General features: G+C 40.1%; 1 protein-coding gene across 1 annotated transcript; it reads left to right on the top strand.

Moving 5' to 3' along the window:
• Positions 1 to 17,020: 17,020 nt before the first annotated feature.
• On the top strand, positions 17,021 to 71,484 carry LOC131898954 (fibronectin type III domain containing protein 3C1-like). Its single transcript, XM_059250258.1, has 26 exons — positions 17,021 to 17,132; positions 17,894 to 18,010; positions 18,357 to 18,432; positions 41,974 to 42,050; positions 43,616 to 43,895; positions 45,476 to 46,186; positions 47,554 to 47,609; positions 47,912 to 48,054; positions 49,879 to 49,938; positions 50,360 to 50,498; positions 51,014 to 51,067; positions 51,769 to 51,890; positions 51,977 to 52,151; positions 53,175 to 53,261; positions 53,476 to 53,614; positions 54,227 to 54,298; positions 54,901 to 55,019; positions 55,142 to 55,247; positions 55,715 to 55,821; positions 56,033 to 56,146; positions 57,146 to 57,295; positions 65,095 to 65,369; positions 65,664 to 65,876; positions 66,372 to 66,538; positions 69,672 to 69,793; positions 70,731 to 71,484. Exons 1-26 carry the CDS (start codon positions 17,055 to 17,057, stop codon positions 71,064 to 71,066), a joined length of 4,095 nt encoding a protein of 1,364 aa, XP_059106241.1. The 5' UTR covers positions 17,021 to 17,054; the 3' UTR covers positions 71,067 to 71,484.
• The last annotated feature ends 605 nt before the right edge of the window (positions 71,485 to 72,089 follow it).

Here is a 72,089-nt window from a genome sequence, read left to right as displayed (position 1 = left end):
ACCAGCATTATTCATCATCACAGGAAAGCAAATCAAGACCACAATGAAACAGCACCTCATATCTATTAGGATGGCTATTACCAAAAGTCAAAAGATAACAAGCACTAGTGAGGATGTGGAAAACAGGAAACATTCTACATTGTTGGTGGGAAGGTAAATTAACACATCATGGAAAATAAGCATAGAAGTTACTCAAGACACTAAAAATAGAAATAACATATGATCCAGAAAACCTACTTCTAGGAGTATGTCCAAAGGAAATGAAATTAGCATCTCATGAAGATATCTGCACTCCCAAGATCACTGCAAAATTAGTCACAATAGTCAAGACATGGAAACAACATATCAGTTAACAGGTAAAGAAAATTGCTATTATATGTGTGTATTATATATAAGTCATGAAATATTATTCAGACCCAGAAAGACAAGTGCTGCCTGATTTCACTGATATATGGAATTTTGAAAAATCAAATTTACAAATGCTGAGTAGAACTGAGGTTAGCAGATCAAGGATAGGGCAACAGCAAAATGATGATTAAGGATTACAATGTTTCAGTTATAAAACGAATAAATTCTGGGGAATTCTAACCCATAGCATGATAACTATAATTAGTGATTTATTATATAGTTGTAATATATACATACTCACCACAGTCACACAGATGGTAACCATGTGAGAGGATTATAGATCTCTTCACAGCATATAGGAATGTCAAAAGATCGCATTATACACTTCAAATACATATAATTTTGCCATAGATAATCTAATTCATCAACTTACTTGGTTTAAGAAGTGCCTGGGTGCCGGGCGGTGGTGGCACACGCCTTTAATCCCAGCACTCGGGAGGCAGAGCCAGGTGGATCTCTGTGAGTTCGAGGCCAGCCTGGGCTACCAAGTGAGTTCCAGGAAAAGGCGCAAAGCTGCACAGAGAAACCCTGTCTCGAAAAAACAAAAAAAAAAAAAAAAAAAGAAGTGCCTGGGAAATTAGTAAAGCACACTTCTAAGTATGTATGTGAAGTCATTTCCTGAGAAGATTCAAGGGAGAAGATACACTCTCAATTTGAGTGGCATCATCCTATAGGTCCTCAGGCCCAACTGGAATAAAAGAGAAAGTCAGCTAGCAGCACATACTCAAATATTCATATTCATTCTCTCTCCCTCACCTCCTCTCCTCCTTCTCCTTATGGGCCACCATAACAATTACTCTGTCACTATAAATCGAATTACACTGTCACCATGATACCAATTAGTCTGCTCTGCCATGGTGTACTCTCTACACCATAAAGGGCCGAGTCTCCTGAAACCATGAGCTAAAATAAGTCTGTCCTTCTCTTTTAAGTTGTTAATTCAAGTAATCTATAGCAGCAATGAAAAAGTAATAAATATAAATTTTATTGTCTTTTATACCTCAATAAAACTAGAAAAATTCTTCCCAGTTTAAAAAAAATACACTGAGGTAATCCCCAAATAAGAATAATTTCAAAAAAAAAGAATTTCAATTTGTAATTTTCATATTCCTATTATAAATTGCCTGACTTTGGGCTATAAATACACTTCCAAATATGGAATGGATTATGATATGCTTTTTAAAGCAACTACTATTAAGTGCAGTAAGATCCCTGAATTTAGTTGTCACAAATAACATTTTTGTATTAAATCTGCTACATGAAGTCTCCTCCAGATTCAACCTGACACATCTTTACAATGGCTTTGTTCCTTTTTGTAATAACCACACTGCCACGGTGAAAAATCTTAAACAAACTGTTGAAAGCCTAGCATAGGCTCATACCTATAATCTTAGCACTCTAGAGGCAGAGGCAGGAGAACTATGGAGAGTACATTGACAGCCTGGGCTACAGAGTAAACTCCAGACCACACTGGTTTACAGTGTGAGCCTTTGTCTCAAAAAAAAAAAAAAAAGCCAAACAGTTGTTAGAAATGCTAAACAAGGGCTGGAGAGGTGGCTTAGCGGTTAAGAGCACAGGCTGCTCTTCCAAAGGACTCGAGTTCAATTCCCAGCACCCATATGGCAGCTCACAACTGTCTGTAACTCCAGTTCCAGGGGATTCAGTGCTCTCATACAGACATATATGCAGGCAAAAACACCAATGCGAATGAAATAAAAAAAAATCATTTAAAAAAAAAGAAATGCTAAACAAGCCCGTGGTGGCAGTGGTGGCCCACACCTTTAATCTGAGCACTCAGAAACGGAGGCAGGTGAATCTGTGTGAGTTCGAGGCCAGCCTGGTCTACACAGTGAGTCCTTGGACAGCCAGGACTGTTACAGAGAAACCCTGTCTTGAAAAACCAAATTAGAAAAACAAAAAAGAAATGCTAAATACGGCTTATTTGTTCTTTGGATGTATGTTTACACTTAAGAATTACCTTGTTTTTTATTCTGTAGTTTGATAGTAATTTTGGAGCATTCTTTGACTCTCATTTGCCACACATTTCCTGTCACTAAGGTTGCTGTTTATAAAATAGTTTGGAATAAGGCTCACATTTCCAGAAGTTCAACCCAAGTCCTATTAAAGAGAAGCATGTGCATCTATTTGTAGGATGTCACTATTTGCTAAGATCGAGTACTGCCGGCCTCTAAGAGTTTTTGGCTATTGAGTTACTTAGGCTCAACTTGGCCACTAAGCTTTGCCAGGGGTATTTTCAGTATATGATCTCCACATACACTTTTTGAATTTCTCTGTTTCTTGGTTGCCCAGACCTAGACTACATTCCTTTAAGTGGTAAGTCCTGGTGAATCTATTATCTATTATCTATCTCTCTGTGAGCTTTCAAATGCCTGTACAAAGAAACTGTCTCAGGTCACATACGCTGATAAAAACAGCACTCGGGGAGGCACTAAGCAGAAACTCTTACTTATTTTACTGTTTTTTGAGCCAGTTAAACCAGAACATGAAAGGGATAAAAATCGTAGTAAGACAAAGCCCTAGCCCCTCAAAAGATCTTCTTTCAATTGTGGCAGCCCTCCCTAGTCCTAAAACATCTCCTCAACCAGGCACACTGTAGTGCTACAAACTGAAAAGTGGGCCTCTGTGCTCCACATGCTGTGAATGTATGGGCGGAGGACAGCACAAAGCTGGTAATCAGGAGAGCAATCTTCTCACTAGAGAGCAAGCCCCTTCACTCACTGGCTTTCTCTACCCCCTTTGGGGAGATATTTGGGTGATTTAATGATTCACACACTCTGTGCTCTGAGTTACATCCATGAAGTCATTTTCTTTGGAATCATTGGCCTGTTCAGTCTCTTCCAGACATTTTTTTGTTTCTGCCCCTGGGTCATATGGATTGTTTCCTATAGGGGCTTAAATCTCAAGATCCTGTTACCTTCCTGTTAGCTTCCAGTTCCTAGTTTCCAGGTCCTTCACAGCTCTCTCTGGGAGCTCACTTTGTTAGTCACTGATCCTTGTCTCTTCTTGCAGTAGTCTTACCTTGATCGAAGATAGGTAGTTCTCATTCCATTCCACAGAGCTGGCCTGCTTGTCTGGTCTCTTCAGTCCTTGCTTCCCCCACACAGTCTCCCAGACCCCCAGGCTGCCTCAGTTTAGAAAGTTGGGAATGTATCCCTTTCTGTCTCATGCCAGCATCAAACGGCTCTAAAATATAAGGCAGCTGAACTGAATTGAATTGACTGAACTTTCCTCTGAGAATCACCATATCCCAATCTGGGCTCCTGGCACTTGTCTCCTGTCAGACATTCGCATCTCTACAACTCTTAAGGACAGTTTGTTTACTCTGGCCCTAGCCAGGCTAGGGAAATTTTCAAATCCTCTTATTGGAGATGACAGGGATGGGGGTGGAGGTTGGCTGAGAAGAGGGAGCCTGGCCACACCGTTCTTTGTGAGTTATAGTATTTTATAAGTGCCCCTGCCCTTTCACCTCACAAATCCTTTTGTTAGAGAACGCTTGTGTCCAATCCTATGATTCAGCAATTTCCTCTTCTGGACCCTTTCACTTAGGGGCCGCAGCTGCCACAGACCCTTACGAAACAGAATCCACACAATAAAATGGCCAAGGAGATAGGTTTGCAAATTGGGAGTGCTAATCTCTCAAGAGAACGGAAGAAAAGGTTGGCCGGTCCCACGATTGCGCAAATGAGTGAATAGCGTAGTATACAAAGAGGTAAAAGGCCCTCATATGAAAGAACTCGGAGCAATGGCTTTCCATTCCCGGGCTTGGGGGGCGGGGGGGAGACACGCACTGAGTCAATGTCCTTTGATGTCCATCGATGAGTTTTAACCCCCTTTCAGAAAGCCAGGCTGCAGAGGCTGGCAGCTGTACGGGACAGATCTGGGAACGGCTAGAGACCGCCCGCAGAGTCTCAGTAGGCTCAAAACTATCTAGATTTGGGAATGGGAACCTCTCTCAACAGAGAGACCCTTGGCCAAGAAAATGAGGGCCGCTGCACAGTCACTTGTGAGTTCTTGGGCTCAAATTAAGAGACCGAGAAAAGAATGCTAAAGGGACAAGAGAAGAGTAAGTAGACGAAGTTTGGTGCGCGGCATTCCTCCCCTGGGGGTGGGGTGGGGTGGAGGTGACAATATCTTTCAGGAAGCTCCCTTGCACCCAGCCCAGCACTCAGTTGGGCTCACTTTGCCCTGCCCAGAGCTCAGAAGCAGGGGTCTTTCTGTGCCCCTCGTCGACCTCAGACGTTGAAATCTAGGAGTGCTCAGTCCACCACTCCCAGTTTTCCTGAAATAACTTGTTGCTTGCACACTATAGCAATGAGGTCCAGGGCTTTCGGAAAAGCTCAGGGGCTTAAAGGACAGAGAAGACCCAACGGGGATAATAGGAAAGAATGGGATCTTTGTCAGCACCGGGTGAGAGGGGCGGTCAAGGAGCCACGGCCAGTCCCCGCCCCCTCCCTCCCTTTTCCCCTGACCTGGTGGCCTGGTTAGTCTGTTTGTACCCTCCTGGGGCCGTGGGCCTGTGACCCTGCTGGGTCGACAGCGGGGGGCGCGGGCCCGCAGCTACTCTTGTTTTTCTTTTCCTGTCACTTTTTCTTTCTCACCCCTCCCCTCTCAGTCTTTGGGCTCGGAACAGCTGCTGCTGTAGCTCCTAACTTTGTGCCTTTCTTCTCCCCCACAACGGCTGTTGGCGTCTTTGGAAACGCGGGCTGGCCGCCCCGCCAAGGGGGCGTGAGCAGCCCGGGTGCGCGCCGAAGGGGCACGGACGGTGCGGTGGTGACCGGATGGAACGGGGCGAGGAGCACGAGGCGGCGAGGGAGGGGCGGCGAGGGGCGAGGGGGCGGGGCGGGGCGGGGCCAGCAGGCCAGGGGCTGGATGTGCCTGTTGCTGGGATGCTGATGGATAGAGTTACACGGCTGCTGGGGCCAGCTCGAGGAGGTGAGGGGATATTTTTGGAGGGAAGAGTTTCTGAGTTTGGGATCGGGAGTGGGGGGAGGGCGAGAGGACACCAAAAGTTCCTCCTACATCTGGGCTTTCGTCTCGATTCAGACCATGTAAAAGGCGCGGTCCCAGCCAGCCGTTCGGTGCCGCATGGACCTTCCAACGCTCTCTAGTGCCTTGCGTCCGGCGGTCGGCTCCATAGGTCCCGCCAGCTCTGTCTTTCTTTGCTTAGCTTCCCTTGCTTGTCTTTGTATTTGTGACCGTTTTCCAGTCCAGTCTTTTATCTTTCTTAATCTTGAATTGGCCACTGTTGCTGAATCTCTTGCTATCGGAAATCAGACCGAGAAGTACCTGAATGAAGAGTGACCGCTTTTGGAGAAGCATTTTTTATCTGCTTAACTATGCTCCTTGACTTTGCAGCAACTTACTTTTCTATGTGCAATTAGTCACAGGATTTGGAGCTCCTACTCGCTGTGAACGCTTTGCAGAAAATCTTGTCTAATTCTGTCCAGTGCTTTTTTTTTTTCTTTTGCGTTATACATTGACTGGTAAGTGAACTAGGTGCTTACTTTATTGAGGGGAGAAATTTAGATTCCTTTAGGAATGTACACAAGAGGATTGCCCCGCGCTGGGCATCATTTATCTGGCTACCTAAGGGATAAGTATTTATGGCTTAGGGTGGAGAGATTGTTTGAAATCATTAGTGTTTTGTTTTATATCTGCAATTTTTGTATCGCGCCTTGAGGGTATCGTTATTTTTGTGGATGTAAACTTTTCCAAAGCTTAAAAAAGTAAACTAACTGGTAATGACTTTGCGTTTTCTACCTATTTTATTATTGTTGCTATTATTGCTTGCTTGCTTGAATGAGGTGCCTTGTGAAATATTCAGAATCAAGTTGTCTGGCTCCTTCCTGGTGGTATAGTTGGAAATTTGTCATTCCGAATTTTGTCTATTTAACAAAAGAACAAATTAATTATTTCCAAAGGCTTTTGTTGATGCTGAATTCATTTAAGAAATTAGTAATTATTTTCTCAGTATTCTGACAGGTTAAAGGGGAGCAAGAAACTTAAACATTGATTCAAAACTTAAACACCTGAAAAGGAGAAATCAACCTTTTTGCTACCTCAGGGCCAGGCTCTGCGCACCAAATTGCCCTGCATCGAAGTTCCCTGTGTCTTGCCCGCTCTGGCGCACTCCACCCCCTCCTTTGACATTCCACATAATGAATATACTTGAAATACGATTCTTAAAGTAATAGCTGTGCCGTATAGAGTGAGTAACAGAAATACCAGGAGCTTTCATGGTTTATTTTTGTAAATGACCACCACAATTATTTTTTACATAATTTGTTACCTTACTTTTTTATTCTGGGAAGAACGGAAAAAATTAGTTCTCAAAAACTTGTGCTAATATCTTTCTCCACAAGTGAAATATATGTTAACTTTAATCACTCATCAAGGCATAAAATGTTCAAGAAGGGTGGCAAATTAGAGATAGTTTGTCTCCTGAGAATATTTTTATTTGAGAACTTCCTAATAACGACTTTTTCATTCAACAGTAAGTAGAAACCTGAATGGCAGAATTGTAAAGCATAGCTTTAGGTGAATTTTTTCCACCTGTTTTTGTGTCCACCTCAAAGCAAACCTGTGTTGAAATCTTTCCAGCCCAATGTGGCTCCATGCAGCTCATCACTGCTGAGTGCCAGATTTTAGCAGAAAACTAAGTACCTTTTACTGCACTGGCTTATTACGCCCTTGAAGCCCTGATTGTAAAACCAGTATCACCTCTTATTTTAAATTGCTCTCTGCCCACTAATACAATCCTGACGTCCTAGGACCTCAAATCCAGTTTTAAGCTCTAGGCAAAACTCCTTGTGCTCTGTTCCAGTAAAATTAGGTTGACCAAGAAAACGAAATCTCAATTTCCTTTCTATTATATCAGAACTGTGCTATAAATTGCAGTTGCAGTTCATAAAGCAATTTATTCTGGAACTACTTGAGGAAAAGTAAATTTATAGTGATCTGCTGCTTAGATTCGCCAGCTTTCCTAGACTCTCAAATCTTCACTCAGTAGAAGTTGGATGTTTGTGTGTTCATTCAGTTTTGTTTGCTTTCCTTTGTTCAGAATTAGAGTTTGACACTATCACCAATATTTTCATCTCAAAATTAAAACAGATTTATCACAAATTCTCATTCTGCTGTAATTACACTCATGAGTTAAATAAGCTAAAAGACAGATTTAAACTTATCAAACATACTCTCTTTGTTACTTTGCTAAAAGTGAGTTACTTTTATGCTTAAAAGATTCAACAATTGAAAGTAATTCTACTATGTAAAATTTCAGATTTTTGAAATGGTACAATTTAAGATATTCTATTTTGGTCACACTTTTTGATATTCAGCATAATTTGATGCTTAATGACAGTTTAAGAGCATAGATTCAGTAGATTAAAATTAAAAAATAAGTGACATTTTAAAAATCAACCTTTTAATGATAACATCTTGTTCTATGAAAGGTTGTGCTCTTCAATATAGGAAATTCAGTGGAGTTTTGCTATTAAAATAGTTTTAAATAGGACTATCTAACAAAATAAAATATATGCATAGAGATCTTACTCTAATAATTTGTAATGACTTAATTCTTTAAAATCCTTTTACCAAAAAGTATCATTTATTTTGCCAAAAGGAGACAACATTCAAATCCTGACTCTAGTCTGTCCAGGAAGGACACACACAACATATGACTCCACTGACCGTTGCCAAAGCTAAACATAATTTCTCAGTTATGACTGGCATTTGTAGTTTTGACTTCTATTGGAGGCATTACCATTAAAATGTAACATAAAGATTCCTTAATGAAGAAACTTTGGAATTAAAAATGCCATTCTAGGGCAGCCCAATGACCATCCATTCCCATAGTCCATATCTGGTAGTACACCAAAAGGACTCAAATTTTTATCATAGACCTCAGACTGGCATTTCATAAATCCTTGGTTTCCATTAATAACCCAAAATTGATCAATATTTTAAATATTTAGCTTCTCAAGCTTATTTATATGCTGTATTTCCATAGGCATTTTTATAAAAAATCTTTACATATTCTCATCTACGTGAGTGATGTATTGATTCTTAATTATATTTGTCTTTAAAATCATTACTTCAATCTTGAGTTTCTTACCCACAGCACACACACACCCATGAATAGAGAATGGAAAAGTACCAAGAGGGATCTTGATTTTGGTATTTCAATGCATGTTGTAGAAATGCACATTTATCCTAGGTTTGCCCTCTCCTTTTCTCCTTTTGCGCTTGTGTTTAAATTTTAAAAGTGAAATAGGAAAATAATTTTTAAAAATGTAAGTCACTTGTCAGACCACACAACCAGAGTCACCCAGTGGTAAAGTTCAATTATATTTGTGTCCAGTCTATTTTCTGTGTAGATGTATATGCACAGAAAAGTACTAGTTGCTATTGAATGCCTGCTGCACATAGTTTTTTGTTTGTTTGGAAGCTCTTTAGTTCAGTTTTCTTTTTATTTGTTTTTGGTTTGGGGGTTGTTTGGTGTTTTGAAGGAGTTGTGTGTGAGTTGTTTTGTTTGTTTTGGTTTGGTTTGGGTTTGGTTTTTGCCATGCTGCCCTCAAACCTGTCATCAGCCTCTCATGTAGCCGGGATTACAGACGCCCACCACCGCCATTCTTTATCTTCCCACCTAAAATTCCACCTTTAAAGATCAGTCTTTATGCATTCCTAAAATCCGTAAGCACTGAGATTTCAAACCATTTTTCTATTTCATCTGAAGTGTTGTTTCTCTGCATTTTATTGAAAAGCAAATATAGTCTGCTCAAGTGTTGTGTCTTTTGGTTAACAACTGATTCATGGGAAGTTCTCCAGTGATATTTAAATTTGCAACCAATATCTTTTTCAAATGTATTCTATGCAGATATTAAACAGAACATTGAGTATTACCTTTAATTTTTTGTTTTCAGTCATGTAAAGTAATAATAACATATTAAGTCCCTGATTTTCCTTTAGACAAAGTCTCCCTGTATAGTTAAGGCTGGCCTCAGACATGATTCTTCTGTCTCAGCACCCTGGGTACCAGGATTACAGAAGTGCACTGCCATGCCCAAATTCTACATTTCCAACTTTTAAAAATTTCCATTCCCTACAATGTAGTAATTTCAAATTTTTAAATATTTATTCTTCAGTACTACCTCTTGTGCCCATTTTAGGGGACACATCTCATTGATATTACTTATATTTTTCAACCTGATTATGTGCTTTTTCACAGAATATATTTTATCAAGCCTACTGGCTAACCCATAACTATTCAAATATTATAAATATGTGTTTCTAGAGCTAAGTAATTTTTGAAAACTTAGGAATAATGGTGGGGGGGGGGTGTGCGTGCCTGCGTGCGTGCATGCGTGCGTGTGTATCTGTTCTATGTCTGGCTTGATCCTATGCCATTGATCTTCCACATTCTCCAAGGATTATTGTAGACTCCACTGGGGACGGTGGTGAGCATTTATGTAATTACTGTTACAGAAAAAAATTAATAGTTGATAATAGTCCTCTAATTTTTTGAGAGAAAAATTTAAGATGAGCGTTTTAATTATAAGCTATAGCTACTGTTCATGGGGTTGAAATGTCTCTTCTCTGACTTCAGTATATAAAAGGTTAGACCATTTAATATCCCTATGTTTTATTATTTCTTCTACAGTGTACAGTCTATATACATATATATTTTTAATCATAAACTATGTTTTACTAGGTATATATTTCATATATATATATATATGTAGCCTAACCTGATTAAACATTTGAAAGACAATAATAGGTCTTTGAGGTTTGCTAATATAAATACATAGCTCATAGTTCACTTCAAGAACCATTTATCTATCATTTCAAGCACCATTGATCTCTCCCTTTCCTTACTAATTGTAGGAGTTATGGTCATTATTATATATTTTAATGTTTTACTCTACTCAGTTTAGCATTTTTTTTATATAAGTGACCCCATTTAACAAATAAGTTTGTGCTAAATATGAGTGGGCCCATGAATCTGGAAACTTTGGTGCATTTTCACAAATAAATAATACCACAAAATAGTCATTAGTATTCCCAGAAAATTAAAATCCTTCTTGAATATTGAATGCTAATGCTTAAGGGGTGGGGGAATGAAATAAGTGAAAGAGTAGTGAGACCCTGGAATTCTTTTTTAATATAGTTTTTATTCGTGGAGGATTTCATCCTTGTATGCAATGTATTTTGATCATAACCAACCCTTGCTCCACTCTAACTGTCCCCAGTCCCCTCCCACACTTTAGAATGTTCTTTTTTTTCTTTTGTTTTATAACACACTGAGTCCAAATCAGTGCCGCCAGGAAGCACATGGCTGTGGGGTCAACCAGTGGCCAGTGGCCACACACTCGAAGAAAAAGTGTCTCCCCCTCCCCCAGCAACTCTCAACTGCCAATAGCTCCTCACTATAGGTGGGGCCTCATGAGGCCCTCCCCAACCACTGGCTGCTCTGACTTCATGAATGCAAAGGCCAGAAGACATGGGAATTCTTAAGGAATTTCTAGATAAAGCTGGAAAGCTAGCTCAGCAATTAAGAGCATTTTTGCTTGCAGAAGGCCTAGGTTCAGTTCCCATCACCTACGTGGGGGCTCACAACCATCCAAAAGTCCAGTTCTGAGGGAATCTGCCCCATCTTCTGACCTCTGTGGGCACTAGGCACACATGCAGTGCACGCACCATACACAGAGGCAAAACTCACATAAATAAACTAGAATAAATAAATCATGTTTTTAATTTTAAAAAAAGAAACTTCTCAGCAAGAAGGTAGATGGTATTTATTTGCCACATGCACATTCATTTGTAAATTTAATACTTTCTTTTAGATGTACTACCAGCATTACTCTTTATTAATACATGAGGATATGGTACTTTCCCCTCTGAGACCTTCAGATTGGAAAGCGATTTTTAATAGGAATTATGCAAGAGTAAAAATCCAAAATTAAGAGTACACAGTCTTATGTGGATTAATTTAGTAAAAAATATAGAAATTATAGGTTGCAAGGTAAATTGGATTAGAAGATAAACTGGAAAGAAACTGATCTTAAGTCAGTTCTGTTTTGGCCACTAGATTATATGGGCAGAGCAAGATTGAGAAGTCATGAAATTCTTACACTGTGTTATCTTGTCTTATTTCTAAATACCCTTTGTATGAGCTGGGAATGTAGCTCAATGGTAGACCACTTACTTGCTCCATATGTGCAAGACTCTGACTGTGACCCTAAGTACTGCAAAGGAGGAGAAGCAAGAGAGGGAAAGGAGAAGGCAGCCAAGGAAGAACACAGCTAAATGTCCTTCCTCAAAAGAATTTAAGCGTTGAAACTTCCAGGCAGAAAGGTTGATGGCAATAGAAAATACTGTGCATTCCCTTGGTTCCACACAATATCAGGCATATGACAATCACATATTAGATAGTCACTACATAATACAGTATAATAAAAAGCCTACTTCGTGTGCTATTGTAAGGATTAGATGGGTTTATGTATGAATAATGCTTAGAAAGGTGCTTAGCATGTACTGAAGGAACAGTGTGCATGTTCTGTTATTATTGCTATTTCAACTAGTTTTTAATATTTTTCTTCTTGTATGTGTGAATGTGTGTGTATGTGTGCATGACAGAGAGACAGAGAGATGAGAGAGAGAGGTGTACAGGTATGTGTACATGAGTGTATGTAGGTGCACTCATACACAATAAGGTACGTGTGGAGGCCAGAGGTCGATGTACCTTTCTCAGTCTCTCTCTACGTTTTGTTTGGGACGGGTTGTTTGATTGAACCTGCAGCTTCCTGATTGCTAGATTGGCTAGCGAGCAATCCCCAGGGAACCACCTGCTCATTCTCAAAGTACTGGGATCCTAAGCATGCACTTCTGCATCTGACTTTTACATGGGAGCTGTGCCTCTGACCTCAGGTCCTCAAGCTTGGGCTACAGGCACTTTACCCACGGAGCCATCTCCCCAACCCCTCATTGTTTGTTTTCTTTGATTAAACCTCTTGCAATACTCTTAGAAGTTATTTGTGGCAAAATAAGCACATGTCTTTGTGAGGTAATAATATGGTGGATGAATACAATTAATAATGTTATATTATGTATCTCAAAATAGAAGGAATATGAGTGTACTCATCATAAAAATGATAAAAGTTTAAAGTGATGGACATGCTAGTTCCTATGAGTTGATTTGCTACATGAATCAAAGCATTCCATTATGCCTCATAAATATAAATATGATGTATAAATTTGATGTGTCAATCAAAATGCAATGTATTTTTTAATGGGGACATTTAACAGATGCTATCTAGTAACCATTGCCTTACATTGGGTGTGGACTTTAACCTCAGCTTTAGAATTAAACAGGGACTAGGGGTGACTTGAAAGGAGCCTGGAGGTAAGCTCCGACTATGGCATCTGATGTTGATTGATCTCCTTGTGCCCTCTTATTTGGTGAAGACCTAAAGATATTGGTAATGGCAACATTCCCATCTTCAGAGTCCATTTCCTGATCCAACTGTTGTATTCGTGAGAAAAATGTAGTTGGAATTCACTTTCAATAGGTAATATTAGAGAACTTTGCTTTTTTGATTTAAATAAAATAGATTTCTCTCATATTAGCTACTTAAAATAGCAAATACCTTTAGTGATTGCTACAGAAATGGTTTTATCTCTAAATTGGTAATTTTTCCTTTTTTAATTTGAAGCTTGCACATCTGTTCATATTATGCACAGGGAAAACCAGTGATCCTCAAGGTAATAATTCATTTATATATTAAACTGTATTATTTAGTGAACACTCTTTTCTTTGGGAATAGAGCATTTAATTTTGAACACTTTGTAATTGGAACTATTTTCCGGTGATTGCCTTCTAGAGTAGGGCATTTGCAGGTAAAAACGTCCAGCCTTCATTCAGCATTTCTAAAGTGCCTGTTAAGTCCTCAGCAGTATAGAATACAAACAAAACAGAACTTGCCTAATAAGGGGCAAAGCAAGAATTTGACCCCAGGTCTTTTGACCACCAGACATTGCTATAAAACAATGCACCCTACCTTCTTTGACATAAAACAAAAATGCTAAAATATTAGCATCACCAACTCCCTGCATCATTAATATGGATATCAAAGAAATACAAAGTGTATTTTATATAAAGTTAAAAGGTAAATTTAAATGGGGCAAGTAAAAATTCTAAAAATATCTTTTAAAATAATGTCTTTCCAATCATATCAACCAATATTTACAAGCACCATTTCCTAATCAGATTACACACATAAGATATATGTTTCTGCTTTTCAACAAAAATTGAAAATAATGTCTAAGGTTCATGTATTCCTTTTGAAATTACTCACACATGGCCTAGTATAATGTGTTCATAAGTGACTTTTGAAGCATTCTAGTTGTTGGAACAGACACAGATTCAGATATCAAACCTGCCTATTTTAAATATCTTTATTTTCTTACAACAGAATAACAGTGAATGTTTATATCAGATCATTACAAAGTGTTTCCTTGTGATCCTTCCCTTTGCTGCATTTGATGTTTACAGTAAATGTGTCTAGTCACATAGTTTAGCTTCAACATTTATGTAGTGCAAAGTAAAAAAAAAATCCTGTATTACAACCTGCAGTAGGGCATCAGCACTTTTTAAATGTAACAGTTTCTGAACTTCTGAGTTTGAAAATGCATGAACCTAGAACCACTTTGAAATTAAAAGTGTAAAAACAGCTAAGAAGCCTGAATATGTCTATTTTAACATTTTCTGATCAATTTCTAAAGCTTTTGCTGCTTCTAAAAAGCATATTGTTCCTCTGTGGTTTGTAATTCCTTATTTTGGCTACAGTTAATGAATTTTGTTCATATGCAGTAAATTTATTGAAATGAATTTCAGGGGATTTGTGGTTGCACAAATGCCACTCACAGTTTGTGTGCCTTTTCTGACACAGCATTTTTCTTCTTTAGAGCTGTTGCAGTTAATGCATTACATTCATAGGCCAATTACAGTACAAAGTGGTAGTAGAATAATGGGAAATTTGTGAGGAAAATGGAACAGAAAAATGGAAGCATGGGATTTATTTTCAGGAGACTTCAAGAGCCTGAAAAGCAAAACTATTAAAGCTTCATTGAAAAAGGTACTTCACCTTATAGAGTAGTTAATTGACCTACTTAATGAGGTGGAAAATAGATTATGTTGGGTGAGAGGTATTTAATGAAGCAACCCTAGAAATTCTCTACACTAGAAAAAAAAATCCTTGGCAACCAAGCCTTTGTCAAATTGTCCTTCATTGTGTACTTATTTATCTTACTTGTACCTAATGGATGAAAGCTGTATGTAAAGCAGTTGTTAAACTAAGTTGTTGATAGGAAAAGTATGTGTTCGTGTTCCTTTAGTCCACATGCATTTGTAATAATACTGATATAACTATGAAGTTCAGTTCTAGAGCTTTTGCACTCCCGATTGTTAATATTTTATTGTGTATGCTAAAAAGGATAAGTGTGTCCTCAGTAAAATAATTGTGTTATTATTATGCTTAAATTTTGGCGGTGGTTATATAGTCATAGTGTCTTAAAATTTTTATTAACATTATTTTATTTTGTGTGTGTGAATATTTTGCCTATATGTATGTACACTATGTACTGGCCTAGTGCCCATGGAGGCCAGAAGAGGGCATCGGATCACTTGGACCTGGAGTTACAGAAGGTTGGAGCTGCCATATGGGTGTTGTGAATTGAACCAAGGTCCTCTAGAAGAACAGCCAGAGCTCTTAACCTCTCAGCTATCTCTCCAGCCCCAAAATAGTCATACTGTCTTTAAGAAACTGAAGATCTAAACACGAGTTTAACAATTTTTAAGTTATGAAGTTAATGATCAAGTTATAAGGAAAAAGCACAGGTCACTACTGTAAAAGGGAATTGGATTCCTTACATAATAGAGAGAACTTAATCTGTAAGACTTAAAGCTTTAAAAGTTCAAATTGGGAACTGAATCCCATATAATGTTTGTTATGGGAAAAGAATCTTCAGATGTTTATATTTTAGAGAATCTGATACTAATTATAATTTCAGAACAAGTAAAAGTCCTTTGTCAATTTGTACTGAAGAGTAGTTCTCTCTCTTAGTCTGTCCACTGTGAATCTGTTGGCATATGGATGGTATCCACAAACAAACAGATTCTAGTAGTGGTGACATAATAAATGATATCAATTTAAGATGACTTACGCACAAATGATTGGAAGTTCTGATGAAATTTAGTACATTAGGGAGTGAAAGAGAAGAGAAGGCGAGAAAGGCAGAGAGAAGGAAAGAGAGGAGCGGGAGAAAAGAAATTAAGGGGGAGAGAGGAGATGGAGAGAGAGGAAAGAGGGGAAGAAAGGAAGAGAAAGGAGGGGGAGAGAGGAGAGAGGGAGGAAGGCAGGGGAGAGAAAGGAACGAAAGAGAGAGGAGAGGAGGAGAGAAAGGAGGGGAAGAGAGAGAGAGGAGTGAGAGAGAGGAGAGGGGTGGAGGGAGAGAGATATTCTGCTTTTAAATATTTTAAGTTGATCAATCCAGCAATCAGAATAGACTACAAAGCAATGGCTTTTGCCCTAAATTAAGCCACTACCTTGATTACAAAAGAGATATTTAGAATAATGTAAGTTGCTTGGCACTCTTAAGGAGACATTTTAAAGCTCTTAAAGGGGTGACTATTCACTATCCCTCAAACAGTAAAAAAAAAAAAAAAAAAAAAAAAAAAAAAGACACAATCCAGATTTCTTCATGACTCCAAAACAGTTATCTTTTCAAAATACTTATCTTTAATTTGTGGGAAAACAATATTCACAAATAAGAAGTCTCCTAAGACCACTTTAAAAACTTGCAAAGGGAATGATGTCACTGAATTATGACGTACAAATGTCTTTTTACTAAAGGGCTATGTCACAAAACCTACATTTCACGACTTGCCTCACTCCAGAGAGGTTCCCTCTTAAGCATCTCCCCTCTATATCTTGAAAGTAACCACGTTTTCCTTTCTGGTTTTCATTTAAGTGTTTATTTTGTTGCTTGGTGTCATCTATAGATGAAGTATTTCAATCAGGAAAGAAATATAAGTTTAAATGTTTGGATTTAACATTAGGTTTGAGCTGTTTGGTTTAGTGTCCACGACAGCTAAGGCAAATTTCTGTATTTCTAACATAATTAATTAGTTCTTACAGCTACCTTTACAATATAAAATCTTATTTATAATTAATGTCATAAATTGGAAATCAGTTGTTTGAACTGGATGGAAGTGAATCAAATAGCCAATTACTTGTTTAACTAAACCCTTATTCATGGTGTTTAACGAGCTACCTTTGTTTGTCTTCACATGAATGAAGAGAAAACAATCAAGCAGAAACTGCCAGCTCCACACTTGGCTCTGTCATTTATGAAGATCAATGATTACTTTAAATGATGTCTTAACGTAATTCCGCTTAAGTCAAACATTCCTAGAGAAGAAAATTAAGTTGGATTTTCTCAGAAGTATCTTGTCATGTTTTGTCATTTAAAAACATGATTCTGATTACATGTAATTAATCTGTAAGTTTCTGTTTATTTGTTTGTTATAGAAGTATCAATTAATGTGAAAGTCAATCCTTTTAGACTCAATGGAACATCAGCTTGCACCTCTTCTTTCTGAAATACCTCCGACAGTGCCAATTATCAATGGAGATCCCATATACCCTGTAAGAGAAGTTTTGTTTCTTTTTATTTGCACTATAACTGGTTTAAATGTTATGAAATCTGGCATTGGTTTTTATTTAGACTATTTGTCACTTTTATGGTCACTTACTTGGGAAATTTTGTTTGTTTGTTTTATTGTTATTTTGTTTTTTTGTCTTTTCAGCACTGGTTATTTTCTTTGTAGGCCTTTTGAAAATTACTTAAGACATTCAACATTAGCTTATCTTACATAAAATTTCCTTTTGAATTAATTTAGCTGCTTCTTTATACTCTTTTGCACAACTTCAAAGGCCTAGTCCTGTATTGTTAAGTTTCTACTACCTACGGATTCATAGTGTGTATCTTTTGAAATTGTGAGTTTAATGAAGACTAATGTTTCTTCATGCTCATTCAGTTAGGAGTTCAATTATCTAATATTTGAAAGTATTGTATTTGAATAGTAATGACTTCTATGAGTAAGACTGGTTTCTAGAAAGAAAAAGTGTACTTCAGATTTAGCATTTGCCCCTTTAATAGATTCAGTGGAAGGTCTAACATAATATATAATGTAAAAAGATGACGGACTTTTTGTCTCTTGAATTAAAAAAAAAGCAAAGATGGTATGTTAGCATAACAACATGGACAGAAATGATTGAAATATATGCATGTATGAAAACGTCAAAATAATGTTCATTTTTATTAGCAGTGTTTGATAATAAAAAGTTTTATTTCTAAAAATGACAAAAGTAAAATGGTTTTGTAATCAAAATTACATTTTTTTTAGATGGAGAGTTGCTTTCTGGAACCCAACGCCATGGCAGCATATTCTAATTTTTCACAGACCACGACTCAGCCTAAAATATATAACACCTGGCCTTCTTGTCCCCAATACTTGGCTCAAGTATGTCTGAATTTTACCTTCAGATAAATTTTATTTTCTGGGATTTTGTTTATTTGTTTGTAAAGGTTTTGTTCTAGGGGTAGATGCAGAGGAGAATAATGTCTTTCCACCCCAATGCACCTCTTTACTATGACCTTATTAAGCTTTACTTGGGTGGGGGAATGACCTGTTCTTACTAAGGGGTATTGAATTTCTCCTAAATGCCCATTGACCCAATTGTACTCTTCGCCTTGAGGATTTTGAAATCCCCATAATTAGGGGGACTGAATATTATTCAAAAGGATAATAATGACTTTTTCCAAAGATTTACAAAAAAGTGTGTCATTAAATAATTATCTATTTCTAGATTGTATTCGTTCAAGTTAACCCTGGAGAGGTCCTTACCATAAAAGCCGATGATGGGTCCATTCAGCATGTTCAAGGTTTGTTAAAGTAGAATTAGATGTGTGTTGTCTTACAATCAGATCGAGTGAACCTAAATATTGTTGTAAAATTACTAACAATTCAGTAATATCTCTTACCGTTTATGAGTCAGAATACTCAACATATTCCTCATAGGAACTTGGCATCAACAGCACAAGAGCCAATTTTGCTGATCTTTCTAGAAATCTTCAAAACTCACTTTTAAAACATGAACACAAGTTAATTGAAGAATTTTATTCAAAGAAGTCCAGACACTGTAAATAGTGATTGTTACTTACCAGTTTTATTTTTTACTTCCATATGGGAATTTAATCGCTTACCTTACAATATGATCTGTGCTAATGCTTTTAATTCAATAGCAAATCTTTGAAGCAGTTAATGTACTACAGATTAATACAGAGAATTATTTATGTCCATTGAGATGTTTGGCATATTTGTCAGATTGGAGAATATCAAAAGGCAGTAAAAATATCTGCATACATTTTTAATGTTAGCATCAAAATATAAGGCCACAAAAAGGCAAGCTGACATATCAGGATATGTAGGCTACTTTTTATAGAGTTCTATCTATAATATATTTGCAAAATTAAATAACATTTGAATTTTAGTGGCACATATTCTTATTAAAGTTAAATTCAGGTTTATTGAATTTATAAAGCTCAGTATAACTCACGAACAAAATGAAACATAAATTTCTTTTTTTTTTTGATAATTCCAAAAATGGCCTTTCCTCTTAATGGCCTTTCCCGTCTTTTAAAAAGATGCAAATATATACATTCTTTTACTTCATGTATGTACATAATGTATTGTGATCATACTTCCATTGCCCTCTCTTGCTCCCCTCCAACTGATGCCCTTTCTTTTTCCCATCTAGTCTCTCTTCTGTTTTCATGGACGTAGCTGCTTGGTTTTGGTAACCAATTGAGTTTAATTAGGGTTTGTTGCATGAGCATGGACAAAGGGTTTGCTATAGGAGTGTGGGCATCTTAGGAATGGCTACACCACTGAAGAAAATATCTGCCCCTTCCAACCACCATTAACTGCCAATAATTCCTCAAGGGGGGTGTGGGCCGTGTGAACCTCTCCCCTCTAGGAACCGTTAACTGCCTATAAATCTTCAAAGACATATATTCATTCTAATTTTTAAAAAAATGTTGTTAAAAGGTAACATCTCGTGTTAACCACCAATCTCTACAATCTATAGCAACAAAACTAGATATATATTATACAAATATGTATCATACATGTATGAGTGTTTGATCGGTTTTAGAGTGTTCTGCAGATGGAGCCTTCAGAGAGCTCATTCTTTCACATTTCCAACAAATATTTCTTTAATGCCTAGCATGCACCATCTTTGTGCTAAATACCTAGTAATAATGTCCAGGAACAAGGACACACATATAAAGTATTGTATATAGTAATTTTATATAACTATTTTAATTATGCATACACATTTTATTATGTATAAAAACAGAAAAGATCTCAGTTTTAAATAGTCAATGATAAAGTATATTGCTTTGTGTTCAGAGACTTAGTACTAGCTATTTTAAATTAAGATGACTTTCTGGTTTTGTGCTAATTGTTTTATATTCTAAGGTGATTTTGATCTAGTGCTGTGCCGGGAATGACAGTAAAAAGCCAGAGGCCCAGCAAATGTACTTACCAGGCCAGAATAGATACAGAAAAGATTGACTAAATTGGCAGAAATAGATATACAGTGAGCAGTTTGTGACAGAGAAAGTCACCTCCTGAAAGGGAATGGGATTCTTTTATACTGTTAGAGAAAGTTACTTAATCTTACCTCATGTGCCATTTGTGTGGGTCTGTAGTTGGATACATGAGCACGCATCTCACTGTTTCGTTAAGTAGTAAATTGTATAGTGCCAGTCGTTGGGAGGTTGGCCATTTAGAAAAAGGGATCATAGATTCTTAAGAGTTATAAGGCTTCTTAGCAGGGCGGTGGTGGTGCACACCTTTAATCCCAGTACTTGGGAGGCAAAGGAAGGCGAATCTCTGTGAGTTCAAGGCCAGCCTGGGCTACAGAGCAGTTCTAGGACAGCCTGTGTGGAGAAAAAAAAAAGGAATTATTAGGCTTTAAAACAGGATGTAGTCATATGCCTTTAATTCCAGCACTTGGGAGGCAGAGACAGGAGGATCTCTGTGAGTTCAAGGCTAGCCTGGTCTACAGATAAAGTTCCAGGGCACCCAGGGATAAATAGAAAGACACTGTCTCAAGAAAAAGAATTATTAGGCTTTAAATATTTGTATAAGGCTTCACAAGGCACTGTGGTCAGGCTCCAATTAGTGAGGGGCTGATTGCTAAAATGTGAGGTGTTTGCTTTTGTTCTTAGCCTTTTTATCTCTAAAGTTGCTTCCTGATAGAGCAGCAAGGTCACTTGATTGACAAGGGGCAAAGATCATCTTCTGGAGCTTCTTCAGAGCTCAGACAGGTTAGAAGAGTGGACCTTATTGATGTTGCTGGTGATGCATAGAAGGTTTAAGAGGCGTGCTGGAAGGGAAGGAGAGAATGAGTATCTCAAGAGGGTGAAGACCTAACTGTAATATCAACTTGGAGATTGCGAAGTCGTTGACTGGGGAAACAGGCACTGATGTCAGTGGTAATGTAATGGCCCTGCAACACTGCCATGGGAGCTTAATGGCCTTTAATATGGAAAATACCAACCATACCAGAAGGTTAAGTAAGAAAAGACAGAAAGACAAACAGACAGACAGAGAGAAGTTACGTCAGTGAATGATCCCAGGAGAAGAAAGCCAGCTCCTGTGTCTTCCCTGTGAGCAATCCCTCAGAGGTTATTGCCCTTAAGTCAGATGCCTGCTCTTTTAGTCTTATAACTGTATCTTGTACTATTCCTACTTGATTAGCATATACATGACATTTCTGTCCCAGGGTCAGGCAGGTACTCTTTGGACTACTGTAAGCAATACTACAGATGCAGAAGAGTCTTTGGAAAATTAAACTGGTCTTGAAGGGCCTTGGGGGCTGCTGAGATGTGGACTAGTCCCATAGGCTAATTTGGCCAAGTATGTTAAGCATTAGAAGCCCATGTGAGTATTCTTATTCTGGTACCTATGCCTGCCAGAGTGACTCATCCCACTAAGAAAGGTATCAGTTAAAAAGCCCTTCTAGATCACGAGGTTCCAAAGGAGGGTACATGGAGGAGCTGGTTGAAAGGAGTAATTTGGATATCAGGAGCAGTGAAGGCACTGGTCCAGGTATCAGATGAATTAACCAGAAGACAAGAGACATTAGTTCTACATGGGAAGAAAAGAAAGCCACTGAGGAATTAAGGCACATGGTGATGACTAGATAGAAAAGTGAGTGAGTAGGACATTTTAAAAGGAGGAAGTTGAGGCATGAAAGAAAGGAGTAAAAATGGAGGGCGTGAGTCAAGGTAAGTGATAACTTCAGTCCAAGAATAGTTTAAGAAATCTCCCTAAGGACCACAAGATGGCTCTGAAGGAAAAAGTTCCTGCCATGCAAACCCGAGAACCTGAGTTTAGTTCGCAGAACCCACCAACAAGGAAAGAACTGACCTCTGAAATTGTTCTCACACCTCCATCAAGGCATGCCTGCACTCACACATACACATTTCATTCACACTCATAAAATACATACATACACACTTACTTACTTACTTACTTACTTACTTACTTACTTACTTACTTACTTAGAAATCTCTCTGAAGGAAAAAGTCTAATATGAGTTCCTTAAACTGAGTTGGGTCTTGTAGAAAGAATATCAAGGGAATATGTGGAAAGAACTTGTAAAAATTATATCATAAAGCTCAGAAAAGCGAGAGAAAGAGAACTAGCTATCATTGGGATCTAGAGGGCATTAAGGGTCTGTTTATTTCACATGGGTCTTACTATGAGAGGAATCAGAGGTCTCTAAGAGGCTCATGGAAGCAGGCCTTTTGAGCTTCTGGGGGTGGAACAATATTCACTCTGGACAGATGAAGCTTGTGAAATATGCCTTATTAGACTGACTGCTTTTGCAGACATGAGTAACACTTGATAAAATCTGGTCCAAACAACTTCAGGAGGTCTTTTAAAATGTGGCATGGTCTGTAAGATAAGATAGGCTCAACCCCCTGGGTTAGTGTGAGAAATGGTCATCAATTTATAAAAAGAGTACTAGAGACTAAGCAGTGTGAAAGCTGGTTTATTCAGGGACTTGCAAATCGGAGCATCAGCCTGGAGTGGCAGGTTTGCCGGTTCAGCAAGAAAGCAGTCTTTATAGCCCTAACACAGGCCCCTTCCTTCCTTTCCCCTTGGCTGAGTAATCAGGAGGGTGCAAACTTACACATCATCTATGTGTACATTTCCCTCTGCTACTTAGCATTCGTCTTTTTCTCAACCAAAAACGTGGGGATTCATCTCAACATTTTACATCTTGTTTATTTTAAAACTTATCAGATGCATGACCTTGTTATGCTTGTGGCTTGATGGTTAGTAATTTTCTGTTTTAAACATCTAGTTTGGGTGTCTGGGGTAAGCGTAGCAAAGTGCAGATTAGGGGACGCAAATGCCTAGACTAACAGACTCTAGCAGGGATCCAGTGTTTTCTGTTTATCTGAATTTCAACCAATACTGGCTCAAGGCAGTTTAGAAAATTTTGTTTTGACCTTTTTTTTTCTTACTTTTTATAAGCTAGTATGAGGGGATAATACCAAAAAAGGTTAGGACAGGCTTGAGCTGTACTTACCTTGGCCAGCCCAGCTCCAGTGGTATAGGTAATGTGACTTAACATACACCAGGTCTGCCTCAAGGGACCACTTTGAAGAGGCTGAGATAATGATACCGTCTAGGGGTTCTACTTATTAAAAAATTGAAAAGCGGCAAAGAAGTGCTACCAAAAATCTTGGGGAGTCTCAGGAGAGCCATCACATAATACTGAGGAAATGGGGGCCCTCTCTTGGGATTCTTAGTCTCATTAACAATAATAATATAAGAACACACAACCGGAAGCTCAAGGGCAATTTATTAGAGGTTAAAGGGAATTTTTTTTTTGAGCAATGTATTCTGATCACATTTTTTCCTCCCCAAACTTCTCCCAGATACTCTCCACCTCCCCGCCCACTCTGAGTCCTATTGGAAATGAAAACTGAGCCTTTATCGGATTGTAGAGACTGGGAGAACCCAAAGCAAAGAATGATGTGCTCTATGAGGACAGCGGCTACCACTAAAGCCCTGTCTGTTTCAATGGGAAATGTTTCTAGCCATTTGGTGAAAAGACACAACTAACTAGTAGATATTTGAATCTCTTGCATGGGGACATGCAAGCAAAATATATTCACCAATCCCCACCCCAGACATAGTTCTTCTATGCTGGACAGTGTATAAAAGGGGAGGAGTCAGGAACCTTCAGTATTGGCCTGACAACAAGAAAGACAAGCTTTAGAAACAGATACCAAGGTGTTGCTATGTCTGTGAACAGAGCCTCAATTGGAAAATAAAGGCTTTTAGCATATATATATGAAAATTCTCAAAGATCTTTCATCAGAGGGATCCAGCAAGTAAAAGTTTGGAGGTGGGCTTGGAACTCTGTCTGGAGTGTTTGTAAAGCCCTGACCTAAAGTCTCTTGGATCTCCTGGGGGCATGTTGTTGGATGTGAGAGAATAGGATTGGGAACTAAAGCAACCTGGAGTGGAAGGTGTGCTGCCTGTTAAGCCTGTTCTTCTGCTCAATGGTTTCCCTAAGAAATGTCAGGGTGTTCTTTTTTTTTAGACAGGGTCTCACTATGTAGATAATGGTCTTTTTGATGGGCCTTGCCATGTATAAAGGTCAGCTGGGTTGTGTAGTTGGAAGATTTCCTGTGTCCCACCCAGCCTGCGGTTGGGACAAAACTTTCTCACCTGTGACCCATAGCCACTTATAAAATAATCACTCAGAAGCTTATATTAATTATGAACTGGATGGCCTATGGCTCAAGCTTCTTGCTAGCTAGCTCTTATAACTTAACCCATTTCTATTAATCTATGAGTTGCTACATTGCCTTGGCATTACCAGTCTGCTGGTGTTTTGCTGCCCCTTGGGTGGTGGCTGGCGTCTCGCTCCCTCCACCCTTTCTTCTCTCTGTCTCTCTGCTTGAATTTCCCAACTGACTGTAAGCTTTCTTGCCATAGGCCAAAACAGCTTTATTTACTAACCAATGGGAACAGCATATATTCACAACAGTACAGAAAGACATCCCTCAGCAAGGTTGGAAGCCAGATGGCTTCAAGTAGGACCAAAGTCTTAGGGGCATGTTTAGTGGGGGTATTCTGAGCAGTGAGGAGGCCCCTTTCTCTTCAGGTCCCTCGTGAGTGTTGATCACATGGAAAGCATAGGCAAAATCTGCGTAAAAGTTATCTCCTCTCTGCTCCCAGCTGGAGAGCCTTAGTGAAGGCCATTAGTTCTGGAATTATCTGGAAGGGGCCCAGATTCTGTGACTTCTGTAAGACTCACTACTACATACCCTGAAAGCTTTTTGTCCTGCCTCCATAAAACTACCGCTGTACTTGAACCAGGTATCTTCCAGATGAGAGAGAGAGGAGTCCTGTAGATCCAGTCTAGCACTGTAGAGAAAGTCAGTTATTTCCACACAGGTTTGCTGGAGAAGCTTGTCAGGCTTGCGGTTAATGGCTATTTGGGCGGGGGGGGGGGGGGGAGTAATGGATTAGGATTTTTTGCCACTGTTTTTACAGTAAGCGCTGCAGTTTATAATAGAACAATCTGGTGCTTGCTGGTTCTGTCTGATCCCCAGTGGAAAACTCTTGAGTTGAGATTTTTCAAGGCTCTAGTTTGGCCTGTGAATCATCATGCTCTGCCACAGGGTTAATTGAGAGGTCTTCCAAACTAAGAGAGCCATTGGTGCCAATGCCCTGAGGTAAAGGCAGTAGCTCTATGCCACCAGGCTTGGAAAGATGAGCAGTTGGGCACCAAGAGACCCCAAAGCCTTTGTTGAAATTCCCACTGCTACTCCATTTTGTTCATGCGTATGCAAAGAAAAGATGTTTTGGTAAGAACTGTCAGAGCTAATGCTGGGTAGGAGGTAAGTGTCTGCTTTAGGAGGTCTAGGGTTCATGTCATTTCAGGGGTCCAATCTAATTGATCTTCCTCTGGTTCCCTCAAGTCTTCATAGAGAGGTTTAGCTATCAGATCAAACTGGGAAATCCAGATTCTGTAAAATCCTACCATTTCTAAGAAGATCCTTAGCTGTTCTGTGGCTGGAGTGCCCATAGTTAAAACAAGATGGTTTCGGTAACTAGGAAGACTGCTTGTGCTGTTAGTGTAAGGCCAAGGTCTGGGCCTTTCAAAGAGAAGCCTTCTAGCCATGTGAAGACAGTTTTTGAAGAGTTAGGACAGTGTTTGGATCTGAACTGGATTTATCTGAGTTACAGATTAATATCCACATACTAAAGGAGGTTACTCCTTGGGAGAAAATTCAAAGAGGAAAGGTCTCTGTAGAGACCTGAAAGATAGTGCTATCCCAAAAGTCCTGAGGTAAGACTGTCGAGGAAGTTGGGTGGAGGGATCCTGCCATTCTAATGTAAACAGGAGCTGAGAGTTTGGATAGATAGCAGTACAAAGGAAGGCATCCTTAAAGTCTAACACTTTGAACCAGAAGATAGTAGAGGGTGTCTGTTCTATGGGAATGTGAGGATTTGAAACCATGGCATGGATCAGAATGTAAACAGGAGCTGAGTTTGGATAGATAGCAGTACAAAGGAAGGCGTCCTTAAAGTCTAACACTGGGAACCAGAAGATAGTAGAGGGTGTCTGTTCTATGGGAATGTGAGGATTTGAAACCATGGCATGGATCAGAACCACAGCCTCATTTATAGTCCTCAAATCTTGGGCTGTTCTGTAGTACCCATTTGACTTCTCTACTGCCCAGACATGGGTATAGCATGAACAGTTACAAGGGTAGTAAGTAGCCCAGTAGCACAGAATTTATCAATGAGAGCCTATAAGTCTTTCCCTACTTTGGTCTTTAAAGATATTGGAACATTCCAGAAAAGCTGTTACGATTCTTAAGGACAAATCTAATAAGAGTGGCTGTTAAGGGAGTATTCAAGAATGGAGGTATTGCAGACTTTGGGTGGAACTTTTGTATGATGTAAGCATCTACTTTGGAGAATATATGGAGGACCTTTGAGGCCCCAAACAGCAACCAGGACAGGAGACGCAGTGTTAAGAAAGCCATAGAGCCTCTGGAGACTTAATTGGATCTGAAGTTTAAACATTATGTCCCTGCCTAGGAAGGGGAGGGAGTAGCTGGGTAGGACCAGGAAAAAAATGAGTGAAAAGTTGTTTGCCTATCATACAAGTTTAAAAGGTTATAAAGCAGGCTTGCCATTAACATCAGTGAGGAGAACCTGAGCCCAAAATGTCAAGCCTGAGAAGGTAATCAAGACACAAAATTTCAGCCAGGCAATGGTGGCTCTCATACCTTTAGTCTCAGAACTTGGGAGGCAGAGGCACGAGGATTTTGGTGAGTTTGAGGCCAGCCTGGTCTACAAAGTGAGTTCCAGGACAACCAGGACTATGTAGAGAGACCCTGTCTCTAAAGCCAAAAGACACAAAATTTCACATTATTGATAATGAATTATTTTCATCTCTGCCAGTTCTGGAGCTGCTAAAGGCTCATCCATAAAGGTGGAGAATACAAAATTCTCTACATCCCTAGGGTCTATCTTAGTCTATTACTGTGAAGAGACACCATGACCAAGGCAACTTATAAAAGAAGTTTAATTTAATTTGAGGCTTGCTTACACTTTCAAAGAGTGAGTCCTTGACCATCATGGTGGGGAGCATGGCAGCAGGTAGGCAGGCATAACAGTGGAGGAGTAACCAGGAACTTACATCCCCAAAAATTGCAGGCAGAGAGAGACTGGGCTTGGCTTGAGCTTTTGAAACCTCAAAGCCCACCCAGCAATACACCTCCTCAACAATGCCACACCTACTCCAGGACCACACCTCCTAATCATTCCTGATTCATTCCTGATAGTCCACCAACTGGGAACCAAACATTCAAATATATAAGCCTATGGGGACATTCTCATTCAAACCACCACAGAGCCTCATCAGTCCTTAAGGAGAGAGCTCCCTCTTTCCTTACTGATCTCCTCATAGTCCAGGAAGAAAGAGGGAGAAGAAAAGCAAAACAAGCGGCAAACGCACAGTGGTAGGGAGAGGTCTGTGTCTACATAAACCTGAGAAGGGCTCTCATTAGAGGAAGGAAGAGAGCAAGCTTTGCTTACAGGTTAGAATTTCTATCAAAGCTGAAGAAAGGAGTGAGGTCAGCTTGTAGCAGGGAGTAGTCATGCTTGAACTAGCATTGCAGGAATAATATTAATGGTGTTGATTTGAGAAAATTGACTATGGGAAGTTGAAACTGCTGACCACAGAAAGGCTGTTCAAGCTGGATGCAATCACAGGAAGAGGGGGCATTCAAGCTGGAGTAAGGTTTATAGTGAGGAAGGGGCTGGAGTGGAGTGGCTTCCAAGTCATACTCTTGATCTCTTTCTTAATTCAGGCCGTATGGCCACAAAGGAAGATTGGGTGGTATTACTTTTGCTCTGCTTCCTGCAGAAGGCCATCAGTCAGGCCTGAAGGAGAATACCTTTGACTTGTTCCTGAGAGGTTGCTCAAGACCTTGTGACTCCCAAGGTTGCTAGGGAGAGGATCATCTGCACAGCCAGGTGTGTCCTGACAGAGGTCAAGATCCAGATTGGGGTGTGTACATCAGAAGAGAAGAGTGAGATTGTGGGGTTACAGGAATGTCCAATTCTTCATGAGGCACACGCAAGTCCAGGAGCCACAAATCCAGAAGAGGTCCATAGTGTATGCCAGGCAGGGGAAAGGTTAAAGCAGAATATCCGGGAGAGCTTCCCTGGGTGTTCGCAGTTTGGTGTTAGAGTGTGCCAGAGAGAGATGGAGTGTCCAAAGGCTAGGGCTATGACAGGCTGCATAGAGGTCGCATGACAGTCTGAAGGGGACTCCTCCAAGGTTAAGTTGAAGGTACTGAATTTTAGAATTTCAGGATCTCAGAGAAATTGTAAGAATCAAATATCAGGTGGAGATGGAGTTGGAGAGGGACAGAGGGGGACTAGGGGTGTGAAAAGTAGGACATGGAGAAGAGAACTCAGGATGGTGACCTCTTCGCTGGAAGCCAAGGCTTTGGTCTCTGGTTGCCAAAAAGTGGACAATTCAATTAGTCTAAGGAGTACACCAGACTGAAGAGAAAGGTGTGTTGGTGTGGTAGAGGGGGAAGTGTAGTTAACTTGTAGTTGCACAGAGAGGAGCCAAGGCTGTGGAGAAAGGAAATGCAAGACCAGGCAAAGGGCTTTTTGACAGAAGTCATGTAGATGACAGAGTGTGTAGATCATTAAATCACCCAGATATCTCACCAAAGGGAGTAATGAAGGCCAGTGAGTGAAGGGGCTTGCTCTCTAGTGGCAAGATTGCTCTCCTGATTACCAGCCTTGTGCTGTCCTCCGCCCATACATTCACCGCGTGTAGAGCACAGAGGCCCACTTTTCAGTTTGTAGAGAGAGAAGTAGAGACCACCAAGGGTGACTTGGCAGGCCAGGCAAAGGGCCTTTGGTATGGCCTCCTGAAGAGATGTTGAGGGGGTTGTAGGCAGGTAAAACAATCTCTGGAAATTAATTATAGTAGCCTGATTGCAGAAGTCTTTGCCTCAACTCCAGCCATCCCATGCACATAAAAATCGATTTCAGGGCTTTTCTACTGGGCGTGGTGCAGTTCCCCTGTTGAGGAAAGCCAAGCAGATATGAGGCAGGAAAGCCCGATCTGCTACCAGGAAAGGTGAACATAATCCCAACATGAGGAGAACAGGGAGGAGTTAGGGGATTTCACGGGATTGGTGGGTAGTAAGACAGTCTGGTTGAAGTATGGAAGTAAGGACCCCTGTCTGAGGGGGAGGGAGGGAAGTAAGAGGATGGACAGATTAGGAAGTGGATCAGAGAGGATGCCATCAGCCCTCCTTGCCCTCTGGGATGCAGCTGAGGCATACCAGGCGGTTCTTTTGGTCAGGTACCAGTAGGGCTCCTGAAATTCAAGCTCTGGTTGAATTTCTGCCTGTGTGATGGAGTGAGGTGGGGGAGAGGAGAAAAGTTATGTGTGCAAAAGAAAGAGATAGTGTGGAATATCCCGGCCCTAGACTGCTAGGACAACCCAGAGATGGGCCATTCAGTTCCCCAGGGTGACAGAGCCTTTGTCTGTCTTATGGCCTTTGCAGTGGATGATAGCATCCCTTTGAGGCAATATGGATGCTTTGAGGAGGAGGGGGAACGCCTCTCATTGATGACAGTGGTGGCCTTTGGTGTAAGGAAACACGATTCTCTCCAAATCTAGGAGATGGATTGAATGATGCTGTAGGTACATACAGAGTCAGGATAGAGGATGACTGCAGCATTCCAGGCTGAGGGTAGGACCCTGGTGAGTACAGTGAGCTCTGCCTGCTGAGGAATGGTCTAAGGAAGGAGGAAGCTTGCCTCCTCCACTCACTAAGAATGGAAGCAGTTGAGAGTCTCATGATACCACTCAACAATGGGAACCCAACAAGGGGGGTCCTTGAGGGTGCTACCCTCAATCAACTTATCCAGGGTCCCAGGAATGGGAGTGGTATTGAGCTGGTGAAAAACCTTAAGGGTCTCATCTCCTGTCTTGAAGTAATCATGAGGTACGTGTGGGTCACAGAAAGGGTGTTGTTTGTAGCTGGGAACAGAGTGTCATGGATACTGGAGGGCAGGGCTGTCCAGAGGCTGCAGGGTAGAGCAAGCTGATGTGATTAGACTCAAGGCAAAGCAGGAACTAGAGGAGACGACAGGAAAAAACAGACTGATGAGTGATAGTTTGAAGGCTGTGGAGAACAGAACTTGCCTGAAGTTAGAGACAGAAGGCGCCAGGTGACATGTGTCATCAGTTTGTTTACAGAAATAGGCTACAGGTTGGAGCTAATTACAGCTGTTGGGCTAGAAGAACTCAGACCTGGTTGCACGTACTGAAGAGGTAAAGGTGGAAAAGGTGGAATAAGTTGGTAGCCCCAAAGCAGGAGGTCCAGGAAGATTCAGCTTCAGGATTGTAGAGGCTTTATGTATTTCTACATTAGAAATCAAGTGACCCTTGAAATCACCATTTGATGTAGTATAAGAGGGTTCTGAGATAATAGCAATGATGGGGACACAACTGGCAGTATCTTATGAGACCTAAAAATAAAAGAAGATCCTTCTTAGTATTAGATAAATGGGTTGGGCTAATGTCCTCCTTCCAAGAAGCAGAAATTGTGTGGCATATGGGGGTGATTTTCACACCCAAATGGGAGGATCTGGGATTGGATCAGCTGAACCTTCTTTCTAGAGACTTGATACTGAAGGTTGGCTAGGAAATTGAGTAGGCTATGGATTTCTGGAGACAATTAATAGGAGAGTAAGTACAGGATCAGGCTTTCTATGTCTTGAAGAAGGGTGCTGGTGGGGAGGAAAGGGGTTTTGGCAAACTTTGTCCAAAGTAGTGGACATTAAGAATCCTTGGGAGAGGACAGTCGAGATAAGTTGTTGAAAGAAATTTGAGTCAGGAGTCAGGCAAAATGTCACAGGTGGAAGGCAATGGTGAAGAAAGAACCCTGGAAGTCCAAGACTGTGAAGTGGTGACCAGGAGTATTTGAGAAAAGAAGGACTAAGTGTTGAGGACTACGAGGTGGATGGGCTCACAATTAGTAGGGTTTCCAGACTGTAAGGATAAGCTTACTTTGGAGGGAGTTCTCAGAAATGTACTCACAAAAACAAGGAAATAAAAGATGATGGGGTTGATACCCATAGCCTCAAGGAGGAGAATGGGTATTGAGCTATCAAAGTATATTCAGAATGGTTATTGTGGGAGATGCGAGACAGATGGTGATATTGGGTAATACTGTACAACTTTATGTCTCATACAATGGTGTCACCCTAGGAGTCACAGTTAGGGTCAAGGAATGAATGAAGTTCATCAGCCACAGCCTAGCATGAGAGGACAATTTGACAGGCTCCAAGCTTATGGAGTAAGTTCCTCCCTGGTAAGCAAAAGAGACTGAAGGGTAAGACAAAAAATGAGTGCATATGGATAAGATCCTGGAAGGAGAGGGTTAATAAGTGTGGTGGGTGGAATCTCGGGTTGTCCTTAAATGCCAACAGAAGGAAACTCCTGTAGTTGTTCCCTGATAGTCAGGTAGAACAGAATTAGTCCATTGCAACTGTATTCAAAGAAAAGACATGGTCTTGACATACACCATCACAATCACCCTGTGTTCTGTGGACTCAGATGTTGTAGGGGCAAAGGAACCTGGGTACCTTCATTCCTCAGTTAACAGCATCAGCACAGAAGAAATGGGACTGCTTTCAAGACAAGATGATCATGAACCTTGTCACTCAATTTAGGCTCAGTAGGAAGACAGGGCAGCCAAGTCTTCCTGCTAGGGAGGGGTGGTGGTCCTAGAAATAAGAATCTGAAAGAAGAGGACAGCTTTGAGATGTGAGTTTACTCTGCTAGGAGAAATTAAAGTGATCCTGTGAACCAAAACTTCTGGAAGAGGTTATTAAAAAAGGGAGGCAGAGATGCCACAAGATGATCAGGATGAAAGAGGCAACAAAAGGAAGCAGCCAGGACAATGAAGATGCCAAATACGAGTTGGGGTCCTGCAGAAAGGCAGTGGCTCTTTCCCTTAAACTTTGTGCTCTATCTCTAGGACAGCTGACTTACCGATAAAGAAGTAGCACTGTTCGTTCAGAAGTGCACATACACCCCTGTGGGTAGCCTCCAGGATAGTGCGATCATGCATGGAAACAGCAGCTAGGGAACATACAGATCTGGTCTTAGATTGCCAGAAGCTAATGTACATCTTTGAGACTCTAATATTTGTTTGAAAAGAAAGGTTAACTGGTCAAAGGTTACTCACAGGATGGTGGTCCCTATACCCACTTTCATCAAAGCCCCCAAGGTTACCAGGAGGAGGATCTTCTTCACAGTCCAGTATGTCCTAACAGGGGTCAAGATATGGATTGGGATTTGTGTGTCAGGAAGGAAGAGTTAGACTGTGGGGCAGAGGAAGGTAAGAGTGCATACCCTTGTACAAATAACAGGAAGACACATGTATGCCTGGGAGCTACAAATCCCAAAGATTCCAGTGGTGTATGCCAGGCAGTGAAAGGTCAAAGCAGGATATCTGGAAGAGCTTCCCTGAGTGTCCACATTTGGTGTTAAGAGTTAGTGTGCCAGAGAGAGATGGAGTGTCCAAAGGCTAGTGACAGGCTGCATAGTGGTGGCAGGGCAGTCTGGAGGGGACACCTCCAAGGTTAAGTTGAAAATATTTTTTAAGGCAGGATTTCAGAGAAATTATGCATATGAATTTAATAACAAGTATAGATGTATTGGCGGGAGGAAATGATAGAAGAGGACTAGACAGTGGGAAATGTAAGACATAAGGAAAGGATCAGAAAGCAAATCTTCCCTGGCACTCAACAGATCTGGGTTTTGGTTTCTGACTGATCAATGGTGAGTGATTCAGTTGTTCTAAGGAGTTCTTCAGATTGAGCAAGGAGAGGTATGTTAATGTAGTGAGTGGAGGCAACAGTGGGTTAGAGTAAGGTTTCAAAGATCAGGTTGTAAGCTTCCAACAACCAAGGAAATGGGGGGTCGTGGTCAGGAGTTGCATAGGGAGCCTTAGTATGTCAGGCAAAGGCCTTTTTATTACTGCCAATAAAGAGACACTGAGGAAGTTATAGGCAGGTAAATCTCTGGAAACTAATTACGGTGGGCCTATTTGCAGAAATCTTTGCCTCCATTCCAGTCATCCCATGTGTGTACTCAGATTCGTCAATGTCCTGTCAGGCATGGTAAAGTTCTGCTTCTGAAGAGAGCTAGGCAGTGATAGGAGTCAGGAAAGCCTTGGCTACATGAGGCAAGTGAAGGCAGACCTAACAAGAAGAGTGGATAGCATCATTAAAGGACTTCAGGAGATTGCTAGTGAGACAGTCTGGTTTAGGTAACAGGTGAGGGCCCAGACCCCTATCTTAGAGGGAGGGAAAGAAGAAAGAGTAGGGGCAGAGTTGGGTGGTAGACTGGGGAGGATGCATTAGTCCATATTCTCTAGGATGCAGATGAAGCACATCAAGGTAGGTCCTGTGCAAGTGGAAGATTATTTAGTAACTAGTATATTCAGGTCCCCAGGGTCAGAGGTGACCTTCCTTATGAAGGAAAAGTGGTGTCAATTGGAGCAACCTTGAAGTTTGGGTGTGGTAGAGGTGGTTAAAATGAGCCTATGTGGGCTCTCCCATGTGGGCTTTAGAGGGTTCACTGAAGCAAGAATCAAAGCAAGACCTCAAGGTATAAGGAGAGGAGCAAGGGGTAGTCTAGTGGGGTAGAGATAGGAGTGGGAGCATAGGAATTAGTAAAGGACTATAGAAGGGTCTTAAGAAACTAAAATAGAGAGTTACTCACTGAAGTAGGAGAGTCTTTTGATGGGTTCAGATTACAAGGATGTGTGGGCAAAAGGGAGTGCCTATACATTAACTCAGAAGGACTGAGAATGAGAGGGTTATAAGGAACCTCAGGAAGTTTGAGGAATGCTAGGGGCAGGAAAGAAATCAAGTCCTTATGTAGTTGGAGAGAGAAGCAGGCTAGATTGTTTTGAAGATGCCATTCACTCTCTCTCCTTTCCCAGAGGACTGAGTATAATAAGGAATGTAGAAACTTCTGGAAATGTTTAGAGCACAGATGGTCCATTGAGTTATTTGATGAACAAATTCAAAGCCATTGTCAAATTAAATGGAAGGCCTGTACCCTTAAGTGAGAAATTATTTCGCTTAGTAGCCTAAAGGCCACAATGGAGGTACATTTGTTAGAAGTGGGGAAAGCCTCCACCCAATCTGTGAAAGTGTCAACTACAACTACTACCAGGAAGTAATTGTGTGTCTTATGGGAGACCTGAGTTGCACCATAAGTAGATGAGTTGAGAAAGATGGGGGCCTAATAGTAGCTTATGGAGAGACCCTTTGGCAGATGTTACACTGTTTACAGAGATCCTGTAAGTATTCTTTCATAAAAGGGGTGAGATGAACATGTGTACTAAGGACATTTCAGAGGGGAAAGTGTTTGGCCTGGAAAGTAGGAGTGACTCTCTTGGAGGAAAGAAAGGTTTTTCAGTTGAGTAAGAGAGTACTAAATTATTAAAATACTAGTAGGGTTCTCAAAGGTTGGCCTTAGTAGATCTGAGAGGAAGTGGAGGAGAGTAAAAGATGGCTACTCAAGTTGCACAGTGGTGGGAAGAGAAAACAACAGTTGAAGGAAGGTAACTTTGAAGACTCTAGGGATGAGCAGAATGGCAGTTTCTAGAACTTTGTGGCATAAGGGGCCAGCTTTGATATATAGTTCAATTTGTTTAGAGAAATAGTCAGCACGTCGGAGCAAGTCTCCCACTGGTTGGGCTAGAAGAACTAAGGCCTGGTTACGAGCTCTGTAGAGGTAAAGGTAGAGAAAGGTCAGGAGGGGTTGGGGAGCCCAAGGGCAGGAATTCCTGAGGGCCTGTTTCAGGATGATAAAACCTTTATGCGTGTCTGGAGAGGAAACCAGGTGACCATGAGATCATCTTTAGATGAAGCATAAAAAGGTTGAGAGAGACTCACAACATTGGAGGACTACAGCTGCGAGTAGCCTCTGAGACGTAAGTCTAAAAGGAATTGCGTCCACAGCAGGTCTACTATGTCGTTGAGTAGAATGCTGAGGAAAGAGGGGGATACTTGGGAGGACAAAAGGGAACAACAGAAGAGAGGGAGGAGAAAGAAGAGAGAAGACAGACCGAGTACCTTTGAAGAACTTCTCCAAAGTGGTAGGAGCTATCTCAGAATCCCTGAGGAGTACAGTTCAGGTAAGTCATTGGGAGAAGTTATACTCAGGGTCAGTTCAAATGAAAGGAGAAAGTTCCAAGATTTGGCTAGAGGATAATGGTGAAGGAGGCAGCTTTGAATCCAGCATTGAAAAGGGATTTGATGTCTGGGGGATCTGAGATAAAATAGTAGAAGGTTGGGGGATACGTGAGTGGATGGGAACTAAGTCAAAAGTCTTGTAGGAGGTGGTAGGAACATTGGGCTTTCAAACAGTGAGGATGGGCATGTTGTTGTTGGGCGAGTTTGTGGGCATGGAGATATTCACAGGGAAGTAAGAGGTGATGGGTTTAAGTCCCTGCAGCCTGGCAGGGGAAAATGGGTACTTCAGAATTGTTAAAAATCAAAAGGATGTCTGAGGGAAATGAGCACCAGATGATGGTGTTGAACAGTTGTCAGGTGGCTTGTGTCTTATATAACAGGTTGACTTTAGAGACAAAAACAGGATTGAGGGATGGGAGAGAGTCACCCTCGGGTGCAATCTAGCACAAGAGGATAAATTGAGGATAATTCGATAGCCAAGAGAGACTTATGGTAAATCCAAGTTTATGAAGCAAGTCCCTTCCTAGTAAAGGAAATGGACAGTGGGATAAGATGAAAAATGAGTGCATAAGAGCTATGTCCTAGAAGGAACAAATGAATTGGGGTATGAAATGTGGAATCTCGGGTTGGTCTTTCAGTAACAGCAAGTATGCTCTTGTAGTTGGGAGAGGAGTGTAGAGGAGTTGGACAACAGAAGTATTCTCCACTTTGTTACCTTGTGCCAATGCTCAGTGAGCGAGGCTCTGGGCTCAAGAGCAGCAGGTTGAGGCACCGGATGGGAGACGGTTTTTGGGAGGGGCAATCAGCAGCAGCTCTAAGGGTAGAGTCTCCAAGGCAGAATGAAATGAGTAGTCTCTTTCCAGAGGAGAATTAGGGTAGGAGAACAGGATCGACACAGGAAAAGCCATCAAGGAGGCAGAAATCTTGTACATAGAGAGCTTCCTGACACTTTCTGGTTCTAGTCCTAAAGTGATCAAGGTCCTTGAGAGTTTGCCAACTCAGATGTGCCATTCATTGTCCAATTTATATTGGTGCCAAGCCATTTACTGGGTCAGATTTTACTCCCAAGACTCAATTTAGAGAGGTTAGACAAAAAACACCTCAAAGGGGATGTTGAAGGTATTTGGGGAAAAATTGGAAACTCATGGTGGTGAGAAGAGCCCAGGATGTTCTGAAGACCCCAGACCAGTGTCCCTTTCAAGATGTCACTTACCTGTGGGACATCTCCTGGAGAAGCCAAATCTGGGCAGTACCCCAGGTGATCTCTTAGTCACCTTGAGAGAGAAGCAAACAGAGCAGGTCACTCAACAGTACACATACAGATCGGGACACCTCCACAGTGCCAGAGCTGCTAAAGCAGGGAATGTGAGAGGAGGTGATAGAGAGAGGGGAGGAGGAGGAAGAGGAAAGAAAAAGAGAGGGGAGAAAAGGAGAGGAGAGGGGAGAGAGAGGAGACAGAGGAAGGAGGGAGGGAGGAAGAGAAGGAGAGAGACAGACAGACAGACAAAGAGAGACAGACAGAGAGAGACAGAGAGAGACAGAGAGAGAGATCCAGCCCAATGGGTTACCCAGTGCCCAGAGGGGGTCAGAGAGGGGCTAAATCCTGCAGATGGTTTGGGGTGTCTAGCAGGGAGTAATGTCCTGACCAGGACCCCGTATACCTACAAAGTTGGCAACCATCTTTGTGATCTGAGGGCAAGGCTGAAATAAAGGAGTGAAGTGGAATGGGGTGAAAGCCAAGGAGTCCCCAGGATCGAGCCCAGGAGCAACTACCACTGTCAACTGCTCCCTGGGATGCAAGAAGATCCTGGCTCTGAGGAGGTAGATCCACAGCTGTGTGGACAGGTTTGTTTTGAAATAAACCTAAGAAGATCTCTCATCATCTTACGGGCTACGGTTTTATCAGAGCTGGGGAAGGGGCTGAGGTCAGGTTGGACAAGTAATAATCATGGTTAAACTCAAATGTGCAGGAATGGTGTTAGTGGTGTGAATTTTGAGAAGCTGACTACAGGAAATTAAAACTGCTAGTCACAGGAAGAAGGGGCTATTCAAACTGGAATTTAATGACAGGAGGAGATGAGGCTGGAATGGAGGTTGCCCCTCAGTCATGCTCTTGTTCTCTCACAAAATCATGGGCAGTTGTCCTTTTTAAGCTTTGATCTGAGGATGGGTTCTTTGGGTGGAAACTGGCCTTCCCTCACAAGGAAAAGAGGCACTTTCTTGCTTCCCGTTGGCCTATGCTGTGTAGATGGACATGTCCTGGGGGAGCTTATAGCCTGGTAACTTTTAGCACTACTGGCTCAAGTGTCCTTGCTAACAACTGCAATAACAGGAAAGAATCCTGTGGCCCATAAATGAGCCAGTTCCTTGTGACAGAACAGCGTGGCTACCAAATAGAGCTCTAGGGTTTCCCGACATGAGCAGGAAATAGACAATTGTGGCAGCCATGTAGTGACCTCGCTCCTTCTCTCTTTACTCTTCTAGTATGCATCCTTGGCTCCCTAGGTCCCCTTATGGCCAAGATCTTGAAGGCCCTGTCTAATAAAGTGAAACAAGAGCTTAGGATTCCTTTAAGCTTTTATCTACTATCTGGAGAGATTTGCCTTGTAAAGTGTACAGCCAGGATGGCTTGGCTTTCTGCCCTGTAGCCAAATTAGTATACTTCCACACGGTTTCAACTAGCCTAGATTGGAAGCGAGAAGGGTTCTTGGGAGCATCTCTGTGTTATCTCTCACAAAGTGTTATAGTTATTAAGTTTGATAATGACCCTTTTCAAAACTCCCTCTAATAGACAGACAAGATACAGTCTTGGCAAATCCTTCCCCCACCCCAGTTTCTAACTCAGTGGCCTGGTAGGACCAGTGGAGCTACAAATCAGGCACCACACCATAACCCTGACCTAACTAAGCATAGACTGAGCAGAGCCTTGAGTGCTCACAAATGAAGACTTAGCAAGGCTATCACCCAGGACTAAGTTTAGAGGTCATGGAATAGTGTGGGAGAATCTACTAAGGCACATAGGATATCTCTCTCACAGCTGAAGATCATGTGACACAGCCATAGAGACTTGGATATAAGGGACCTCAGAGTCTTTTCATAAATTGGAACAAAATAGATCTAACTGTAGGATGTAGTTATAGCTCAATATGCCATGAGGTGACAAGCATTCTTGATCTGGGAGTGGGTATAAGGGCTAAATTTTGTTACAAAAGAAAATAAGGATTTTTTGTTCTTTTTTAAGAATGGGGATCAATTTAGGCCAGTTTTGAAACCACATCCCAGGGCTCAGTCAGATACAGGCGGTGGGTCTGACGAGAGTTGCGGTGTTCATCTGGAAGGTATTTCTTGAGGGCAGTGGACTTCCCCTGTAGTCCGAGATGAGATCCAGTTTGGCTGTACTGTCCTGTCTGAGGCATGTTCTAAGCTGGGGCCTTCTCTGAAAATAACCGTCTGACTGGTAGAAGGAGAACAGTTTCAGTCCAGAACCAAGCCCATTCAGTTAGTCAGGCTAGATTAGCCTTGAAAGGAAATCTCGCAGACCAAGATTGACCATAAAACGGTTGTGAGGGAGAGGAGAGGACCCATAGTCCTGGAGAAGATAACAGCCAGCTTACTGCCTCCCCTTTTGCAAAGCAGCAGCAAACACTGGGACAGGGAAAGTGAGCGGAGGGGCAGAAGAAGGAGTCCTCCTCACAGTACATGTGGGTTCATTCTGGACAAGCTGCCAGCCGCACCTCAGGCTCAGTGAGAATGGCTCCTCAGCCTTGTTGACTTACAGTGGACTTTCCTCCTTTCCACTGCCTTCAGTTCCCACCAAAGAATAGCTTTGGCCAGAGTCTTCCAGTTGCAAACAAGAAGTAAGCCTTTCCACAAGGGACACAAATGAACTCCTTGATAAGTAATACTAATTCAGAGTCATAGCTCAGAAGCCATTGGATCTCACCAAAAACAGCCCAAGCCTATTTTGCTGACTACCATAATCACCAGACTGAAAAAAGGCCAAAAGAGGCAAGAAAACAGTACTCTTCTAGCCACCAAAGTTTATCAAAAACAACAGTGGTGAGCCAAAGGCACCAGGGTAAAAGTATTTACCAGACCAGACCAGACAAGGAAATATTAAAATGAATACACTAAATGCTCTAGCTCCAAGGAGTGACAGACTTGTGCTGCTCTCAACCCTAGCCATAGAAGCTTCTTACTGCAGAGGGTAATGGTTAATGAGAGACTCAGAACTCTTCAAAATGCTGAGAATTAGCAACTGTGAATGTTCCACAGTAGATAGAGCATCTATATCAACACACACGCATGCACACACACACACACACACACACACACACACATACACACACACGCATACACACGCATACACACACACACATACATGCCAAAAAAAAAAAAAAAGGCTGAGGGAAATCTTGGAAGTGGGATCAGAAAGAACACAAGAGCCAGAGGATGGAGAGGACTGCTGTGAAAGGCTGGCCTCTGGACGTGACATGGCTGTTGCACATGAACTCAGCAGCTGTGGTTATTGCGTAAGATCACCACAAGATAAGGAGAGTTAAATTCCAGCTTCCCGATTCACCCCTAGCTGAGGAGCTAATGGTAGTTGACGGCTGTTGAGTGAGGGTCACTTCTCTTGGTGGAAGGGTCTCCATTGGTAGATTGCCCATGCCTCGGTGGCTGAACTCACACACACACACACACACACACACACACACACACACACACACACACACACTAGCAGCACTAACTGGACTTAATGGGTTATATGTTTTAAAAATAAGAGGATGTAAAAGGAAATGGGGGATATGTTGGAAGGGTGAGAAGAGCTGGAGGGAAGGATATGTATGACCAAGATACAGTATACATATGTGAAATTATCAAAAAAAGAAAAAAAGAAAATATGCTGCAAAGACAGAAACACAGCAAGAAAATTCTCAGAGAAAGAATCACCCCTGAAGGAGAATGAGAATTCTTTTAAAGGAAAGTTATTTAGTGTTATTTCATGCCATTTGTGGGGGTTCACATATGGATAGTAGCAGTAAATTTCATAGCACCCATTTTCTTTCTTGAGATTTACCATTTGGAGTGAGGTTCATAGGAAGTTATACTCTTGCTAAGGACTTAAAGAAATCTGTTTGCTCTTGCAGAGGACCCAGGTTTATTTCCTAGTAGCCCACAAGGCAGCCCACAACCATTTGTAACTCCAATTCCAGTAGATCCAACAACTTTTTCTGGACTCTGCAGGCACCAGGCAAACACATGGTCCACATACATACGTGCAGACAAACACTCATGTACATCAAATAAAACTAAATCATTTTTAAAAGAAGAGTCTAAATGTTTATCTAAGAAATCTCAAGTGACTACGGTGAAGTTCTGATTGGTCAGTCTGATTTTGAAAGTGTAAGAATTTCTGTTTTTATCTTGTTGGGCTTTTTGTCTCTGCACCTGTGAGGTCTCCAGAACTTCTGAAAATATCATCTAACAATATATTTTAAATGATTGGTATGTAATATTCATCATGAACTCACAAATTACCATTCTAGGACCTTAAAAACCCATATATTCTTATAACTTAATACTAATTATAATAATTAGAAATAACCCAAAGAATGATGACATATAAGTATCTGTACTGTAACTTATAGTTGATACGTACATTTGCATATCATATAATATGTGATATAAAAGTGCATCATTGCAGGAATAATTCTAAGCCCTTCTTTATAGTAGGCTATTTCCTAAAAACTGTTCATCTTTTTATTTTTTGAAGATATATTTATTTTTATTTTATGTGTATGAGTGTTTTACCTGCATGTGCATCTGTGCACCATGTGTGTGCAGTGCTCATGGAGGCCAGAAGAGGGCATCAGATACCCTGGAACTGGAGTTAACAAATGGTTGTGAGCCACCATGTGGGAGCTGGGAATCAAACCCAGGTCCTCTCGAAGATCAGGCGGTGTTCTTAACCACTGAACCATCTCCCCAGACCCCTGTTTCACTTTTTAAATTATTTCTTTTATTTTGAGATTATAATACAATTACGTCATTCCCCCCTACCCTTTTCTCCCTCCAAACTATTCCGTATAGCCCTCCTTGCTCTCTTACAGGCCTCTTTTTTCATTAATTGTTGTTACATACATATATGTGTATATATTTGTTTTAATATTATTGGAAGGACATCCTGAAATAAAATTTCCTTTCGTTTGTATTAGGTCATATCACTGCAAGAAATTATTTTATGACTCAGTAAAACTTTAGGCAGTATAGTCATGGTAAGTGAAAGAACACTAGCAGAAAGCTGATAGTTCATTTTCATTCACAGTGAACTGGCCAATATTTTTATATGTTTTACCCAGTATTCATTATATATCCCCTAATTATATTCCATTGGTTGAAATGAATTTCCAGTGATTCATCTATACTTTGGCAATGGGCTTTGTGAATATACAACATTGGCTATTGTTGAAGCTCAGTGCTGATTTTCACTCTGCAAAGTTAACTGGATTCTGTAATGGACTTTGTTTAAAATTCTTTAATAATTCTCTTAGGACCTGCAGATGTACCTCTGATAGCACCAACCGGTAGTTTTCCACCAATATACCTTCCGCCTGGTTACGGATCTCAGGTATGCTAATGTGGTTTTTGTTTGGTGTCTAGCTCTATATTATCATTTAACATTTTTACTATGTCACGGTATGATAATAGATTTTCAGAAATATGTATTTACATAGCTGTTGTCATTTCGTTAAATTTTGCTTTTAAGTAAACCTTTAACTGTAGTTATTTCAAGTGATTGACTTTAACCAAACCTCCCTTAGATCGCCTCATAAATGATACCTAATTGTTTACTGAATTTCTATTGTGTAATATTTAATAAACTTCCAGTGCTTTGTAAAGTTTGTTAATCCACCTTAAGTACCATTATAATTTTTACAGTAATGGTTTCCGATAATGTAAAATCTTTAGTCCTTAAAATCACATAGTATTTTCAACTCAGTAGTGTTTCATTCTTAAAGACCTAAGAAAGCTTTTAAGAAATTCCTCAAATATTTATTTTGTACCTAAAATGAGCAGGCAGATAACACTCCTACTGAGATTAAGAAAATATTCAATGGCTTTGAAAATATAGAATTGAGAAGATGTGTTGTTATCCGCCTTCATAGCTTATTTGGTTGTGTATATTGCATAGCAGTGTAGATGCAGAACATGCCAAACAAGTCAGTATAATGCACAGTAATTCTAAACAAAATTATTAGTAAGAAAATACGTAATGAAAAGATGCATGCACTTGTGCCTGCACTCAGCAATTTCACTTTAAATTCTTTAATAAGTAAATTCTTTAATTTATCAGATAGGCACATTTTTACAACTTTGGAATGATATATTAATCATATATATATATATGATTAATATATATTATATATATAATATTCCTTACAGTGCTGTTTACAATCACAAAGAGGTTTGAAAACAGACCAGCGCCTATTGGGGAAATAGAGCTGGGTGTGGTGGTGCACGCCTTTAATCCCAGCACTGGTGAGAGGCAGAGGCAGGTGGATCTCCGTGAGTTCAAGGCTAGCCCGGTTTACAGAATGAGTTCCAGGACAACCAGAGCTACATAGTTAGACTCTGTCTCAAAAGGGGGGGGGCTGATTTATAAACCTATGCAGAAAAGTCTTCAAAGGTATATTACTAAATAAAAAGGAAGGTAAAATACAGAATAAGAATGCTGCTTTGGTACAATAAAAAGAAGGAAAACAAGAAGTTTTTGAAGTGTTCTTAAGAAGTTCACAGTAGTCTCCAGTTGTGAAGCATTGAGGAAGTAAGGGTTAGGAAGGGTAGTTTTAAATTATATGGTTCACTTTAAGGTTTAGAAATGTGTCAGAAATTACCTCTTTAAAAAAAAAAGCCAACCATGGTGACACACACTTTTAATCCCAGTACTCAGGAGGCAGAGGCAGGTGGATCTCTGAGTTTGAGGCCAGCCTGGGCTACAGAGTGAGTTCCAAAGACTCCATAGTGAAACCCTGTCTCAAAAGAAATCAAGATACATGGGGAAAAAGAAGACTGATCTTGATTATTGGTCCTTGATGTTTTAGATTTCCAGATTAACAGGATATGATATAAATCTAAAGCATAATGATTTCTATGAATTTTAATATGTACGTATGATTCTGTCTTCTGTTTTAGGTGGTGGAAGAAAATGGAATTCAAAAAATGATCATTGTGCCTCCGACACCAGATTATCCCATGCCCCTGCCTGCTCCTGTGCAACCACTGCCGCCCTTCATAACACCAGCACAGTTCACATACCCACAGGCCTCTCAACTGGTGTATCCCCCAGTTCAAGGGGAATTTCCAGTCACTTACATCCAAGACCCTGTTCCACAGCAGATGCCACCACCCGCACCACTACCTCCACCACCACTACTACCAGCACCAGCAACATTTATATACCAGGAGCATCTTGGTAGTATACGCTTTTCTTCTTTTGAGATTTTATTTGTTTTTATTTGTACAGAATGTTTGCTTGAATGTATGCCTCTGCACCATTTGTGTGCAGTGCCTATGGAAACCAGTAGAGGGCATCAGATCCCCTGGGACTGGAATTAACAGACAGTTGTTAGCTGCTGTGTCGGGGCTGGGAATTGAATCCAAATCCTCTGGAAGAGCACCCAGTGCTCTTAACCATTGCGCCATCTCCCTAGGCCCGGTATACACTTTACTTAAATGCAAACCATTGTCATTGAGATACAAATATAGATGTGACATGGAAGTGGAAGTGATACTGGCTGGGAATTGAGAATATTGTTCAGTTAGTAGAGTGCTTTGCCTAGCATGCACAAAGCCTTGGGTTTCATCTCCAGTGCCACATAAAACTAGACATGGTGGTACATACCTAGAGTGTCAGCATTCTGGAGGTGGAAGGAGGATCAGAAGTTCAAGGTCATCCTCTCCTGGAGTTTGAAGCCTGCCTAGGATACATGCGATTTTTGTCTCAAGAAGAGGAGGAGGCAGAGGTAGAGAAGGAAGAGGAGGAGGATAAAAAGAAGGACTTCTCAAAAACTAGGGAAGAGCAGGAGTAGGAAGGGAAAGAAATGGGAAGGTAAGGGGGTAAATATGGGCAAAGTTCATGATATAGTTGTATTAAAATGTTTTTATGAAACCCATCACTACAACACAATGAATATGTGCCATTTGAAACAGAAAATTTTATAAAAGTGGAAAAAATAGGAAACATTTTCAGTTTGTTAAAAGCAAACAGATTTAGACAGTTATTAAAGTTGGATAAAGTAGAGGATAATAACATTTCATGAATGATTGTATATCATGCATATATCTTAGGGCTGATGATAGTCCATAGGCAAAATGCTTATAATGCCTAAAGTTTATGTCTCAGGTAAACTACTCATTGAACTGTATTTTATAAATATTTCTTTTGCTTCTATATAGCATGTAATTTGTGGTACGTACTTTTCCTGACTGATCTATAAAATCATATTAGAAAATCATAAAAATATTGACTATTAATGCTATCTATTGGGAATATAAAAGTCAAAGTCACTGGAGGGGCTGGAGAGCTGGCTCAGTGGTTAAGAGCACCGACTGCTCTTCCAGAGATCCTGAGTTCAATTCCCAGCAACCACATGGTGGCTCACAACCACTTGTAATGAGATCTGGTGCCCTCTTCTGGCCTGCAGGGACACATGCAGGCAGAATATTGTATACATAATAAATAAATAAATAAATCTTTTAAAAAAAAGTCACTGGAGGATTGTCATCACAATCATAAGACCTTAGGATTTGAAAGTGAAGTTACTATCTAGGAAAATACTTATTTGCTCATATTTTCCATACCTATCAGTATATCATAAATACATATATATAGAACATATACATAAATATCAAGTATTTGGATTGAAGCAAAGTAAAAAATATTTTTAAGTAAAGCATGATTTATCAGTGTTCTTTTGATGGTTAAGTGGAAGAAAGAACTTAAGAGAATATGATTATTATAATTACTGAACATTGTCACATTATCTTTTTTAGAAACCTATCCTCATGGAAGAGTAAATCATAACCAATTTGATGAAAGGACTGTTAAAATGGGAGACTATTCAAAGAAGAAACTGAGAGATCGCCAATTTGGTGAACATAAGACTAGCTCCATGTTCAATGACACTCCTTTGCTTCCGAACAAAGCCATTGACATGCCCAGTACTTCTAGTACTCTTTGTGCTTACACTGTGGATACTGCTCCAGGCACTCACACTGACACTGACAATAACACTTCAAACACTTGCTCTCTGAATACTTGCACTATTGACGATACTCCAAAAACCATTGCTGACAGTCTTCCAGACAGTAACACTACTGACAAAATCACTAGCTCCTCTGATCATGCCCCTAGCACGTCTACCTCAAACACTGCTTTTTGTGCTGACACCATTACTAGTGCTTCAGACCCTTCCAGAATTAGTCATGATTCAGTCACCTCTGATGGAACTCAAAAATCATCAACTCCTGATAGTACTCCAAGTGGTAGTTCCGAGAGTGCTCCCATCTCTGAAAATGCTCATATGCCCTCTTCAGTTAATAATGCTCTCAGACCTTCTGGTGCTGACAGCATTTCCAACAACACCGGAGCTTATACTGAAAATGATCATGGAAAGAGAGAGAATAATATGAGAGGTGGAGACGATAAGCAGATATCAGGTGGAAAACAAAAGAAGACTCTGTCGTCAAATGCAGCACTAAAAGGTAAACCAAGGAATCCAGTTTTGTTGCCAATGAGTACTCAAGCCAAATATTTTGGACTCTCAATGCATTTTTTTTCCAGAGCTGAGGACCGAACCCAGGGCCTTGTGCTTGCTAGGCAAGCACTCTACCACTGAGCTAAATCCCCAACCCCTCTCAATGCATTTTTAAGTAAATTTCTACTACACATAATTATTTATTTAGTCTGTGCATGTCTGTGAATGAGGGAGATCAGAGGCCAACATGTGGGAATTTGTTTTCTCGTTTCAAGCATGCAGGTCCCTGGCTCAAACTTAGGTCATAGTGCTTGATGGAAAGCACCATTATTCTCCAATGTCACCTCGTCAACCCACTTTAAATATTAACATGCCATTCTCTGCTTCTGCTTCCTCTTAACCTCATTATACTTGTACCTCCACGTTTTTCTAATTTCTTTTTAATTTATTAGTTGACAAATAATAAACATATATATATAAAGTACAGTGTGACATTTTGACACACACATATATGTAATATATAAATATAATGTGGTATTACTAAGTGAAGCTAACTAACATCTGTCATCTCACTTGCCAGTCGGGTTTTTTTATGTTGAAATACTTGAAATGCATGTATGTTATATTGAAATACACTTTATATTTACCAGAGTCACCCTGTGATACAATAGCTCTCAAAACCTATTTCTCCCATACGAAATTTTATTCCCTTTGTTCAGCAGCTACCCATTCTCTAACTTTCACCCCACTCCTGGTAATGTTTCTTTCAACTTTACTAAATTCTACATGTAAGTAAGGCCATTATGTATTTGTTTTTCTGTGCTTGGCTTATTTCATTTGGTATAATGTCCTTTGGGTTTATGTATGTTGTATCAAATGACAGAACTCTCATTCTACTTTTGAAGGCCAAATAGTGTATGCAAAATCATAATTAGGCTGCCTTTTAAAATCATGAAAAGTTTTAGAATGCATCTCAGTGGTAGAGTGCTTATGTAGTATGCCAAAGGCCCTGGATTAAATTCCTAGCAACACACACACACACACACACACACACACATTAAAAAAATATATCTTCTTGTAAAATTTGCATGTCCTTGAAATTTTTTAGTTGTCTTCTAATGAAACATTGCAAATTTCAATCCTACTTAGTTTGTCTGATTTTATTTAAATTAAGGAATCTTGTAGATATCCTGCTAGAGTTTAATACATATTTTGACCAGGTTCTGTTTTAAGTGTTTAATGTAAGTTGTCATTAGGTCTTAGTATTTTTCATTGTGCTGATGTCTTTGTAGAGTGATAACAGGTCTAACTTTTTTCTCTTGTTTTTGCCAATACATTGTTTTGTTTGAGATGGGTCTTTTTTCTTACTTTTAGAAAACAGTACAGAATACAGAACACAGTCATGCTGTTTCAACATTGAAAAACCTGTGGTAAGTAACAGAGGTGATGATTTCATGCTCTTTTACCTTTACAGTCTAAACCCTGCAAACTCACAGCACTTTTTCTTTAGTAGAGGACTCATTTAAGCATTTACTGTGTTAAAATTTTCATAACCTCCTGCAGCAATGAAATAATATTAAATTAAAGATAAAATTAATGGCTAATTTAATCACAGTATTTCAGCACCTAATATGGGAATTACACCTAATATCGAATAAGACTTAAGAAAGACTGGATTCAAAATTACAGATTATGATTTTTAAGTATACTCCTTGCGTTTTCATCATTTTAGGTTTCTAGTATCCAAACACGATCTGCTACTATTTCATGGACTCTGAACAGTACTGGAAAATGTGATCATATTAATTCTCCTGTGACATTTGAATTGGCGCTGTCTAGCAATGGTAAAAATGGAACCTATAAAAACATTTATAAGTAAGTCTTTTTAATTATTTCTCATTATTCAGTTCAAATGTACTGTATAACCATATAGCCATTATGCCCCAACTTATACCTAGGCTAAATTCTTCATTTTTTTCCCTAAATTTTTCTTTTTGACAGGGGTAGTTTTTGAGTAGTAGGTTTCCAAATCAGTCCAAAAAGCTCATTAGATCACAGTACGTTATTTAAATATCAGCTCATCCATTTTCAGCTACAGGCTTCCTATTAGACAAATTTGAACTTAAGGAGAATAAAAAACAAACCTCTAATTCCTCTTCAGTTTTCACTTGGTCCATTTTAGGAAAAATTAGCTCCACATGATGGTGTCTTTAAGTAAACAAGTGAGATAATTTACATTGCAGTGAGAATTCAGTATTTAGACTCTGCTAGGAATTAAATTCTGGGAGCTGGTTAGAAAAAAGAGGTTGTGACAATAGCAAGTTCAGGGATGTGAATCAAAAGATAGATCCAGGACTAGGGAGGATACAGCAGAAGATAGCATGCACACACCCAGATGTTCTGAACAGCAGGCAGCCTGGATGAAGATGCAAACAGAGAAAAAGAGGAAGGAAAGGCATGCAAATAGAGGGAAAAGGGGGCCACTCTTCCACCCACTGCTCAGCTGAGGCAATAAATAAGCCACAGATGCTGTACAACACTTGGAAAATCATACCTGACAGTTTTATTTTCTAGAATTTTTTCACTTTCGTGGGCCAGAGACTTGAAGTTAAAAAAAATGAGAATTTATGTAAAGTTTCATTTATTTGATAATTAGCAGGTAAAATTATGAGATTTAAGAATCAATAACCCACAATCCTCTATACTGGGTAGGAGACAGGGATATGCAAAAATAACCTGCATGGAAATCCTTTTCTAGTATGTCGCACATTTTACACACATCACTAGTTTAAAAAGAAATAGAACTTAGCTTTCAACATTAGGAAGAAAAGGAGGGGAAAGAGGAGGAGCCCCAGCAAGATGAGAAGGCTGCCTGTTTGCTTACATCTCTGATTACCCCAAAGGCTTTGAAGTAGGCTTTGCTTAAAAGTATCAATCCCTTCGATTTTTAGAAGGGTCTTTTTAGGAGTTCCTTGGTGTGGTGAAATACACTTAGGTGTTTTTGTTTGCTCAGGAAGACATAGTTTCGGGAACATAATCCCTCTATTCGTGTGGCCAGATAGGGTCCCACCCCAGAAACATCCCTGTGAAACTGAATGAATGAATTGCTTGAGACATGGTGTTCTTTGAAGCTTTTGGTATCTACACTCTTTTAAATGAGCTACTTAAAAGTAACTCTGTACTATTTTGGTTAAATGTTTGCAGTAGTGAAATGCAAATTGACTGCTTTGAATTAGTATTATCATTTTTGACGTGTGGTATAGATTTATTGATGCAAGGGGACAGGCCAAACTCAGTACTTCTTAGTGGCCACTTTTCTGATAACTAGCAGCACTTTGCTCAGCTCCTCCAGCTTCCTCTTGGTGCAGATGTGCAGATGGGCATCCCACTCTCTGAACTTGAGCGCCTGCGGTAGAAACTTAGAGCAGCTCTGTGGTGTGTCCACTAGCTAGTGAAAACCACATATCTCCCGGATCATAGCCCTCAGAAACTTGGTATGGATAGTGAGGCTGCTGCTCCTCAAGGGTAGCTCTAGCCTACTAATAACATTATTTTGCACACATAAAAAGTGGTTTAAAGTTATCCAAACTTCAAGGAAAATTATGGTTCTTAGTCAGTTATTCCGTTATGAGACTAGGACTGTGTACTTAGCTGTTAAATATATGTGAGATTCCATATAAACAAAGATTATCTTCACAGTGGTGGCGAAGTTACTGTGGCCCTACAAGATCTACAGCCCTGCACAATCTACTTTGTAAGGTAAGAACTCTGTCCTACACAACCTACCACCAGCCTGTAAGCCAGCCAAGACTCCTTAAGTTATTTGAGTTTAGTACTTAGAATTCCTGAAGTCAGCCTAGCTATCGACCAGCAAAGAACCTCACCTCCATAGTCATGTAAGCAACCCTAGTTAAACTCTTTAGGTTATCCCCCTCAAAAAAATCCATGAAAGTAGAAAGTGGGGCACTTAGGAAGGAAAAAGGGGGTCAGTGGGAGTGGGAAAGGAGCAAAAGAGCATAATGGGGAAGGAGAGAGTATGATCATATATGAAAATGTCATAAAGCCATTACTATGTATCATCAGTATATGCTAGCAAAAGAACAACAAAGAAATGTGTCTAGAAACACAATCTTGCAACTTACTACTTGAAAGCTTACAACAATTTCTGTTACCCTTTCAGAGTTACAACCATAAGAAATGCACAACACAGAAGCGTGTCTGAAGTGGTTAGCTTCACAACACCTGGCTGTGAACCAGACCCTCCACTTGCACCCAAACTAATTAGCAGAACCAAGAACAGCCTGAATCTACATTGGAAAGTAAGGATTTTACTGGCAAAAGCATCTCAATGTGACTTTAAAACAGTGTCCTGTATCCTGAATTTTAAAGACAGATGATGCATGCTTCATCTAACTTACTCCTCTAACACTTGTCTTCACAATGATCTGTCTCTTCTTTCTGAGAGATCCTGCCAAGTGAATTGAGAAATGTCAGTGTAACTAAGGGAATTAATAAAAAAGTGAACTACCCCTTTCCAGCACTTCAATTTTGGTGTTAGTCATCACAGTTACTAGTAAATTTCCTTAGGTATTAATTTTAATTTCTTTCCTTTTATGTAGTCCAAAAACACAAAGTATAGAATCAGTGTGTGTCTTGTAGACTGTAAAGCATGTGTTTTGATCTTAAATATGAATTGCCATGAAAACAAGTGTTCGACAAGTTTTGCAGTAATTTATTCCACTTTAAATGAATACACATGTACATAATCTATGCAACATATATATGTATTATGTAAAAATAACCCATCACAATTTTATCATTCTGATCTTTTCAGGGTTCCAATGATAATGGTTCCAAAATAAGCAGCTTTCTTTTGGAATGGGATGAGGTATGCATATTTATTTTTATTAAAATAATTTTTTTCATATAATAGATGCAGATTACTGTTTCTCCTCCCTCAACTCTAGATCCCCTCCCCACCTCCATGCAAATCCACACCCTTCCTTATTCTCTCTCATTAGAAAGCAGGCATCTAAAACAAGAAAGAAGAAAATAATAAAACAAGATAAAATAAGAGCAAACAAACTTGAACAGGACAAAACAAACAAATGAATAGAAAAAAAAGAGCCAAAGAAAATCCCAAGAAACACAGATAGACACAGAGACACACACATTCCAACACAAAATTGGAAACCATAATATATAAGCAAAAGACCTATAGGATTTTTTTTTTAATGCCCAGACAAAGCACTATAAGTGACGAAAAAACCTCCAAAATTACCCTGGAGTTCATTTTGTGTTGGCCAACTACTGCTGGGCATGGGGCCTGCCCTTAGGTGTGATTTGAGACTCTGTGGGAGAAAACTACTTTTTCCTTTGCAAACGGTTATCAGTTGGAGATATCTTCTGGGTTAGAGATGAGGGCTTGTGTCTGTTTCCCCCTCTTCAGAGCTGAACCCCATCTGGCTTAGATCTCATGCATAGTTTTCTTTCAAAATCACCTGATTGTGAATGATCAATGCTATGCTGAGTATGTGTTGTTAAGTGTAATATTTTAAAATATTCTAATATTTTGTGTGCATTGTCAAGGGTAAAGGTGAAGAGTTCAAAAGTTGCTACAGTGGTCCCATGAAACAGCACAAGATCTTTAAACTGACTGCTTCTACAAAGTATTCATTCAGATTAGCTGCCAAAAATAACTTCGGCGTCAGGTACACTGAATTCTTTTCACTATTGAAAAATCTGTACTGCCATAAGATCCTGAAACTGATGTTTCCATTTTAACATATTCTTTTAGTAATTTCAGTGAAATAGCAGTCTTCTATACATCAGGAAACACACCTCCAGCACCGCTGCCACCTAAGTTGAAAGAAGCAGGAGTCCACAGTTTGTCGCTAGAATGGTGTGCCCCAACAAACCCAAACCCAAATGACACTCTTACTTATGTGCTAGAGATGGAGGAACCAAGATCTGTAAGTTTCCAGGGTTTTTTGGTTTTGGTTTTTGTGGGGGGGGGGGTGTTTGTTTGTTTGTTTTGTTGTTGTTGTTTACTATATTCTTTAGCCTCATTTTTCAGTACTGTTTTGTACTCACTTCTCACCTGGAAAAAAAAATCCCAACCTTGATCCTTGTGGATCTGCATTCATCCCAATCTGTGTCAAAGAGCTAGTCAATTTAAAAAGCAGCCAGAAATTACTATGGACATGTTAACAAATTTTGGAGGGTTTTTTGTTTTGTTTTGTTTTTTGTTTGTTTTGTTTTGTTTTTTCGAGACAGGGTTTCTCTGTGTAGCTTTGGAGCCTGTCCTGGATCTCACTCTATAGACCAGGCTGGCCTCGAACTCACTGAGATCCGCCTGCCTCTGCCTCCCCAGTGCCAGGATTAAAGGTGTGTGCCATCACTGCCTGGCTATGTTAACAAATTTTAAATAAAGTAGATAACACTAAGACCTGTTCTGGGTTGTAACTAATAGGCTAGTTGCTTTTACATGTGCTATCTCATTACGTCTTGAAAAATGGAACCTATTGAAAATAGATTCTTCTCTCATAAAATAATCCGGACCACAGCACCACTCCTCTCAGCTCCCCGCCCGCCCACCCCCACACACACACGTACCTCTCTCTCCCAGGTCTGCTCCCCTTCCATTTCCCTTCAGAAAGCAGGCCTCCAAGAGACAACCAAACACAACAAAACAACATGCAATAAGACAAGGCTAAAGGCTTCATATCAAGGCTAGATAAGGCAACCCAATAGGAAGGGAAAAAAATCCCAAGAGCAGGCAAAAGAGTCAGAGACACACCCACTCCCACGGTCAGGAGTCCCACAAAAACACCAAACTAACAGCTGGAACATACATGCAGAGGACCTGCTGCAGACGACCCTTTGGGGTTCAGAAAGACTAAGGTACTTTCTAAAGACCGTTCAGGTAGACAGTAAGTTGAAGCTAGAGTTCAAACCTAGGCTTCATTCCTAAATTCACTGTCCTCCATTTTCAGGGATTGGGTTTCAAACCTAAATACAATGGAGAAGACCTCTCCTGCACCGTAAGAAATCTTCAGAGAAATACTGCATACAAGTTTCGGGTATGTGGCATGATTTATAAACTGGTGTAATGTTTTCATATAAGATTGAACTCTTCACTAGAAAAAACAGATTGCTGGGGGGTTTTTTTCTTTGAAATGAAGCTTTACTTTGCATTTAATTCTTGGAAATTCTCACTCAGCTGGCACATTACACATTATCAAACCAGACATTTATTTCCAGTGTTCAACAAAATATTCTTTTTTGCACGAACAGATTTTTGCCTACAATCTGGAAGGAAGAAGCAGCCCCAGTGGAGAAGTAAAATATTCTACTTGTCCAGCCAAGCCTGGATACCCTAAAAAACCATATGTAGTGGGAGCAATTCATGCACGCCAAGTAAAAATTGGATGGGGTAAGTAATTCTCCTATGTCTAAACTTCGTTCTCTCCATATTTACTATTGAGAAGCAGTCTTTCTGCAGTTTCCCTAAGCTTAATATATTCACATTTGCATGTGAAATATTCTGCCGTATAAATGAGTTTAACTGTAAACCCTATTATTTTTTTCTAATTTGCTATTGAATTTCCTATTGCTAGCTTAATTATTCACATATGAACAAACTATTGAACTTTGTATGGATCCTTAAATAACTTTCTTCTAAGTAAAATTATATCCAACGTAAGTACCATAGTAAGAAGTCTGTATCAGAGATGTCAGCTTAACCAGAATTTGTATTTATACAGATTTATTGCCTCTAAACTAGATAAATGAAAATCATTCCACATATTCTTATCATTTCAGTTTCTTCCCAAGAACTTTGAAATATTATCTAAATACTTGAGTGATACCAAATGTGTGTAGCTTGTATTATATTTTAGATTGTTACTAGTATATAGATAGAAATATAACAATGTGCTGTGATTATATTTTTCTCTGTGAGAATTTATAATTTATGAGATAAAATTTTAGTGAAAGATTTGCAAGTTCTTTTCAAGAATCACTTAAAATTTATTTCTCTTTTTAGACTCCCCCAAAGATAATGGTGGAGTGCACATTTCAAGCTACAGTTTAGAAGCCAGTGAAAATTCAGATGGTGGTAAGGCAACAAGAATTTTAAAAGATTTTTTTTTAAATAATCTTACAATCATCTAGAAGTTATGAAAAATAGTACAGGGTTCCCCTGCAAATCTTTCACTTAGCTTCACCTAATAGTAGTGTCTTATGTAACCTTAGTACAAGTACCAGAACCAGAAAATCACTATAAATACACACCTATAAAACCAAACCCCAAAATGTAATTGAATTCCTTTGAGTTTTGATAAGCAATCATTATTTACTGATACCTTAAACTTTTGTTTAATTCTACTGGGAATAAAATAATTTAACAATCATAAAAAGATTATTGGATTTAGCCAGGCAGTGGTTGCTCACAGCTTTAATGCCAGCACTCGGGAGGCAGAGGCAGGAGGATCTGGGATCTCTGTGAGTTCGAGGCCAGCCTAGTTCCAGGACAGCCAAGGCTACACAGAGAAACCCTGCCTTGAAACACCTCCCCCAAAAAGATTATTGGATCAAGTTATTTTCCAAAATGGTTGTTTCTTAGCATATATCATGCTAAGAAACATGAATTGTTATGGGGACTTATAAAATTCATGTGACCTATGAATAAATTGAATCAATTTGCTCTTCTTCCTCCAGCAAATCTCTGGAAGCTAATCTACAATGGCACTCTGCAGGAATTCCTGTATGATAACCTCAAACCAGGCACCACATATAAACTGAGAGTCTTTTGCACTTCACCTGTAGGCCAAAGCCAGGTAAGAAAACAGAAAGTGGAAAGTTCTCAAATTGAGGATTGAAATAAACTGTTGTAGTACTAAATGTTTTTGAAAGCTGAACTTCAATTTAGTATAACAGTAAAATATTTTCTATCTCTTAGCCTTCGGATGTATTGACAATTCAGACACCTACTCTACCTCCTGAGTCTTGTCGTCCACCGCCCTCAAATGGTAAAAACAAGTGCAAGGACACCAGCCTTCCTGCAAGTAAGGCTTCCTTATGTGATTGACAACTGTGCCTAAGCTTCCTGGCCTGGGACTTTTGCTCTCTCTCTCTCTCTCTCTCTCTGTGTGTGTGTGTGTGTGTGTGTGTGTGTGTGTGTGTGTGTGTGTGTGTTAATATTATCAAGTAGAGTTTCCTTTTAGTCTGAATCCAGTAATTCTTAGCAAATTCTTGGTAATTGAAACCTAACTTTTTAATGTCTAAGTCAACCTATGAGGTTAATTGATAGAATAAGCTTTGCATCTCTCAGCATTTTAAAAGAGTTGTCTTACTTAGCTCACTCTGCAGTATGTTGTATTGTTTTAAAGAACCATCCATAAAAACTAGGGACTTGGTGTGGAGCCAAATGATAGTGTGTGTGCTTAGTGTAAACAAGACTGGGTTCGATCACTAGTACCAAAATAAGTACTTTGGGGAGGGGAGAACTGAGTGCATTTTACGTATTTTGTAGACAATCGTTCTGTTAATGGGAACTTGGAAACAGTTGTGCGTGGCAAAAAATCCAGAGGTGCCCGGAATGACAGAAAGGAGTACCCTGGCTCTGAAAAGAAGTGTGCAGTAAGTAAATTAAATCCTGACGAACCCACAGTTTCTGGCTAAAAACATAAAATACGAGTCGAAAAGTTATGCTGTTCAGGTAACTCGCTTGCATTTCATTTCACTTTGAATGAATATGTGCTTGCACTGTATTTGTTGTCAAGGTGAGGAGTGACCACGCCTGCAAAGTCATGCATGTGTTTGTTTATTTGGATGTTTGTTTAATTTGTAGCTTGGATCTCATGCAATGAAGTGTGGAACTGTACCAGCCCGGCACCCTCCTTCTCAGTGTGGTACACCTGTGCTAACCTGCAAGGGGCCAACCTGTGTTATTGTCAGTTGGGAAGTATGTTACCAATTCAACTTCTTACTAATTTTGCTGATACACAAACGTGTTAGTGGTTTAGAACATTTGGGGGGAAAAACCCTGAAATCTCTAATAAATCATAGCTTAGAATTAGGATCCCATAATCCTCAGACCATGGTTTCTAGAACATACCTAGGACTTGATTGACACCAATGATATCATGAAGACTACAGAACTGATAATCTGCTCTTCAAATCTCAACTATAAATTCAGGGATCAAAATATACCATCAATGGGTAACTAATGGAATTTTAAAAGCTAATGCAAGAGATAGCAAAGGTAAATCAATTTATAAGAAGTTTTAATTTTTTGTGGTGCTGAGGACTGAACCCAGGGCTTCATACATGCTAGGCAAGCACTCTGCTTCTGAACAATATTCCCCAGCCCAGAGCTTCATACTCTTTGACTTCATTGGGAAATCTTCGGGTACTATTTCTAACCTGTAACTACAGTGTGGTACATAAGGAATGCTAAAGACTTAAGAATATACTTTTAACAACCCATGTGAATATCTTACCAAATTAAATTCTTAAAAATAAGAAATAGCCTAATTATTTAGGCATATAGGTTTATTTGGATTATTCTTTTTTTCCCAGTCTCAAGCACTGACTTTTTTTTAACATTGACAAAAAAGACTTAGTCTGTTAATAATGCATGGCAGAGCTTATTTTTAACTTACAAAGGCCAGATCACAAGGGTATGTGATTATTGATTTATCATACTAACCAATGGTAATGTTAAACAATATTAATATATTTGTTTTCATTTGTCTAACGTAAAATTAGCAAGTCTTCCTTCTTACTTTAACATGTGTCTTTTAATGTTGTTATAGTGTCCTGCCTGTGTTTGTTTCTACCTATTTCTATCCTGTATATTACTTGACGGATATAAGCTTTCATGTATTGTTCCTCTCCACAGTATCTAATATAGTGACCACTTAGAAAAAAGAATTGAATTTCTGCGTGTTTCATCTTTCAGACTCCTAAATGCAATGGTGCTGAAATCACTGATTACCGACTGCAGTGGGGACAAACTGAAGATTCCATGCATTTGATTTACACTGGCCCTTGTTTGCGCTATGAAGTTAAAGGTCTTACTCCGGCAACCACGTATTTTTGCAGAGTCCAGGTAGAGCTGGCGTTTCCTTCACTGTAAAGAAGGCAACAGCTATTAACCTATACTTTCCATATACATAATACTAATGTCATTTCCAATATAAAGACCAGAGTAAAGTCAAGAAGGGAAAGCTTTCTATGAATATTGCCTATCTTCAACTATATCACTTCTTGTGTTGTTTAAAGCCCTATATGATCTCTCATGTACTTCCCAGTCCAGCTTGATATGCCATATTTCCTTTATACTTCCGTGGTTTTCAAATTTCTCTGAACTTAGCAATTACCTAAAATGCTTATTAAAACACTGACTCTAGCCAGGCCTGTACATGCATGTGTTCCCAGAATTTTTGGAGGATGATGCAGGAGGATTAGCCCAGTTTTTAGGTCAGCCTGGGATATATAGTAAGTTTAAGGCTAGCCTGGATTATAGAGTGAGACCCTGCCTGAAACAAGCAAATACACCCATTCAGGCCTATACGATCAGTTTCTTTATTTCTTTTTCTTTTCTTTTTTTTTTTGGGGGGGGGGTGTGGGGATGGGGACGGCGGGTTTTGGTTTGGGTTTTCAAGACAGGACAGGGATTCTCTGTGTAGCCCTAGCTGTCCTAGAACTCTCTCTGTAAACCAGGCTGGCCTCGAACTCAGAAATCCTGCTGCGTCTGCTTCCCAAGTGCTGGGATTAGGCTTATTTCACTTTTAATATGCGTATAAAATGCAAGGACAGGTTTATTTTTAGATAAACTTGGGACAGACTCTCATCAGAAGTCAAGAAAGTAAGAGAATGAACTTCTTTTACTGGCTAGGTTTGTTAAAGGGGTTACTGGGGCAGGGGCGGGGGCTGGAAATTTTTCTGAATGAGCTATTAACCTGTACAACAAGAATGGTCTTGTTGGTTAGATGAGATGATGTTAGTGACTAAGCTAGGATTGCAGGAATGGTATATTCTATTGAAGTTTGGCTTCAGGAAACTGAAACTGTTAGTTTCATGAAAATGGGTACTATTCAGACCAGAATTGGGCTGCCTTCAAGACAAGATGGTTGTACATCTGTTCCCTCAATTCAAGCTCTGTGATTTGGTAGGAAGACAGAGCAACCAAGTCTCTAATAGTACTTCCTGTTAGGGAGGGGCGACAGTTCTAGGATTGAAGGGTCTGTAGGAGGAGGACAGCTTTAAGGCTTTCTTGTGAGCTCACTCTGCTAGGAAAAACTGAGGTAACTCTGTCATCCAAAAACTTCTGGAAAGGGATACTAGAACAAGGGAGGAAGAGGAATCCCAGAATGATCATGATTATCAGGAGCAGCCCAAGGGAGCAACCAAGAATGTGGAAGGGATAATCATGAGATGGAGGACTGCTGAAGAGCAATGGCTGTATCCTTTAATTATTTTAATTTAATTTTATCAGCATGCCTGGCACCCACAAAGGCCAGAAGAGAGAGCAGAGGATCCCCTGGAACAGGAGTTACAGATGGTTGTGAGCCACTGTATGGTGCTGGGAACTGAACCCAGGACCTCTGGAAGAGCAGCAAGTGCTCTTCATTGTCAAGCCATCTCTGCGGCCCACTATCCTTTAAACCTTGTGCGCCATCTCTACCAGAGCTGACTTACTGGTAAAGAAATGCGCTGTTCATTCAGAAGTGCACACATAGACCCCATAGGTGGCTTCTAGAAAACAGGGAGGGCCTGGCAGTTCTGCATGACAACAGCAGCTAGGGAATAGATCTGGCCTTGGATTGTCAGAAGCTAATGTGCTAATGTGTACTGATGCTCTCTAATATTTGTTTAGAAATAAGGGTTAAATGGTGAAATATTTCTCATAGGATGGAAGTTCCCTTACGCAACTCCATCATGACTCCCAAAGTTGTTAGAGACCCTGATGGAGGCTGAGACCAGGATGGGTACATCATAGGGGAGACATGACTTTGTGAGGAACAAAAAGGAAAGAGTACATTTGCCTATCCAATTAAGAGGAGGCGCATGTGGGTTTGGAAGGTGCAAATTCAGAAGAGGCCCATGGCATATGCCAGGCAGGGGAAAGGTTAAAGCAGAATATCCGGGAGAGCGTCCCTGGGTGTTCACAGTTTGGTGTTAGAGTGTGCCAGAGAGATATGGAGTGTCCAAAGGCTAGGGCTATGACAGGCTGCATAGAGGTCGCATGACAGTCTGAAGGGGACTCCTCCAAGGTTAAGTTGAAGGTACTGAATTTTAGAATTTTAGGATTTCAGAGAAATTGTGAGTAAGAATCAAATATCAGGTGGAGATGGAGTTGGAGAGGGACAGAGGGGGACTAGGGGTGTGAAAAGTAGGACATGGAGAAGAGAACTCAGGATGGTGACCTCTTCGCTGGAAGCCAAGGCTTTGGTCTCTGGTTGCCAAAAAGTGGACAATTCAATTAGTCTAAGGAGTACACCAGACTGAAGAGAAAGGTGTGTTGGTGTGGTAGAGGGGGAAGTGTAGTTAACTTGTAGTTGCACAGAGAGGAGCCAAGGCTGTGGAGAAAGGAAATGCAAGACCAGGCAAAGGGCTTTTTGACAGAAGTCATGTAGATGACAGAGTGTGTAGATCATTAAATCACCCAGATATCTCACCAAAGGGAGTAATGAAGGCCAGTGAGTGAAGGGGCTTGCTCTCTAGTGGCAAGATTGCTCTCCTGATTACCAGCCTTGTGCTGTCCTCCGCCCATACATTCACTGCGTGTAGAGCACAGAGGCCCACTTTTCAGTTTGTAGAGAGAGAAGTAGAGACCACCAAGGGTGACTTGGCAGGCCAGGCAAAGGGCCTTTGGTATGGCCTCCTGAAGAGATGTTGAGGGGGTTGTAGGCAGGTAAAAAAAAATCTCTGGAAATTAATTATAGTAGCCTGATTGCAGAAGTCTTTGCCTCAACTCCAGCCATCCCATGCACATAAAAATCGATTTCAGGGCTTTTCTACTGGGCGTGGTGCAGTTCCTCTGTTGAGGAAAGCCAAGCAGATATGAGGCAGGAAAGCCCGATCTGCTACCAGGAAAGGTGAACATAGTCCCAACATGAGGAGAACAGGGAGGAGTTAGGGGATTTCACGGGATTGGTGGGTAGTAAGACAGTCTGGTTGAAGTATGGAAGTAAGGACCCCTGTCTGAGGGGGAGGGAGGGAAGTAAGAGGATGGACAGATTAGGAAGTGGATTAGAGAGGATGCCATCAGCCCTCCTTGCCCTCTGGGATGCAGCTGAGGCATACCAGGCGGTTCTTTTGGTCAGGTACCAGTAGGGCTCCTGAAATTCAAGCTCTGGTTGAATTTCTGCCTGTGTGATGGAGTGAGGTGGGGGAGAGGAGAAAAGTTATGTGTGCAAAAGAAAGAGATAGTGTGGAATATCCCGGCCCTAGACTGCTAGGACAACCCAGAGATGGGCCATTCAGTTCCCCAGGGTGACAGAGCCTTTGTCTGTCTTATGGCCTTTGCAGTGGATGATAGCATCCCTTTGAGGCAATATGGATGCTTTGAGGAGGAGGGGGAACGCCTCTCATTGATGACAGTGGTGGCCTTTGGTGTAAGGAAACACGATTCTCTCCAAATCTAGGAGATGGATTGAATGATGCTGTAGGTACATACAGAGTCAGGATAGAGGATGACTGCAGCATTCCAGGCTGAGGGTAGGACCCTGGTGAGTACAATGAGCTCTGCCTGCTGAGGAGTGGTCTAAGGAAGGAGGAAGCTTGCCTCCTCCACTCACTGAGAATGGAAGCAGTTGAGAGTCTCATGATACCACTCAACAATGGGAACCCAACAAGGGGGGTCCTTGAGGGTGCTACCCTCAATCAACTTATCCAGGGTCCCAGGAATGGGAGTGGTATTGAGCTGGTGAAAAACCTTAAGGGTCTCATCTCCTGTCTTGAAGTAATCGTGAAGTACGTGTGGGTCACAGAAAGGGTGTTGTTTGTAGCTGGGAACAGAGTGTCATGGATACTGGAGGGCAGGCCTGTCCAGAGGCTGCAGGGTAGAGCAAGCTGATGTGATCAGACTCGAGGCAAAGCAGGAACTAGAGGAGAAGACAGGAAAAAACAGACTGATGAGAGATAGTTTGAAGGCTGTGAGGAACAGAACTTGCCTGAAGTTAGAGACAGAAGGCGCCAGCTCTGACATACAGCATCAGTTTGTTTACAGAAATAGGCTACAGGTTGGAGATAATTACAGCTGTTGGGCCAGAAGAACTCAGACCTGGTTACAGATGCTGTGAATGTAAAGTAAAGGTGAAAAGCACATGGTGAAGAAAGCACCCTTGAGATTAAGAGAGTGAAGTGAGTTTTTGACGGGGGCGGGGGTGAGAAAGGAGGGAATGAGGGATAGGGATAACTGGGTAGATGGGAACAACGGAACAGTTAACCCATCTGAAGGCCCTGTGTAAAGTGATAGGAATCCTTGGATTTAAGGGCTGCAAGGATAATAGTATTTGGCGGGAAGGCGTTCTGAGAATGAGGCTGTCCAACCCAAGGAGGCAAAGGATGATGTGTTTGAGTCTCCGTAGCCCCACAGGGGAAAATGGGTATTGGAGTACTGAAATATACTGAGGAAGTGGTTTTGAGGGAGGTGTGCACCAGTTGGTGGTGTCGGGCAATTATTCGGACAACGTATGTCCATACAATGTGGTCTACCTGAGAGAAAGATCAAGAAGAAAAGAAAAGACGAGGACACATTTATTTCGGTTAAACCCGAGGGCTCTTGTCAGAAGAAGAGAAAGATAGAGCAAATTTCTCTTATAGAGGCTAGAGTTTCTATAGGGCTTGTGGTGACAGGGCAGTCAGTGGGCTGGGCATTTTCTAGGATGTGTGGGAATGGTATTAATGCCTTTGACTTTGGGGAAATTGAAAACTGTCAGTTGCATGAAAGAAGGGACCAATATGGCTGCTTAAACAAGACCTGCACAATGATACCAGTTGACATGCCAACATAGATGAGGGAAATCCCATAAACCCACTCCTAGATGAAAAGCTACAGGCAATTAAAGACTGCTGTGAGGGGGGAGTTACTCTTCTCCAGGGATGAGACCCCCATAATAGGTTATGCAATCCCAAGTGGTCAGCGTTAAACACACACACACACACACACACACACACACACACACACGCAACTTCTGAGTTTGTTTAGTGTTACGTGTGTGTGTGTGTGTGTGTGTGTGTGTGTGTGTGTGTGCAGCAATAATTGTGAACAATCAGAGGCCATGGATTTGAAAGGAATGGAGCATAGGTGGGGCTGGAGAGAGGAGGAGAGGAAAGAATGTAATTATATTTTAACTAATAGGGGTCTCTTCAGGTCGGAATGGGCTTGCCTTCAAACTAAGATGGCCGTGCTTTTGCTTTCTAAGTGACAGTTATTACAGTTAAGAAAATCTTTATAGAGTCTTTATTCCAAACAAATTGACTCCACCTGGAAACGGTGCCCCTCTGCCTGTCTTGTTCCTCAAAAGCCAGTTCTTACATAAATTTTCCCATGTGCTAGCTGGAAGTGATCTATTTTTTCTGGAAAACTAGAATATAATATATGTAACTTAAAAGTTTGCAGGGGGAGTACAAACTTAAAATAATCTGAAATGTGCTCTCTGTAAAATTTAAGCCATCACAATACCATAGGGCTGTATGGAAAACAGTGGTAAAATTCAGTAAAACAATATGATTGGTTCACTAGAAAAAAAACAAGAAAGTTGGAAAAACTTCTTAAAAAACTGACAAACATAAAAAAGTAGAGGGGCTAGGGTGATCAGTGTGAGAGGCCATGGGTTCATCTGCACTAAAATGGGATAGACACAATCACTAATTAATGCAATAGAACAGCATTAGTTTTACAAACACAGGACAGTCTTATACATGTACATGAAACAGTGCAGAAGAAATGAAACTAGTCTTCAAAAACCACAAAGTGCCGGGCGGTGGTGGCGCACGCCTTTAATCCCAGCACTCGGGAGGCAGAGCCAGGCGGATCTCTGTGAGTTGGAGGCCAGCCTGGATTCCAAAGCGAGTTCCAGGAAAGGCACAAAGCTACACAGAGAAACCCTGTCTCGAAAAACGAAAAAAAAAAAAAAAAAAAACTACTGAAACTCAGCCTAGGTGATGTCTAGCCCTGTAGTCATGACAGAAACTGTCTATACACTAAAACCACTTAGAAACTTCCAGTCCCAAATGGTTTCACTGGAGAATTCTACAAAGAATTTAAAGAGAAATTAACAGTGAGTTTACATCTTCCTTTCCAGAAAATAGACACTAAAATAAAACCATAAACCCAACCAAGCAAAGTGGCACATACATGTAGTCTCAACTACTCAAGGCTGAAATGCTAGGATCCCTTTAAGCCCAGAGGTTTCTGTCCAAACTGGGCAACATAGCAAGAATCTGTCTCTTAAAAATAAATAAAGTGTTAAACTCATAAACAATAATAAAACTAAAAAAGAAACTTTCTGTAAAAAAAAAATAAATAAAAATAAGAGAAAATCTTTGTGATCTGTGTCTAGGCAAACACTTGATACCAAAAGCACAGCCCACAAAATGAAAAAGTGGTACTCAAAGTTTAAAACTTTTACTTTTTTATCCTCTAAAAAGCATGAAAAGTGAACCTACAAGTTGGGAGATAATATTTGTGATATGCATATCTTGCAAAGGACTAGCACCTACAATATATAAAGAACTCTCAAAACTCAGCAGTTAATTCAAACAACTCAGTTAGAAAATGCGTACAGATTCGTGACTAAAGAGAATATGCACATGGCAAGTGAGCACATGCAAAGATGTTTAGCATCATTTACTATTGGGGAAATGCACAAGAAAATTCCATTCTGTATCTTTCAGAATGCCTAAGCTAAGGAATAATGATAACACCAAGTGCTGTCAAAGACATAAGGAAACTGGTCACTTACACTTTACTGATGAGAATTATAGTCCTTCCAGAAAAGAGCACAGTAGCATCTTACATTTATTTGTAGGAATCAAATATCTTTCAACAGATGTATAGTTAAATAAACTATGATACATCTTTACTGTGACATACTGTTCAGTAATAAAAATGAACAAAGTATTAATATATACAATAGCTGAAAGCTCTCCAGGGAATTATAGTAGCTACAAAAAGCTGAGCCTGCATCAAAGTTATATGTTGCATTATTCAATTTATATAATATTCTGAAAATGGCAAAATTGTAGTAATGATGGGTAACAGTTAGTGGTTTCCAGAAGTTAGAGGATGGGCAGAGTAGGAACATACTGTGGCTGTAAGAGGAGCAGATGGAATCCTATGATAAAACTTCTTCCTATTGAAGCGGTCATGGTCACTGACTAAAACTTAAGTACACACACAAATAAGTGCACACAATTCTGAATAACATCAGTGGGTTTTATCAATAACGGTTTCCTGGTTTTAGTTTTGAGCTGTAGCTATTGAAAATATTGTCTTCAGAGGAAAGTAGGTACAGGATATATGTATATTTATAATGATCTCAAAATGAAAAATAATGCTTTCCCAAGATCAGTGAAATTGATTGACTGGATGGGAATATATCAGAGATAAAAACTCAAGCATGAAGAATGGAGAAAAGCTTTGTGTCATAATTGACGAGTCTTGTGGGGGTATAATTTTCCTAAAATATGCATATTAACATTTCTGACTTTCCTTCCCCCATATGCACTCTTTACCTTCCTAAAGTACTTACAGCCTGCAAGTCTCAGCATGTATTTCTGCAACATAGAACCAAATTGTTAGACTATGAGTTTAGGATGCACTGTTTTGTTATGTAACAAAATGGTTCATGCACAGAAATCGTTAAATGAATTGCTAACAAAGCATGTGTTTTTCAGGCTGTAAATATAGTTGGGGTTGGAATGTTTGGAGGAACTGGAAAAGTAGCTACACCAGGAACTGTACCTGCCATAGTTCCAATGTTACAAGAAGTTGAAGACAAAGTGCCTGCCAAATTGTCGTCAACTTGCATCGCTATCCAATGGGAAGAGCCAGACTGCCATGGCTCTCCAATCACTGGATATAACATCGAATATGGAGATAAAAAAATCTTGACTGTTGATAGAGTAACAGAGTATGTTCTGAAAAATCTACAGCCTAACACTACATACAGGTAAGTCACTCGTATCTTCTTTTGGATAAATCAAAAAATGTTGAGAATTTTGAGCAGATCTGCATTTGTGTGTTTAATACACTTCATATTTCTTTTGAATTCTGCTTCGTTGGTGAAATTTGATGTTTGTAAGAGCCATTTCTGCTTCCCATCAATGATTTTCAATAGTAGTTCTGTCTTGTAATCAGTATAATAGTTATTCTATATAGAGATATAGTGGGTTGGGTTATATGAAGAAAAGTATTTCCTTTACTCAATATAAATTCATATATTTTAATTTATTTTTACCACTAGAATCAGAATTCAAGCTATGAATCATTACGGACTAAGCCCTTTTAGCCCACCAATAAGAAGCAAAACTAAACCACTGCCACCAGCGCCTCCACAGCTTGCTTGTGGGATCTGTGGACACCAGAGTCTCAGACTCAAATGGGGCAATGCTTCAAGCAAAAAATCACTTGCCAACTTTATAACCTACAAATTATTAATGGAAGATCGATCTGGCAGGTAACTACTTTTACCATTTAACGTCTACTGCAACTAAAAAACAGTTTAAATTGTTATATCTTGCCTCTTGCCAGGCATGCTCACTCTCTCTGTGTCTGTCTGTCTGTCTCTCTCTCTCTCTCTCTCTCTCTCTCTCTCTCTCTCTCTCTCTCTCTCTCTCTCACACACACACACACACACACGTCTTAATCTGTAATTTCAGTGAACTAAGTAGGGTGGAAACAGCCCGTTGCTGTGTGAAACAATACTTTTAGTTCTTATCCATGTTTTCGCTTCCTCCTAACCACTTTTTCCTTTACTTCATGCAGTGTAAGTACCAGAGAATAGATGTTATGGGAGAAAAAGATAAAGCCCAGCGCCTTGACAGTATATGATCTTATGACTTGATTTCTTTTTGCTTTTTTGTTTGTTTTCCCTTTCTGGCTTATTTTTACTTTCTTGGACTCAACTGTTGATTATAATATTGCTTCCTAATCTTTATCTTTTTCCCCTCAGATTTACTGTCATTTACAATGGGCCTGATCTGACTCACAAAGTGCAAAAATTGAGTGAATATACACAATACAAGTTTAAAATCCAGGCATGTAATGAAGCTGGTGAGGGACCACTGTCTGATGTCTACACTTTCACTACAACAAAGACCCCACCTGCTGCACTTAAAGGTAAATGGTGCACACAGACACTGAACATTTTATTAGAGCTTTCTCAGCACATATATACAATTGAGCAGTAATTAGAAAATGCTATATTAAGAGAGGCAACAAGGCTCAGAAGACAAATGCCGCATGCCTTCCCTCATATGAAAAGTGTTGCTTCTAAATTTTTATAGAAATATGTTTAGGTGAGAGTAATTGTGGGTAAAGGTGAGGAAACTAGAAATCATAAGGCTGGGGAGAGACTCTAAGGAAGGGGTAGGGAGGGCATAAAACACATATATTAAAGTAGAAGGTAGACTACTAGGGTTGAGGAGTATAAGTAGTAAGATAGAGCTCAGCAGATTGGGGAAGTAACCAAAACTAAAAATGTATGAAAATGCCATAAAGAAACCTGTTACTTTGTTTGCTGATGTAAAAATTAAACTAAATCTTGGGGCTAGAGAGATGGCTCAGTGGTTAGGAGCACTGGATTCTCTTCCAGAGGACCAGGGTTTGATTCCCAGTGCCTACATGACAGCTCACAACCATCTTTAACTACAGTTCCAGGGGATCCAGTGCCCTCTTCTGGCCTCCACAGGTACCAGGCGCACACAAAGTGCAGACATACATATATGCAGGCAAAACATCCACACACATAAAATAAATAAATAATTTAAAATTTAAAATTAAATTAAATCTTTAAAAAATAGCAGTAGTAATTTTTTGAACTCACTAGTAGACTACCAAAAAAGTAGTGCCTAATTGTGTGTTTAAGGATCAATGAAAAGATTTATTAAGACTTCAGGCCTGATGGTGGTGGTGCATGTCTTTAATCCCAGCACTCCGGAGGCAGAGGCAGGTGGATCTCTGAATTTAAAGCCTGCCTAGTCTACAGAGCAAGTTCCAGGACAGCCAGGGCTGTTACACAGAGAAGCCCTGTCTCAAAAAAAATATTTTAAAAAGTATTAATAAGACTCCCACAACCAATATTTTTCAAATATCTTAGAGAGCATCTAATTCCACCACTACCCCTTTTAAGAGTAAGACATGATTTAAAAAAAATGGGGCTGGAAAGATGGCTCAGCAGTTAAGAGCTCTGGCTGCTCTTCCAGAGAACCTGGGTTCAATTCTCAGCATCCACATGACAGCTCACAAATGTCTGTAACTCCAGTTCCGGGGGAATCTGACACCTTCACACCAATGCACATAAAATAAAGTTAAATAATTTTTTTTAGAAAAGAGTAAGACATGGAGCTTAAGACATGCCTCAAAGGTTAAGAGCACTTGTTGCTCTTTCACAGGACCCTGGTTATGTTCCCAGCACCCACTTGGTGGTTCACAACCATCCATAACTCCAGTTCCAGGGAGCCTAGTGCCCTCTCAGACCTCTGTAAGCACCAGTCATACACACTGGTGCCCATACTTATATGCAGGCAAAACACAGGCTCCTGATTTCTATAACTGTGTGCCTCTCACATTGTCATATCCACTCATTGCTACACATTATATTTTCTCAAATGGTTTGTTAGGAAAAAAATTATCAATTCACAGGTATAGCTATACTGATTAAAGCTAAATTAATATGTAAACTTTAATAAATTTATTTCTGAAATTATGGATTTACTCTCCTTATCAGTGTTGTAGTGTATCCACCAGAGAAGACTGCTCAAACATGGGTTTAAGACAATAGCAAGTGTTTATTAGCAGGCCCAAAACTACACTAGGTGTGCAGGATCCCACTGTAGCACTGAGCCTTTCTCAGGGTGGGCTTTTAAGCACAAAAAACCATGTTCTGGGTTGACATACTTCAGTTAACAAGAACAGTTAGCCAGAAGCAGAACTACAGAAGCCAAAAGGCAAGGTTAGTACATTTAGAGACTTTCCCAGAACTATGGATTTTGGTGGATTAGGTCTTTGTTTTAGTTTTGGCAGGTGATGCTGTTCACATGCTGAGTTTTAGAGCCTGAATCCACTCCCATCATGGAGTCAGTTGTGCTAAGGTCTGGGCCCTGTTACAATCAGAACAGTAAAATGCTGTGTATCACACTCACAATGAGTCCAAGTTTGCAGGTCTCAGAACCTTGGGTGTAAGGATTATTTTTCCTTCTCCCAGTTGTGATATTTGGTTGATCTAATCTTTCCACATGAGTTCAATCACTATTTGTATTTATTTTATGTGCATTAATGTTTTGCCTGCATGTATGCCTATGTGAGGATGTTGGATCCTCCTGGAACTGAAGTAACAGATAATTGTGAGCTGCCATGTAGGTGCTGGGAATTGAACCTGGGTCCTCTGGAAGAGCAGCCCATGCTGTTAATTGCTGAGCCATCTCTCCAGCCCCATTTTTTTTTAAATCATGTCTTACTCTTAAAAGGGGTAGTGGTGGAATTAGATGCTCTCTAAGATATTTGAAAAAAACAAAATTAAAATTTATAAAATATGAATAGAAAATCTAAACCTGAGCCTGGCGGTGGTGGCACATGCCCTTGATCCCAGCACATGGGAGGAAGAGGCAGGCAGATCTCTGAGTTCGAGGCCAGCCTGGTCTACAAAGTGAGTTTTAGGACAGGCTCCAAAGCTACACAGAGAAACCCTGTCTCGAAAAACAAAAAAAAAAGGTCTAAACATGCATTATTAATTTATAACTTCATTAAGGTTTTGCTACAATAATGATCCTGATGGTATAACAAAAGTAATTTCAATAATAAGTATAGTTCTGTTGGGTGTGGTGGTGTACACCTTTAATGCCAGCACAAGGCTATTCTGATCTTCATAGCAAGTTCCAGGCCAGCCACAGCTACATAGGGAAACCATCTCTCAAAATACATAAATATCAGCCGGGAGGTGGTGGTGGCGCACGCCTTTAATCCCAGCACTGGGAGGCAGAGGCAGGCGGATTTCTGTGAGTTGGAGGCCAGCCTGGTCTCCAAAGCGAGTTCAAGGAAAGGCGCAAAGCTACACAGAGAAACCCTGTCTCAAAAAAAACAAAACAAAAAACAAAAACAAAAAATACATAAATATCTTTTTAAGTATGGCTACATATTTCTCATATTAGGTCTACATGTGCTTGTAATGATTGTGTGGTTATGAGGCATTTCAATGTATTCAGCATCATCAGAGAAAAATAGAACCTTCTAAAATGTAATTTTCCTTTTTCAGCACCTAGATTTCACCCCCTGAATAACAACAGTTGTGAAATCAAATGGGATTCCTTGGAGCCAGTTAAAGGTGATCCCATTGTTTACTGTCTTCAAGTCATGAATGGGAAGAAAGCCGAGCAGGTATATTCTTTTACATTTAGTCTTTAACATTACGCCAGGCGTGGTAGCACAGGTCTGTAGCCTCTGCACTTGAGGAGTAAACATGGGAGGATCAAGGTACTCTTTGGCTATGTAGCAAGTTTGAGGGTAGCCTGGGCTCTATGAGGCCTTGTTGAAAAAAAAGTATGGGGCAGGGTGTGCACACCTTTAATCCCAGCACTTGGGAAGCAGAGGCAGGCAGATCTCTGAGTTCAAGGCCAGCCTGGTCTATAGATTGAGTTCCAGGACAACCAGGGCTATACAGAGAAACCCCGTCTCAAAAAAAAAAAAATTGTAGTTCTAAGTCCAGCTGAGGTTAGAGCTTTTGGTGGGAAGTATGTTATTTTTTTTTTAAGTCAAAGCTTTTAATTTAAATTATATAACTTCAGAATGGTGAGATAGTATCTACAGTTAAAACACTAGCACATTATTAGTACAATTTATATTTTTTTTGACTTTTTATTGCATTCATTCAATATAATTTGCTATGGAATATTAGCAGATACACAAACAGATAATGTTATTTTTAAAAAGTGTTTAAAGTAACTAAATCTTTTCCCAAAGTTTTATCTCATCTGTAACATTTATGTACATAATCTAGCTTATTCATCTAATTAGCTTATTACCATTGAATTATTTAGTATTTCTTGATGCCACTGGTCGCAATCCATGATTCAAGTCCATACATAATGTAATTAAACTTGAACAGTTGTAGGTTTTCACTATGCTTTATTGAACAAAGTTATATACTCGATACTGAATCCCCTCCGAACATTAGAAACATTGAGTAACATTTTACTTTTGTTGTGAACATGTTCATGAAACTAATGAATTTTTGTTTTTCTTGTTATAAAAATCTATACAGTATATTTTTTATTGGAAAGAAACAATAATTTCCATTTGATCCTTTTTCCTTTAGATTTACAAAGGACCGAACACTACCTTTTCCTTTTCCAACTATCTTGCAAATTCAAGATATCGCTTCAAGGTCTGTGCAGGACGCCAGTATGAAAATTCTGATGGCGTGCAAGAGCTCTGGGGACCGTATAGCCCCAGCGCGGTTCTGTCAACTTACAAGCATCAGTCCGGGCATGGCAGAGGCAGTGGGGGTAAAGGCAGAGGCAACCACAACGACAAAGATGAGAAGTACAAGACAGAGATGAGCGATGATACCTTTGTTCTCACCCTTCTCATAGGGTTTGCACTTATTGCCATCTTGTGTGCTGTCGCAATTCAGTACTTCCTGATCAACTAGCCTGTTCTTTTAGGAAGTAGGAAAGCGTATTACATGAAATTAGAAAACCTTAGATATAGCTTAACTCATACTTAAGTATAAAACTTATTGGTAGAAACTAATAATGGCAAAAAAAAAAGGCCTTGCCTTAATACTTAAAAACTTTCAATGTGACAGTACAAGAGATTTTTTAAGGAAATAGGTGTACATTGAATTCCATCATTTTGTTAACGAAACATTACATTGTTATGCAAAACTAAGACCTTTTTGTTGAAACTATTTCCTGTCTTAACTTTTCAAGTCAATCTTTTTCAAACTTTCTGGTACTATGAGATAAACAACATTGTTCTGGAATTTTATTTGGAAGAAAATGAGAAAAAAAATTCACTTCTACATGTCCAGTTAACATCCCTATGAAGAAATAAAAGTTTCTACCAAACTTTTGTGCTCTAATTTGTTCAAAATAATGTATTCAACGATTGCTTTCTACCCTGATAAATACTTTGTGTATTAGTCACAGTTCTCTAAAGGAACAGAACTTACAGAGAGAGTATAAAGGAACATGAAGTCCTGCCATTTGTAACAAAATTGTGAGAACTGAAGGAGAGTCTATTAATTAAAATAAGCCAGACCCAGAAAGAGAAATCTGTCGCTCATGTACACAAACCTGAAGAAGTCAGATTGTAGAGCACTGGAGGTTAGGAAGCGGAGGAGAAGGAAAGATAGAGGTTGGCTAAGGGGTATTGGAAGCCAGACAGAAGTAAATAGTTCATTAGTGTTCCACATAGGTAATGACATAGTTTGAACAGTGCATGCTGCATACATGTGGTGAAATACCACACTGTACCCCTTTAATGTATATATACAGTTATTAAGGGTTAATGAAGTGAAATAGCAATTGAAAGTATTCAAATGTGACAGTGAAATACATTACAGGCTTGGCAGAAAGATGGTAACTGAGTGAGATGGTCCAGTGAGCATCTCCCCCGCAGACAGCAGTTTCTACAGTGATCCATGCACCTATCTGTTCGCACAGGCTCCCAG

Source organism: Peromyscus eremicus, chromosome X (genome assembly GCF_949786415.1).
Source record: "Peromyscus eremicus chromosome X, PerEre_H2_v1, whole genome shotgun sequence".
NCBI classification, from domain to species: domain Eukaryota; kingdom Metazoa; phylum Chordata; class Mammalia; order Rodentia; family Cricetidae; genus Peromyscus; species Peromyscus eremicus.
Note: the sequence above shows the minus strand (reverse complement) of the source record. Positions and strands in the feature narration are given on the sequence as shown.

Coding starts and splice junctions, on each gene's coding strand:
- LOC131898954 (XM_059250258.1), top strand. CDS start 17,055: ATGGAACATCAGCTTGCACCTCTTCTTTCTGAAATACCTCCGACAGTG. Junction 55,020..55,141: donor CACCTGTAGGCCAAAGCCAG/GTAAGAAAACAG, acceptor TCTATCTCTTAG/CCTTCGGATGTATTGACAAT. Junction 55,248..55,714: donor GGACACCAGCCTTCCTGCAA/GTAAGGCTTCCT, acceptor CGTATTTTGTAG/ACAATCGTTCTGTTAATGGG.